Below are 61196 nucleotides of genomic sequence, written 5' to 3' on the forward strand. Positions count from 1 at the left end.
AGGTTTCGTCGGTATTGATAGTTATAATTATTTTCTTTGTATCAAAATGGACATGTTTTTATTGATATCTAATTATTGTTGAAAATATTTGATTGTTAAATTGATGAAAATTGAATTTATCATAATATAATAGATTTTAATTAATATGAATGATTATAATTAAACTAATTTATCCTATTTTTGGTTTGGTTTATATAGTATGTCCATTTGTTTTAATCATATACTATACATGGTGCATGTGTGAGTGGTATTCATTAGTTTAGAATTCTAATGATATGTATGGAGTTTTACTCTTTCTATATATACTTGTATTTTTGATGATGCACTCCTCTTAATGTAAGTGTTTTTATTTAAAAAAAGTCTTAATCATATTTTGAAAATTTTAGAGGATTGTAAATATAATGTATATATATCAAGTTAATATCTATCCTTAATATCTTACTTGTAATACTCTAATTAGTGGTTTTATTATACTAATATAGGGTGTTATGCGTATACGTGTTCTCAAATGGAAATGTAGATGAAACAAAAAATTTATATCTATTGATTTGGAGATGAATATGTGAATACATTTTAAATTCAAAAATAAAAATGAGATAATAAAATTCATTCCCATTCCATCGAAACTCATCTTACCTAATTCTATTGTCATTCATAATTATAATATTAAAATAAAAGTGAAATACAACTTACAAAACTAATTTTGTGAAATGATAGAAAAACCTAAGATTGAATCTTAAGAAGAATCTTCTCAATTTTGTTATGGATTCATAACTATGACATTTTTTTTCCTCTACAGAGATAAAAGTCATTATAAATAAGAATGATATAATATATGTACAGAAATAAGAAAAATCCACTAAGGATACCTTATAACATATCAGTAGCTTTACATAAACTTATTTTAAAAATATTATTTTAATTCTCCAAAATTATTAGTAATATTCAAGTACATAAACCTTTATATATATTAAATCGATTTAATTTAATTATTTTTGTTAAATTTATATAAACAATAGTAATGTCCTCTTTTTAAATATTATGTATTAATTCGATCGTAGTATTTTTAGTTTTTTATTAGAAAAAATGATTTAATGTATAAATTTTAAAAGTTATTTTAATATTGATATATAAATTATAATTAAACTTAATTAATAAGTCGATTATAATTTAGATATAAATAACATTGTATGATTTTAAATCAATTTGAAACTTAATTGAATAAAAAAATAAATAAATAACTAAAATAAATATAAGACAATGAAATTTGAAAGTGACAGCGTCATGTGAAGTTAACATTCACACCTAACAATTACACTACGTGACATGATATTGATATTAATATGTAAAAAAACTAATAATAAAATAATAAAAAATCTAAAAATTCTATAAACTGATGTAACATTTATCAAAACCTCATTAACATTATTTATACAAATCTAATAGAAAAAAAATAAATTATATCAATTTAACACAAAATAAAATTTAATAAAATAAAAAAGTATGCAACCAAAACGAATAAAAATAATTAAACCTTACGAAAAGAATGGTGAAAGTGGATGTGGAAGAGTTTGAACTATACTAAGAGTGTATTCACTTCGGGAGAGGAATTGGAGGAGAGTGAGTGATGAATTTGAGGAGATTTGAAGGTGAATTAATTGTTGTTTGTTTTAGTGGATTTAAAGATAAACGAGAGTGAATTTGGAAGTAAAGTTTATGAGAATTAGTGTAAGATTTGATTGATGTGACAGATAAAACAAATTTGTTTAATGGGTAGAAATTGAAGATTACCAAAATACCTGTAGTTATTAAATTAATATAAAATGATAATGGTTAATGTTATATTTAATTGTAAAAATGTTTATAAAGAATAAAAAATTAATATTAATTATTAAAATGTAAAAAATGATAATTTAATAAATTGAAATAATAATAATAATTATTATTATTATTATTGTTATTATCATTTTTAGTATTATTTTATTATTATTATTATTATTTGTTCTTCTTCTTATTATTAGTTATTATTATTATTTATTTATTTATTATTATTATTAGTATTATTATTTAGAGAAGATATTTTATTCTTTATTTATTATTATTATTATTATTTTATTAAATAAAGAAAAAGCATCACGAGTAAATTATTTAAAAAGTACAGAAAAATATAATAAAAGGGTTTAAATTTTTCCAAATCTTCCTTATTATGCATAGATGAAAGTAGATGACAATCTCGTAAATCTGTAAGTATTTTTATTTTCAAATCAGTCCAAGTGAAGTGAAAGAATCTGCTGCTACGCACCAACCTACGTAAACCTATTAAATTTGCAGATTACTAACACATTTTGGCTTCTAATATGTATCCAATCTATCCATTCCAGCTTCGTTCTTGGCTCAACTTAGACTTTCTATTTCTTCTAACTAATTATGCTATTCACAACCTAAATTTCCAGAGACCCTCAAAGTGGCCTCCGTCAAAATATTATTGAAGGGACGTTGACGAAGGGAAATGTATTATTAGGCCATTAATGCAAAAAAAATAACGAATAAGTTAAAAAAGAAAAAAAATAAGTTTTATCTTATTTTATTTCATTTTTTAATAAATTTTTATCTGATAATAAATAATTGATAGATTTTAAAATATTAGTATAACTGAGATTTCAAAAATTATAGTCGTGTGTAACATGATTTTATTTAAAAAATTGAAAAATTAATAAAAATAAAAGTTGTTTGGTTAGAAATAGATATAAAAAAAGACATTAAAAATAATCTTGTATTAAAAATAAAATAAAATGTTTATCATTATTTTTATACCTTTTAATTATTATAACAATACATAAACTCGCAGAATTATACCCACTACTTATATGAAACATAAATCTTATATATAGTAATAATATAAATGGAAATAAATATCAACTTTTACTTCAAGAAAATAAGAAAAAATTATCAATTTTTACTTTTACTTTGAAAATAAAAAACACCGTTAATATCATACATACTCTGTTGCTATCTATTAAATAAAAACATAAGCTGGCGCGCGCGCGCACATATATATATATATATATATATATATATATATATATATATATATATATATATATATATATATATATATATATATAAAAGATCATTTTTTTCATATTAATTTTAAAATCTCTTTTTATTTGTATATGTATGGGATTGAGTTAAAATTAGTGTTTATTTTGTTTATATATTTCATAAAAACATTCTTTTATATGATTATAATGTTTTCTAACTTTTCAAATAAAACTAAGTTAATATCTTTTGCGATGTAAATTAAATTTTGAACTTATAATGAATATTTTAAGTTTTGATAGGAGCTATTACTTATTTTAGGCATGTAATTATAGAAGGTATAGATTGAAAGTGATAGACAATTAAGTATAAGAATACTCATGAAAAAAAATTCAATATTTTGAAAATTTGTGAAATTTTTGTTTTATTAATGAAAACAGTGACGAGAGAGAGGACATCATTATTTAAATGCTAGAATTTATAATAAAAGACTAGATCGACAATAATATGAGTAAGAAAACAATTTTTCTTTAATAATAAACTCTCCCTGGTTTTTTAACCATCATATCTTGTTAAAAAGATATACATTTTGTAAAATACTGAGAGTAAAAGTGGCACGTGGCTTCACAGTAACTAATAGCATTGTTAGTATTATGTGACAAGTTTGCATGTGACAAATTTTTTACTTTTGAAAAATTAAAATTAAAAATCAAAATAATTAATTTCTTTTTTGAAAAATCTAAATAACCTAACATTCTCTTTAACGATGTTAATATAAAATTAATTACAAAAATCTAATTGTTTAAATATTTTAAAAATAGAAACCAATGGAGAAAAAAAATTAAATAATCTATTTAAGAAAGATCACCAAAAATTGAGATTATCTAAATGATTAAACCTTACTTTACTATGTGAAAAAAAAATGAGAGGTAGATATTGATACACTTTTGCTGGAAATAGGTTGCAAATCAAAAGCTCTAAATTATCCTTAATTATTTTATATTTATATTTATTATTACAATTATTTATATTTTTTAGATAATTATTTCAATAATATATATATTTTGAGATAATCTGTTTTTTTATCAATCTTGTGATATTTTATTTTATCATTTGTAAGTGGTTAAAAATGAGATGACTATTTTTTTGTAAAATTATTTAGGAGTAAAATGCCTACTTTGAGTTTAAATAAAATTATAATTATTTGATTAATTTTTCATTAAAATAATTGGTAGAATTAATTACCATATTTTTAAATCAATTTTCTTTACTTTATAAAATATATTTTAGGTATTTAAAATTTAATTTTTAATTAGTTTAAAAATTCTAAAATTTTCATGTATAAAGTATTTTAGTTATATTAATTAGTTTTAATATTCTACTTTTTTCATTTTGTATATTGTATTATTAACTTATACATTGTCTTAAAAGATTTTAAACACAAAATGTTAAAAAATAAAAATAGCTTATGTTAAGTAAATGTCATATTTTCATTAAGTTTATATATGAAGTCGTTGTCATATTCAAAAGTATGATAAAATTTACGTTATTTAGAAGGGTAAGATACAAATTTAATAAATATTGCAAAGATTAACAAATATAGAAAACTAGATGTTGATATTTTAAAAGGTAGCACATAAACTATGTATAAAAAACGCTACAAGTTGCTAGGAAATAATATTTATAAGGTTAGCAAGTGTTTTATTTAGTACAAAAGTAAATGAAGGGAAATACTTTACCAATTACAACCTATGTCTACCCCTATCAATCTCACCTACCCTTAATTTTGACAAAGAAAACCCCATTATGTTTTTTTTTCTTTATTCGTTTTCTAAAATCAGTCTTGATTAAACAAGATTTAACCGAGTCTTATCCAATTTTCAGTTACTTGTTTACTTTATTAAATTAGATGATGGAGTCTTATCGAATCTCACATTATAATTTAAGAAAATGTCTCATTCAACTTTCTTATCTCCACCACGCCCACTTCTTTACTTGTTTCATCATAACTTACTCATCTATCTTATTCTTGGCTTCTTCCACTTTACGCAGTGGGTGAGCCAAATGTGAAGTAAAACTTATACATTGGTATTAATTAATCATTAATAGCATGATATGATTTCTCAACTACTTATTTTCTACTTTTTAACATATATTTATGTAACTTTTAATTTAAAACATATTTTAGTATATGGTCAATTTTAAAAATATGGATTGAGTAAAGGAAAACGGGTCGAAAACAATAAACTTAATTCAATATTTTACCCTTTGTATCTACGAAGTTAAGAATGTGTTTTGTTTTAACATTCCGAAACCTCACACGAATTGAACCCAATGACATAAAACTTATAAATTGATCTTAACATCCATTGAAACAGGTATAGAAAAGAAATGAGAAGATAAAGAATTGAAGAGTTGGAATAATGGCAGATTTTCGAAATCTACACCACTCCCCACCACTGCAATATCCTATTGCCATATCCTACTCCCACCGAGTTTTTATGCAAATATTGATATTTCGATACATAGGCAGCTTGCTATTTAGAATCGATAACAAAATTCAAATTCATAATTATGTAAATTTGTATATGTTTTAGATATATTTTAACGGATTGATATATGATAAGTATGAAAATACATGTTTTTAGACTTATTAATTAACTCAATTTGTATTTATTTATGAAATAATGTGTTTTTCTCTTTGAAAAGTTGTAATTAAAAGTAGGAAAATGTGTAGTAAATGTGTACAGGAATTTATACATCAAGTGCTAAGCCAGGGTCGTTCAACTAAATAGAGTTTTATTCGCTCAGCGCACCAGCACAACTCGAGCGAATAAATGACAATTAAAGATATGTTGTAGTTGAATATGCGCTTAGCGCATAAAGAGTTGTCCACTTAGCGAATTAGTTATTTTTTCAATTGGCTTTTAAAGTGGGAAATAGACATAAAGAACTCCTGACACAAGTTCCGGACAAAGGAAAGAAATGAAAACATCTCACGAACTTCCGGAGACTACTTCAATGCATCAAGACACCATTGTTGCAAGGGATTGTTTCAAATGTGTACGTTCTAGATTTCTAGAAGTAATTAAATTTTTCTTTCGTTTTGGAATTGGATGTAATGAACTCGCTCTGATGTAATTTTCTTGTTCAATATATCATTGTTCGTTCATATGCTCTTTCTTGAATTTACTATCCTTGTATGAAAATATAATGTTATTTGAATGTTTCTTATTACTGAAAGTAACTTTGAACATGAACATAGATAGAGCACCTAAGTGATTTGGGATCTAGAGATAGACTCAATAACTTAGTTATTCTTAGCATCAGACTTAATGCAAATTGTATGTTAAATTGACTAAGGGATTACCATTTTGATATATAAATTTAGAACAGTTGCTAAGGGATTAGACTAGTATGCCTTGATGTGAATGTTTGAATGAAATAATGATGTAATGTGCAAAGTTTTATCTTCATATGATTCATGAAACCCAATTCCAATGAAGTTTCTTTTAAATATAAATTCCTTGCACACCAACTGTTTGATAAAATACCAAATTGAGTTATAAAAGGAAGAATTGTCATGTGTTGCACAAGTCCCTTGCGAGACGATACTTTTACTTATTCACTGTATTACTTGGAACGATTTGGTATACTTGCAAAAAAGTTATCAATCTCATATTTAAATTCATGTTTTTGAATATTAAGTTGAATCTTGATAATTGTTATCAGGTTTTTTTTATTATGTTTATTTTGATCTTTTATTTATATTATTATTATTTTCTAAAATAATTAAAGATTTATTAGATAATTTATGAAAATGCAAGTATTTAGATTTATTTGTGAAATATTAGGTAGATAAGTAAAAATTACATAAGATTTAAGGATTATTATTCAAGTATAATTTTTAAATCCAATAAGTTTTAGTTCGTCCAGTGAAAAGACTCAAGTCTGTTCAACGATTCTATCTTGTCCAACAACATGTACTTTCGAAAAACATTAAATAGAGTGTGTCACAAATTTAGAAAACAATCTTTCGGAGGAAAATGGAACTAAATCTAAAAGAGATACGATAGAGGTGCATTATAGAGGTTGAAGTCACTCATCATTACCATTATTTTCATCATCTATACATTTTCTAGTGCTCAGAATATTTAGGAGCAACAAACTCTCTTATTTATTAGTTGAAGTTATATGTAGTGTATTTTCACTCTTTGTGATTTTAACTATTCAATAGTTTTTTTCCATTAATCAGTGTTCTATTCTTGTTTTTAATTGCATGATTATTGATTTTTCATTTTATGGTATCTAATTATTGGAAAATAATTTAGAATCTTGATTGGGATAGAACAACTAACAGATTTTGCTTTTAGACATAAAGTTTAATCAACTAGTCATTGTAAACATCTGAGTGTAATGCAAACTTATGGTAAAAACATATAAGGGATTAGGATTTTATTAATAAAGCTTAGAATTGTCTCTAAAGAATTAGGACTTGTTAGTTGTGAATGTTAGAGTAAAAATTGAAAGTATATTATTTAATGTTTTCACATTGAATTGGTACATGAAACCCAATCTCGGTGAAATCTCTATCGTATAATTTACTTCATAAATTTAATTGCTTTCCAGAATTAGAATTATCTTATTAAAAATTAAACCTTTTGTAATATTTCAAAGTCATTAAGCCTTAATCACTAAATAATCATAGTTTCACTGAACAAATGTGAGTCTCTTGAAAAAAACAATATATGGATGTTCCACTTTATTACTTGTGATTTGATACACTTGTCAATATCATAACAATCTTTTTAATTGAAGATAAATTAAATAATTATTGAAATTTTAAAAATTTAAAATAAAAATAATATAGGTTAGTTCAAGCTATGAAATGTTAGACCAAATCAAGTTCAAGTAATGAAAGATCAATTGAGTTGAATCCAACTCATCTACTTTCAAGTTGGATTAGGTTAAAGCTTGCAATATTAGGTTGGATGAGACTCTAGACAAGTAAGACTGGGCAGGCAAAAGTCAACTTTAGATAGGTTAGATCTAGGTTGGGCTTACCCAAGCCAAACCCAAGTCAAATTGGGTAATGCTTGAGCTCAAGTTGGAATGTAATTTTAGTTGTACTAGGTTAAACTTATGTCAATTTTGGTCTGTTTGGGTCAAATTAAAGGTTAAGTTAAGCTAAAGTTATGTCAAATTGGTTGGCTTTGGGTGAAGTTAGATTCGATTAAACCTAAATTATATCGAACTAGGTTAGACACATTAAGTCAAGTTAGGTGAAGTCAAACCAAGTTAACAATGCATAAGTGGAACTAAGAAAGATTAAGCCTAATTGACTTGAGTCTAGGTCAAGTTAAGTCATATTATGTCTACATTACTCGAGTTAGCCCAAGATGAAGTTGGGTCGAGTAATCTCAAGACCAATTGAGATTGAATCGAATAAAGCTTAGGTCGGATTAAGTGGACTAGGATCTATGTCAAGCTAAGTCGGTTCAAGTATACTAGGTTTAGTGTTTTCTGGATTTTTTTCATAAATTATAGAAAATAAATAGTTTTTCTATAGGCATAGAATCAAGTTATGTCATCGATATCCATTCTCCTTAGAGCCTTTTGCACCATCTACGGATTCCTCCATAATCCATAACAAACACATCGAACGTTGGTCTTGGATTCACTTTCATAATCATTTGGGATAAATCAATCATGATGGAACGTATTAATATAAAATGCTAGGATAAAGAGACCAAGTACTGTCTGAGATAATGAGAAAGAAGAGAAAGAAATATAAATACTATAGAAGAGAAGAAGAATAGAAAGTAAAAATGGGGTGAAAAAGATGTTTATATTAGTGTCCACATATCATTAAAAAACATGGCAAAATTGTTTCTTGAATATAATGGGCCAAGTCCTGTTGTTTTCTTTTGTATATTTTTGTTCACAGGTGGTTAACAATTCTGAGATAGATAGATATATATAGAAAAATCAGCAACCATTTTTATATTTTAATGTAGATTGCTTTTCTTTTATGCGGATTTCCGATGTTGAATGAGGACAAACCGATACGGTAATAGTATGATCGTTGAGATCCAATCTCAAAAAACATTTATAAGCAAAAACAAAAAGGACAATTTCAAGGTAGTCCATGTCCAAACTCAATAAATAACTGTTGTCTACAATCACCAGCAGCCCAATTTAGCTAGTGCATCCACCCGTGTATACCACATGTCCATTTATAATGAGTCCAAAATCACTCAATGAAAAATATTAACTCATTCAAAGGCAAATAGAAACTCTTCTTTTTAGCTCAAGCATCATCATCATCATCATCAAAAGAAAAGAAAAGTGTTGAGTGTAAAGGGTCAAGAATCTGAACTGTGTGCTCGAGTTTGAGCAGCAGCAAGGAACAAAGCTCCAGTTCCAGAACCACCATGTGAATGTTCAATGATGACATTGTCTGAGAAATCTTTGCCAAGCATTTCCCACACACCGCTATGAAGGTAGTTTCTGAAAATGCGATAGTGCTCATAAAGCTCACCTTCCACCGTCACCACACTCTTTCTATTCTTAATTCTTCCAAGCTTCTTAATTATTCCCACAATTCCTGCTCCCGCTAATCGTGCACCCCTCTCTGCTACTATGTCACACACCTCAGCCACCACTTCCCGTGCCATTGGACAACAATTATGGATCTGTGCTTTGTCGAATATGCATTTTCTACATGTTAATTCATTTTGTACCTTTTTCGCTGGCATGGATCTTATCATTGGAAAGGTGAAGTGTACATTCTTACCTCGAAAATTTCTCCCAGTTTCTCACCCACTATTTCACGATCCTCCGACGTATCTTGATGCATGGCAGCCATATCAGAGGACCTGCACAAGGTGTCAAATAAGTCTCATTATTTGAATTACAATGTCTCTACTACTTATTCATTCATGCTAGCTCATTGATTTTCTAATTGAAGTAGGATCATATTAGTTTCTTAAATTATATGGAAAACTTTGGTAGCTTTTCTAAAATTCACCCATTTCTGTTCTGTAAAGTCAAAACTAGATGAAGACTTGGCACGTGGTCAGATTCTATAATAAAAAAAGAATCTTTTAACAGTGTTTTAAACGCATTAAATGAATCAGAAAGGATCTCTCACCTATATGTTCTAAAAGTTATAATTGTAAACAATGTTTAGAAGGATCTTAAGAGAGTAATTTTAAAATTTAATCGAGAACAATTTTACAAATTCGTTTTCATTGAAAAAAAAAAATTCTGACCCAAACACAGAAAAAGTTATGCAATAAAGTGATAAAGGCTTCCGATAGATGGAGTATTTATGGGTGAGGAACCTGATTAAATAGGGAGTCATTAACTTCGGAGGCACTCTGCATCCAAACAAGGCTGTTTCCTTGGCCAACTTCAACAAGATCTGTCTTACAACTTCTCCCAAAAACTCTCCTGAAATAAGCTTTTCGAAAGGCTGATAAGGTAAAAAACAGAAGACTCAGTTGCCAATTGTAGATGATTGGTATGTATTTATAACAATGGTAAATGTTCAACAGTGATTTCAGGAGCTATCTATACCCGGCCACCAGGATCTGAGCTTTCAGCATCTAAAATGTCATCATACAATGTTGAAGGGAGATTACCGGAATAGAAGTTTCCCCACTCCATGCTAATCACCTGCAATACTACAACCGAATTAATCACTTAAGTTGCTTAATTCACAGTTGAGATATACCTTTACATTCAACTAATCTCTTCATAGCATATATTTAATTATTGTTGAGGACTATTTGATAATTTCTGGTACAAGCATGGATATTGTAATAGTAATTAACTAACCTGTTCCCTTGAATTGGAAGACTGTGAGAGATCACTGGCAACGTCCTCTGCTGGTTCTACATAAGCAGCATTTGTGGTGGTGCCAAGGTTAACTGCAACCACGCTCTCCCTGTTATAGTATCTTCCACCGGCCAAGCCTCCAATAGTTTCATCAACCTATTCAGTATTAATGTTTTGAATCTGCTATTGCTTCAGACGTGGAAAGACAGACATACCCCAGAAAATGTAACATTTACAAAATGAATTGATAGGGTTCTAACCAGTGAGGCAACGTGCATTTTCATTCCATGGTTCGTCAACGCTCGATTTAAGTCGTTCACCATTCCTTGGCGAACCTGCTTCCACAACGTGAGTGTTTTAGTCTTCCAACACGAAAAAGGATTAGCATTTATGTATGTGTACTAATTAAACTCAACTGGGTTGTTTGCGTTTTTGTGTTCTGATGCTGTCACCGAGAAAGGCATAGCTTGATCAACTGGATATGCCAATGTGAAGCCGAGTTTCTTGTTTTTGGCGGGTGCACTGTCCTCAATCTCAGGATGCGCCGAAACGAACTCAGCTATCTCTTTAGCTATGTAATCATTTATCTCCTGGTAAAACAAGTTTGAGGTGTTGGGGGCATTATAATGCATGCATAGATTCATATAAAATGAAACTAAGAAAATGGTGTCTAAAAAGCATTTTTCAATTAATATTTATGGTAAAATTACCAGAGAAGAGCCAGCCATGACAGCATCAGGGATGGAAATATGTTGTCTTTGTAAGGCAGAGATAGGCTTATTCTTTCCTCCGAGTCGCGCACACAACATCAACAAATTCCTTCCATGCAAACTAACCCCATAAAAGAATCCTTCTTCGTCTCTGCCAAGTGTCAATCAATGTTATTTTTTTTTTTAAGAAAAAATTTGACATAGAGAAGATGAAAATACTCCTCACTAAAATCACATACGATGACGAAAAAGAGAAATATGTACCCGAGTGGGAGCGATGTAGCATTGGAAACGACCATGTTGAGAGAGGGTGAATCATCGGTAATAGCAAGAGAGTCTTCCATGCTGGTCACCATATCATCAGCTACTTGCCAAAGAATTTTTAATGGGGTGGCACTTTCCCTAGCAAACCTTCTTATTATTTGTTTCATTCTCCTCAACTGTTGTTCTTTCCATTGCTTCCACTTTCTGATCAATGCCCCTACCACCACCACCGCAATACTTGTGCTCACCACCACCACCACATTCTTCCTCATCCTCCAACACCGATATTTTCAGATCAAAGATCTCTCAACTCAATAAAACATTCTTCTCTATTTTCATTTCTCCCAAAAAAAAAAAACCCAAATAACTGAAATCCGCTAATCCAGTACACAGGAACGAGTATCATGGAATTGTATGGGTTGAGAGCTCACTCACACAGATGGGCTAATCCCTTGGTCTAAGCCTACCCAACTACGTCCCTAGCTCGGGCTTGGGCTTGGGCTAATAGAACAATAACAAACAAGGGTCCAAAATCTAAAGTGCTTAATGTTTGTTTTTAGACATTTAATTTCTTCTAAGAAATGATTTTGCAAGATTTACAATTTGGTATACGGGTGTCTAAAAGTTACCTAAATAAATTTAACGTTTTTTATATGGGTGTGTAAAAGTCGTGGCACAATTATATTAGCTTGTCTATTCCTAACTTTTAGCACTGCAAAAAGCTAGCTTTTTAGTCACGGTGTAAATACCTTTCACATAAAGTTTGAAAATACCTTCTACATACAGATTAATTATGCAATTATGGAATCTAAATTTGAAATTTTGGTAGCAGAAAGTTGACAGTTGTTGGACATGAACCAACATGTCAAATATGTGGTGCTGAAATCCATTTCGTTGAATTCAGGAGAAAGTTGATACTCGGGGTGATGCATGTCAATAAACTCAGCAGAAAATTATTTTCTTTATTTTTTTCATTATGTTATTATTTAAAAAAATCTGTATCTCCCTTACATCATACATCCCAAAAAAAAATAGAGGATACATTGATTTTATTCCTGAAAAAAAATAAAAAAGTGGATCTAAAGTCAAGGTTTTTTTCTTTGTCTCATTATGGCAATTTACGAAACAGGTGTTGTCTTATAAAAATATTGACACTTTTGATCTGAGAGATATACGGACGAAAGTTTGTTGAGCGTTGTTGTCGTTTAGTTGGAGTAATTGATGAGAAAGATGGCGTCACCACAAAAACGACAAAATCACAAGACCAAAGGTATAAGAAGATGGGAATATATACCCACGTGAAGTCATTCTACATTTTTATCATATCATCTTGTATTATTCTATTGAAAATTTATGCAGTTTGGTTTAATCATTCATTTCTAATTTAATCTTTAAATATTTCAATTCATCAATATTTGCGGAGTAAACTTTCTTATTCATAATGATTTCATTTTATTTAAATACAATTATGTTGCACAAAATATACATCCATGTTTAAGAAGAAAACTCATGATCTCTTTTTTCCTTTGCTTTTTTAAGAAAAAAATTATATCTTAGATATATATATATATATATATATATATATATATATATATATATATATATAATTGTTTATAATCTCTTTTGTTAGATGATAAAATTAGTAAATACCATATTATAATCTTAAAATATTTTATTGTAATAATTTTCCCATAAGGAAGGTTTTAGAGATTGTGATTAGTAATTAATAAATTAATTTCTACATATATATTTTTCATCAATTTTTATCCAATCATTGATTGATTTAAATATAAACCAGTTACTATAATTAACTTTAGATTCTATTTTTTTTGTTAAATTTAGCATAAAAATAATTTTTTAGAAAATTCAAATGCATGTATTATTGCATTTGCTTTTCTTTAAAGTGATATTAATATAAAATTGATTTGATAATTCCAATTCAAAGACACACATAATGATGCGTTTTTCAAGATGTGCTCGAGTGCCTCTCTCACTTTTCAAAAGAATTGAGATGGGTTCAAAAAAGGACAAAACACTGAAAAAAATATATAAAATTTGAGAAAACTTAGGGATTGGTTGGTGACATAATCTAAATTTAAAAATAGTTTCAACTAAAAAATGCAAAGAAATTCCTTTCACCACCCCACCAACATATTTTTAAACACACGTATACGTTGGCTGAATGAAGACAGCAAAGGCAAATAGTGGGAGGCACAGTTGATTAGGTTTGTATTGAGTTGGTTCTTATCGTGTTATGTTTCTATCATACCAAATTGTAATATGACAAATTATACAATTTAGAATAAGCAATATCAATTCTGGTTCTAATATATTCCTGTCATTCCATATATCTATGTATAGAATTTATTCAAATATATCATAGATTTATAAAATTATAGTTGGAAATTATATTGCATCATAAAGGAACGCAGAGTAGCGGTGGAATTTTCTGAAGAAAGTGTTTGGGTTTTTCAAAGTTGGTGTGTGGTAGAGTCTTCCGTATAAAGGTAGTGGAAAAAGAGAAGATGAGTTATTTCAATATGGATATGATGTTTTTTTTTTTCTATTCCTGGAAGTTTGGAATAAGAAGATCGCCGACCACAGTTTATGAGCCAATTGATGTGTCAAGGGTCTCATCGTGTCCACAGACAAAACTACAAATCAATAACACAACAACATATGCCCGTAAATTCTTATGCCGTCCATGTTTTGGTCAGTTTTGGGCTGCTCGGTTTGTTGTATTCCCATTCATTTTCTTTGTAGTATATTGAGTTTGATCCAAATAAAAAAGAAAAAATTGAAGTGGCGAAATTTTGAAAAATAATGTGTGAAAGGAACAAATCAATATTAAAACTATGGGAGACTTTCCATTTAATACATTAGTTCACTTGCCTTAAAAAACACGTGCAACCAAGAAGTATTGCACAAGTGAAATCATGTTGGGATTATTCAAGTTTTTATGTTTTAACGAAAATAATAAAATCAAGTCAGATTGTTTAAAGAAAGTCCTAAGACATGAGTCGACTGTCATGAGAAAAAGAAAAAGACAGGTAAATTTAATGTACAATTAAATTCTTGAATTAGTAATTCGAAAAATATAGAAGAGATACAAATCCTTAATGTTCACATTTAAACCACGACCGGAAAATTTCAAGACTAATTTATTGCTTGTGAAGCCTATATTTAACATTACTCTGAATCTTGTATTTACTAGTGTAAACACTTATATATATATATATATATATATATATATATATATATATATATATATATATATATATATATATATATATATATATATTTAATAATCATATGCAAAGATAAAAGTTGTAAAAGATAATAATTGAAAGTCTATTAAAGTTAAAATTTTTGTTTTATTAAATCTTTGACTTTAGGTTAAATGCATATTTTAGTACGTGTATAGATATATCGAATTCTGCATTTATTTTTAATACTTGGAAATTGATCAAATAAAATTTATTATGTCTAAAATATTATTGATAAGGTTTGTGTTTCCATGGTGAGTTCTCAAATTAACGTGTGTGTGTGTATATATATATATATATATATATATATATATATATATATATATATATATATATATATATATATATATATAACGCTTTTAATGCGGTCCTTAACTTTATTTTTTTGCATAATGAATCATATATTTAAAATCTATTATACTCTAAATAAAAAAAAATGTGTTAGTAAAGATAATAAGTTAGTTTGACTAATACAAAAACACCTCATAAATATGTGAAAATAGTTGATGAGCTTATTATATCTTACAAGTTATAATATATTTCAGTTAACCTCCTGCTAGTTTTTTTTTTCCCTTTTTTAGGTAATATATCTTTCATATCACCCTGACATTAAAAGCATGTGATTTAGACCTTTTGTGTCATCCTATCTACCCCACTGACTATTTGCACATTCAATATATTCAATCCTTGATGTGAAAAGTTACATTAAAAAACTGAAATGAATTGAAATTATTTATATAAATATTGTGATATCAAATATTATTTATGTTATTTAATTATTTTTTTTTAAGTTTTAATCTTTACTACTACGTGAATGATATATCATGTAAAATATTAGTTTTATTTATTTTATCTTCTTTTAGTCTTTCTCATGGTAAACTTTTTTCTAGCATAATAGCCGTGTTTGTTTTCTCTCTATATATAATTAAAATATTTTATAAAAAAATGTTATTTTTTAGTTAACTTTTTAGGATTGGCATATTTAACTTAAAATGTAAAAGACCATCCAAAACTTTTTCTAATAATGTTTAAGGAGATTATTGAATGATTTATTATTAAATTATAATTAGATATTAATAACTCAAAGGAATTATCAAGTAATTTATTATTGAATTGTTACTATATTATTTATAAATATTTGCTTAAATATTTACTTTTACAAATACCATATTTGAAACTAGAAATGGATAATAGATTTAACCACAAAGGATATATATACGTAAGTGGGACTATTGTATATTAAATTTATTTTGATATGAATTAGATCTAAACTCAAAATTATAATAAACTCAACAGTGTCAGTTTCTGATCCACTAAATCTAAGTTGGTGCACGATTGGATTTTGCATTGCAAAATGTAATTTAGGATTGTTGATGAATAATACTAAGATAATAAAACATCTTTTATCTATTTATGTTTATTTAATTTTGAAAAATCTTAATTCCGAATTAGTAAAATTTAGATATCTCTTTATTGAGAACATAATGGTTTCACATGTACGATTAATTCCTTTTATCACTCGACTATATATCATTTCCCAAAATTTTACTGCCCAATTTTTTCTTCTTCTATGTTTTATTATTATAATTTTAGTTTTCACACTTTTTTATTACTATATAAAATGTGTCGCAAAGTGTTGACATGTCCTTAAAAAATGTTATTTTATCACAATTTTTGCAAAACGTATTTGAAGTCATATATCGACTAGAGATAAGGTCAATTTATAATACATAAGTAGGTGCAAATCTCACCTTACAAGCCGATTTTGTGGGGTTGAATTAGACTTAAAACTCACTTCTAATATGGTATTAGAGTCGTGGTTGGCTCGAGATGTCTATATCTCGACGTGAAGAGGGTGTATTGGAAGTCTCACATCGACTAGAGATAAAACCAAATTATAATATATATATATATATATATATATATATATATATATATATATATATATATATATATATATATATATATATATATATATATAAGCGGGGTGCAAAGCTAACCCTACAAGCCAGTTTTGTGAGATTGAGTTAGGTTTCAAGTTCATTTCTTAACATGGTAGTGGATTATGTGGAGTTGAGTTATACCATTTTCTATGAATAGTATAATTAGTTCAACTTTTTATATATATATATATATATATATATATATATATATATATATATATATATATATATATATATATATATATATATATATATATAGGTATTAAAGGGAAAAAAATGTCCATAGTAAGAACTAAATGAATAATGTAACCTAGTTTTTAAAATTAAAACTGAAAAGAGAAACAAAGTACACCCTTGTTATTCTTTTTTATGCAGTTTAATGTTTAAAGTCTACATTACCATATAATTTTTCTTTCGAAACGATATTCAACATAATTTTTAAATAATTCAATTTTTAATAATTAATTCAAAATGAAACTATATTTAATGCAATTTATAACTAAATGAAAGTATAACACATCTCCGTTAAAATTACGTCAAAATTAAACTTAGATCTTTTTCAATATTGCTAGGTGACGTAAGATTGTCTACACTAATTACTCAAATTAATTTTAAACGGAAAGATTAGCTGAAATTTAACAGTTAATACATGTTAACGTGTGACAACTGTTTTAGTGTTGTACTTGTCATTCTAACCACGTGTATCATGATTTCGTGGTCATTTAACTATTTAATTAAAGATATTAAAAAAACTACTATCACTGTCGTGATAAACACTATAATAAGTACATTAGATTTAATAATGAAAACTTAATAATGCAGTCTTAGTTAAGTATTTTTTTTGGAAGATTGTCTTAGTTATGTTTGGAGTTTAAAGTAATGCGACTATCTTCTTCTCGTCAAAGCTACCTCCGAGATCTCTCCGCTGCTGTGTAAGGTTCAAAACTTCTACTGTTTCTCACCTTAATCCTTTTATAGCATTTTCCCCCTTTACCTAATGTAATACAAGAACTCAAAAACTATAAGAAAATTATTAATATATAATACACCTTCAAAATAGCGATCAATACCTAATATATATTTAAAGCGAGAAAAAAATATAGATTTACAAAATATGACATGATAAGAAAAGAGAAATAAAAAGAAAAAAAAAACAAGTATTTAATAGATGAGAAATGATACTATGACACACTTTTACATTCATTTGACACAGGATATACAAGGGTAAAATAGTCATAAAAGTGTAAAATTTTGTATTTTTTCAAGAAAGAAGAGAGGAAAAAGTAAGGAAAGATAGTATCAAATGAATGTAAAAAATTTAGGTGTGTCAAATAATCATTTTTCTTAATAGATGTATGTAAAATAAAAGTGTATATGTATTATGGTTCAAATTAAATTTTGTTCCTTATTACTTTCTTTCTTTCGGTACCAAAATTATGCAGCCACCTGTATGGAACATCAATTTGTATTTAAATATATCTTATATAAGAATTAAAAAAATATTAAATTAGAAAAATACAAAAAAAAAATGACATTAGAATTCATTTAACAATCAATGTCCATGAATAAGAAACAAATTTTGCATTTTTTTTTTCGGTTGAAGTCTCCTACGAGTTTTTCTTTGCACATCTTGAATGAGTCATGAGACTTCAAATCTCAATCTATACTGAATTTTTTAAAATAAAATCATGAAGCATTCTCACGCCATTAGACTAATTAAGGATGGAAGTGATCATGCTCTGATCAAATCGACTTGGCAACATACAAGTTGATGTATAATTATAATGTATTATTAATGATAACGATAGTTTTATTTTATGTCCAGAGAGCATTAGACATTGTTATATTTGTTTTAACTATAATAACGTATAGAACATGATATCGTGCAATATAATTATTTTTTCCATAAATAATACTTTCTCAAGAATTTGTATACACATACATACAAATTTATTTAAGACTAAATTGGTAATATTTTATTTTAAAAGAATAATTATTTTCTATTAATTAAACGTCTTGTAACGCGCAAAGACTAATACATGTTTACATTTATCTATTTTAATTAATTGTCGATCTAGATAATTTTTAATATGTTCATCTTAAAATTTATTCTTTTTAATATTAGTTAACATAATATAAACTTTACGCTACAACCCAGAAGTTTGCGACTGTGTGTTTATTTAAATGATTCCTAGATATTAGCAAGCAGATCTAAAAATTTTGGGTAGGTTTAAGTGGTTTCCCATGTTAAATTTTAATAGTTCTGACAATGTCATGTGGACCCATGATCCAATGGCAATCATTAAAATTAATCAACTTCTTCCACAACATTTGGTGTATTATTAGTAAATTATAGCCTTTATAAGATTTTGCAGAACCTGTATTAGGAAAATGTTTCCTATTATATTGTTTTCATGTTATGATTAAGGATTTACAAGATAAGTTTTTTTTATTATTATTGAACGTGTAATGTACTTTTTTAATTATTTTTAGCAATTTGTAATACTTTAACCATTTATATTTATTAGATCCTATTATTTAATTTATCAGAATATAGAAGTAGATAACTTTAGTTGGTAGCAATAATCCTGTTATCATTGCTTTTCCAAATTTATCCTTATCTTTAATTATTTTTTTTAGTTTTTGCAATCTTTCAATTTTAGTTAAGAGCATTTTAGTCTAAGAAAAGTGTAATTCAAACTATAGTAAGCATTGCATCTTATAAAAAAAAAACATAACTTTGAGTCTTATAAGGAATAGTAAAAAGATCCTCTTGTAACTATTTAATCACATGTATCTTGAGAAAAATGGTTAACTAGCTATGTTAGCAATTATTTTTTAAAAGATAAACCTTAAGTTGATTGCATGAGTTATGAACCTGAACAAAATAAGTCCAAATGGCGAGAATCTCGTTTAATTAGTTGTTGAAGATATGCACCCACAAGTATCCAAAATAAAGGGAGTAAGACATTTAGTAATTAACAATAATAATCTTATACAGAAGTGATCATCACAATCCGACATGGAACAACATAAAATAAATGCTGCCAACATTGCTTTTCAAGGAAACCCGACCCTGTTCACAAAGCGAAAGAGGAACGAAAGAGGTCATAGTCAAATCCTCTAAAAAACCCTCTTTAGAAAAACATAAACAACAGATGTAGAGATTTGAAAATGCCACCGTGGGGTGTATTAACGTAGCTAATGAATCAACTACGCAAAAACTGTGGAGAAAAAAAAAAGGAAACATGACATCATCTTGAACTCTACACTGGAGGAGACAGTAGCAGTCACAGGCCATTGATATGCTACTCCCAAATCCAGATAATGGACTAGGGAAAAAGAAAGCACTGTGATAAAAACTCTTTTTATTAAGCTCTTTTCCTGTATAGTGAAGGATGCACAGCAACAAATTAACGTAGCTACAGAGTGGATGCTTGAACTGGTTAATTGTTTCCTACGAAAGCTGCCTCAAACACTGACTTAAGCTTCTGATGAGATCTTTTGCAGTCAAGCAGTAGTCCTTCCCCATCTGCAAAAAAAAAAAAACACGAGTTTGATCAACAAGTGTGCTCCTAGTTTGCGAGAAATTATCACATTTTACATGATGCATCTGACTGAGATTCTGATCAATCTTCACATAATACATAATTGATTTTTTTTTTTTTAATTTTAGAAAACTAGCAACAATTAGTTTTGTAACATGTAAAGATTGACGGAGATCATGATGACCTGAGACTAAAAGATAATTTCTTATAATGTCTATGACTCAACGGAAATATTGAAGATGATTCTTTAACGATTGAAGTTACTATATTTACCTTAGCAACAATAGTTACGTCAAGAGTGTTATTTCCGAAGGGCAAAAAGCTGCTACTCTGAACTGTGAGATTATGGTTCTCTAATTCCCTTAGTATAGCAGCTGTTCGTCCACTGTGTTTGTCGCAGTGGAGCCTGACGAGTACCTCTTTGCCAGAAATTCTTGCTTCGATTTCGGGGAGTGATTGGTCAGAGTTTTCACCAGAGTAGGTGCTGTCATCTCCGGAGAAGACAACAGATCTCTTCACAAAGATTGCAGATTCAACTGTTTTATCCACACTTTGTTCCTCCAGAATCTTTACCCGTTCTTGCAATTGTTTCACGTACTTTATAGCATCTTCCAGGACGGTAGCCTTGTCCGTCTGCATGCATAAATTCATTGTTTAATAAGAAAGAATATTCTCGTACAAACATGATACCAGTTATACATAGCACATTGCAATCAAATATTGTTTCTGCGTGCAGAATTAAAATCAAGATTAGTGACTGAAATCTGTCACTAAAATTACCTATCCCATAATTATAGGGAAAAAACTAATAATTGGTTTTAGTAGTTAACTGCACCCAGTTAAAGTAGAAGATACGTATTTCACCTGTTCAAGGTTTCAAATCACAGGTTTCAGTAACCATACTTATTACCGCCATAATTTCTATGATTACAGTAATTCAGAAAACATTTACTGTGTCCGGGAATTCAATTTAGAACTTTGTGTTTGACATGTAGGGATCATGCATAAAGATTAATCCATCAGAATTAACCTAGTAATTTATACGAAGTCCTAAGTTAAAAACTTGTTGCCGCAATTGTATAAAAAATGAAAAAGAAAATCACGCATGAAGTTTTACAAAATGGGTACCTTCTTGAGTCCAGGAACTAAGGCTGAAAGAGCAATGAACCTTTGGCTGAGCTTTTCCCTTCGTTTTCTTTCGGCTATGACGTGATCTTGAGCTTGGGTTGGGTTTCTTGCCATTGTAACTGCAGCCTTTTTCTCTTGCTTATCATAGTCTAGAAAACTGTTGTTGTCATAGAAGCTTTGAGAAGCCACAGCAGAAAAATCCAGGTTCTCACCATACCCAGTTTCAATTTTAGGCTTCTTCAGTAGTTTTGCATTATCGAGTTTGTAGAGTTGTTGGGAAGAAACAGAAGATGCACTGGATTTGTCAAAGGAGATGATTTTAGAGGACGAAGAGGAAGCAGCCTTGGGAGCTATCATGTCAGTGCCGTAAGCACTCCAGGTACTCATTGTAGTCTTGGGTTGCTTGGTTGGTCTTGGTGGGGCAACAGAAGTTTCAGGACTTTGAGTGAGGGAAGAGTTTTGTGTGCTTTCGGAGCTCAAGCGCTTGTGAGAGGAAGAACCCTTTGGGGACGCGGAGAATGACTCAAAGTCAAAATCATCGAGCTGGAATGGAAAGGAATCCATCGGGTATTGATGAAACAAAGTGGGGTCCTCCATTCCCTGTTGATGCGAGAAAAAAAATACTAAGGTAAGACTTAAGAATTCAGGAATTATATATGTGATTAGTTAATTTCCTTCAAATCCAAGGTTATGATGGTTGAGATGAGTACACACTGTGCTTACAAAGTCAGGCAAGTACACGGTCGATGAGATTTGTGTCATCCTTCACCTCGGTACACTGAAAATGAGAACAAAGAGACAATCAAAACCTCGGAAGAAATATGTAGAATCTTAAACTTGAAGATATCATTATCCAGATGAACTGAAGTTTAAGCTGAGAATTAGAAAATGTCAATTAATAGAACATAGAAGATGCTCTAGTTTTTAAAACCCAGAATTATGAGGTATGAGAAGGTGTGAAAAATCTGAAAATTTTGTTGATGATGGAAAAATGGGGTGCAAGAAGACAGAAAAGGTTACCTTGATTGAAGAAAGAAAGGCAGAAGAAGAAGAAGAAGAAGAAGAAGAAGAAGGCGACGGTGAAGTGTTTGTTGTTTTGGAAGTTGGAAGATGAGAGGAACGTTGGAAGAAATGGGTGAAAGTGAGAGTGTTTTATAAAGGGGCACGTACACGCTTGGTACCCGCTTCTGAAGAGACCCGTGTGAATATGTTAATCACATTTTCTTGGGTTAGTTCATACTGTTTGAAAGTAGGCACTCTCACAGCTAGCTCTGTTGGTCAAATTGTGGGTTCTTCAATCCGTGGCTTTGTTGGGTCAGGTTAGCCACGTCAATGATTTGTCCATTGCCAACGCAACAAATAACCAAAACAATTAATTGAACCCTCTGTGACGTGTGATTTTTTTATATCGTTGCCATGTTATCAAACGTGTCATTCCAAATAAACAATTTATCTATCGTGCTAATTATTCCATACATTAAATTCTTCAGATAATATCTTTTTTATCATGCTAGTCTCTACATCTTCTACTCGAGTACGTTTGATATAAGATAAATTTCACGTTTTCAGGATATATAGAGTTACAGAAATTAATAACCAAAGTAAAATTATATATTTTATTTTAAAAAATACATATTAATGTGGTGGCAAGTTAAAGTTAAGATAATATAAGAATAACACCTTATCCTTTTTATTTCTAAAAGGTTCTTTTTTTAATTATTGACATTTAACCTCTCACCAAATTCTTTATAATAATGGTACTCAATAATAATAATAATAATAATAATATATTGAAATTTACATTGGTAACCAAGTCTTTTTTTTCATGGTTCACTTCTAATTACGAATATTTCATTATGTTATAAGTTTTTATTATCGTGCATCATTGGACTCTTTTATAAAGATCTAACCACATTGTATAGTCTTAGTGTATTCTTCTTACCTAGAATTAATTGTACTAGTGACTTATCACTAATGTAAAAAAACAAATGTTTATACTAGTTAAAAAAAACTTTTTATATTGATTAAAGAATAACAAAAAATATAAAAACTATTTAATTTTTTATATTAATTCTAAATTGAAATAGAAAATTCATTTTCTATATTGATTCTAAAATTAATATAAAAAGTTCGCTAAGAGAGATGTCTTATATGTATGATTCTGACTTTTTATACTTATTCAAGAACTAATCGGTTTAAAAGATTTATATTTATTTAAGAACTAATCAATATAAAAATATCCATATTTTGTACCAGTTGAAGCATTACAACATATAAACCTCCATAAAATATCATAACAATCCAGATAACATATAATAATCTAATAATGACTATACATCATAACATCATCAAACAATGACTACACATATAATATTTACATAAAAACTCAAAATATCTAACATCATCTTCTATAAATACTTAAAAAGAATGAAGTCCACTTGCTCACAAACTTTCTTTAGAATCTCATACCCCATTGGAAATGCGCACCAAAAATTTAGACAATGAACAATTTGAGTCAACTTATAGTGATAAATACTTAAGATGCTAATTATAAATTATACACAGTACCAAATCCCATAAGTCAACAACGTTTGCGGATATGATTTTTTGCATGTGTCTCATCACATAATATTCCCACTCAAAGCTTCCCGGTTGACGCGAGCACTACAAGTTAAATTCATAGAATATCATAAATTATATAATTATATTTCAATAGTATGACAGATTAATTACTTATAATTGATACAATGAACTACAACTTTTTTTTAGAGACTATGTGTGTTCCCTACAACCTCTAATAAACCTCAACTACTATATAAAATTAATTGTACAGTGAAATTTGTGCCTATTATAGAACTTAGTAAAATTAAATTATATAACACAACAAATAAATTATTGCATACAAGAGCTAAATAGACTTGTTTGTTTCCTTCTCAATGCATACACTATATAAATACCTTCAACATTAAAAATTAATAATGTTAGAACAACGTTTGAATATATTCAAACTTAATAAAAATAAAAATTTACTTACCGCAACCAATAGCAGTAGTATACATAACTTTTATTAGGTTGGAACGGACAAAGTTCCACATTAAGATAGATATTTCCAAACAATTGTCATGCAATATCATGTTCGTTTCTTTGAAAGATAAAAATTACCGAAATAACTTTTATAGCCAAAATAGTATAAAAGTGAAATTTCAAAGCCAACATGAGATTTTAAAGCGAATAATATATAATATGATTTTAGGATACTTGACATTAAAATATTGACATTAACTTTTTTTAGTGAAAGAAAAAAAAAAGATTAAAATATGAATACTCACATCCCTCAATCTCTCAATCTCAATTAGGAATTTATTTCACTGCTCTCAAAGTTCTTTATTGCTTAATAGTTGAAATTAAAAATTATTTATATACGTTTTCATCTCTTAACCAATTAAGAAATTATTTAAAAACAATATTATAATAAAGACAGGTGTTTCAAGAGCGGATGTTACCTTATAAACTTATTAATTTACCTGATTAATGTTGTTTTAATGGACTTATATATATATAACTTTTTTTATTATAAGTTCAACACATTTAAATATATATATTTTAAGTTTCGGTTATCTTTATTGACTAAAAATACAAAATAATATGACTAAGATGTGGATGTGATTTGTTGATGCTTGAACTTGTAGGTTATTTAAGATGGGGTTGTTGCAAACATTTCTTAAGAAAAATGGATTTGATAGTTAGATAATTCTGACATTTTTATTGTAAGAACTTCTACGTTTCACACCATCAAAGTCCATTTCTTTTCTAAAAGTGGTTTCCTTAAGAGCTTTTGGAATATTTGACTCGTTAGAAGGTATTAGTATTTTCCTAACAAGTCTTATTGGATCTAATGTCTAAAATCTAATCTCTTTGGAATCCTATACACTCACATTACCTTTCATAGCTCCTTCATAAGAGTTTGTGAAAGATAATAATAAGAATAAAAAAACCAAACTTATCTATACATTATAATTAGTTATATATAAGTTTAAAAATAAAATTTAAGATAAATTATAAAATTTTCTTTCTTTTTCCTCTAAGAAGACTTTAATCCTAGTTTGAATGTAATTTTTTGAAAATTTACCATTTTGACATAATTTCTTTAAAAAATATATTAGAATGGATAAATTGTAAAAGAAGGTCCTTCTTGAAGGACGAGTTCATCTTAAAGAGGAAGTGTTCCATTAATCTGATTTCAATTTTGAAATTTTCGTAACATAGAAGTTATGGTTATAATATAATACTTCGTTAAAAAAAATATAGTATATAGAAATCGTGTCTAGCATATAGACTTTTTTTTTTTTTTTTATCAAAATGGGTATGAGAAGCATGATTTTTGTGTAATCTTTTTGTATTGAAATCATGTTCAGTAAACATAACGTGTTTTTTTCACTGATGCAATACATGAAAAAAAATAGATGTCTTATTTTCCAAACACAACTTCAGTGTAAAAAAGAAAAATCGAAAATGAACAAATAAAACTTCTATTTAAAAAAAAAGTAGAATTCATATTTATTGAATACGGCTTTAATAAAAACAAAAATATGTGAAAGGAAACTGTATATGTCAAATATAACTTCTATATTGTTAAAAATAAAAGTTGAAATTGTATTTGAAGCACGACTTCTTCAAAATAAAATTGTGCATCTCAAATACAAGTTATCCAATTTTATAGTTTTTTTTTACAATTTATCTAATTCTAGTCCTTGCTTTAAGAAATTACACTAGAATAATAAATTTTATGAAGTTTTTCCATGTAACAGTAAATATTACTATATTTATATTTGTAGCCTATGAAGAGGTGAAAATAGTAAAATGTCACTTGAAAAAGATCCATTTAACAATTGTATATTTTGATGAGAGTTTTAACATCATTGTTAAAAAAATATTTATGAAGACAATTAAGACAATCATCATGCATATCAATGATGGCATAATTTTGTTAGAAACTTCATTGTATATATGATGACGAAATTCACTAAAAATTATCATCATTTGTTACATATATAATTATGATTTTGAACATGATTCTCATTGCATGCTATATAAGTATTCATACATTACTAATTACGAAGTATCAATTCGACGATGATTATAGTTGAAATTGTTATAAATGGAATAGAACAATGTTTGAATTGTAATCATCATTGTATTCTTATTATATATATAAATAATTCATTATTTTTACTATTTTTATCGATTAAGCAACTTTCATATATGAAAATTGTTTTACAACAAACTAGATTCAATAGTACCATATAGAGGAATAAATTAATTATTATTCAATTTAGCATAAAATAACATGAAATCAATTATATCAAAATAAATTGTTAATAAGTATTATAATGTGAAAAGTTATAAAGTATAAAAGCCATAAGTGAAAACTAAAATGAAAATATTTAACATCTAACACAATATTGTAAAAATTGATAAATGTATATTGTTCATGTTGATCTAACATAATCAATAAATTTAGAACTAAATGATTGAACGTCCATTTCTACAACAAATAATTACTTTAAATTATTCCATAAACTAGACATAGCCTATTTCATAATAAATTAGTTAAATATAATTGTTTCTCGACATTTATTTATCATCCATTATATTACATAATAACCATACGCATATAATGTTATTTATTTATTTATTATATTACAATTCAAAACAATCCTAATTAAGATATCTAATTCGCAAACAAAAACAAAGTAAACCATCTTCATAAACATCTATTGGAAAAAAGAGAAAAAGTGTTCATATTCCTATTCCATTGGAAGTAATGAATTATGCCAATTTATCCTACATAAGCAAATTTATTCTGTTTAACTTTTATAAAATTAAATTTAAACAATAATAAAATTATAATTGAAAAAATATTTAATAGTTTATCCATTAACTTTATTTTAATGTATAATATATATATATATATATATATATATATATATATATATATATATATATATATATATAAAGTCCATTTTATTTACAAAATTATATAATTATGTAAAAATTACTTTTATTATGAAACTCTATATATAAAATTGAAAATGAAATCATATGATTTAGTAATTAAAACATTATAAAATTTGTATTCTAAAAACAACAGAGAATTCAAATTATGTAAAAGACGTGTACGGGTATAAATAAATAAAGAGAAAGGGGGAGATATGTGATTTCGTTGCATTAAAAGAACACGTGATTAACATGTGTTTGACTTATAGTGTCTGTGTTGTTCCAGTTGACCCGGCAATATCTTGGCAAGATCTTTACAGGCTAGCTCCTCTACTTTCGTGTTTCAATCATTCTTTATTTTTTATTTTTTAAGGTAGATCAACTCCCTGGTACATGTTTTAAGGAACTCTAATTGCATTAATTGTACTAAGGACTATAAAGTGAATTACTCATTATTGAGAATATCCTTTTTGCAATACAATTTTTTTTTTCATTTTTAATTGTAAGATATTGTTCTTTTTTATTCTTTCATAAAAAATTAACTATCTCACGTACTATCAAAATACTAATAATTATTTTAATCTGTAATTAATAAATTTTATGAATTGTATATTTCTATTTTTTATGAACATTCGAAATTTAAAACTTTAATTATTATTGTTACTCTTTATATACATTAATTATTTTACGATAATTGATATAATTACATATAAATTGCATATTATTAAGTAAATTAACCCATTTTTTTAGTTATTGTGAATTGATTACAAATGAACGAAGTTAAAGTTTTTGTCTGGTTTGAAAGAATAGAAATTGGGGGAGTGGAATAGAAACGAAAATAAGAAAAATATGTAATAAATAAGTAGAAAATTAAATTGTCCGATTGAAAAACAAAAAGGCTAAAAAGCGAGAAAAAAATGGAAAGAAAATGTATATTAATTGGGTTTATAAAAGAAAAAGGAAACGAGAAAAGTGGTCAATTTTAGTAAATTATTTTTTCCTTACTTCTTCTTTTACTTTTGATTATTTGTTTTGTTCATAGAAAATAATATTTGGATTTTATTTCTTATTAATTATTAATGGAGGAGATGTTTTGAAAGTGTTGTTTGAAATGGCTTAATAGATTGTAGGCAGACTTGAATCAATTATGTACGGTTTTGATTTCAAGTCATGTTTTTCGTGTTCTTTTATTCAACTTGGTGAGAAATCATGTATAAGTTATTTATTGAGCGTATGAATTACAATTTTGAGATCTTTGTTCTCAAGTTTCAATCAACAACAATGAACTCAAAATACAACTACATCAATTACAATACAATTGTTAATTAGTTTTAACTTCATTTTCTTTTTGTATTAGGCAACCATTAGTATCTTTTCGTTTCAACCATTGGGCTTAAAATCATGTTCTTCGCTGCCATTTCTGATAACAAAATTCGTCGATTAATTAAAACGAAAATTATTGTTTGCAATAAAAGGTTATATCCTACCGCACATAAATGTATATGTGGTCTTGAATGAAGATAATAGAACTTAATAAGAGGTAAAAAAAAATTGCCTGACAACTAGTAGAAAAAGAAAGAGAGATTAGTCAAAAGTTTCCGTAAGATTATTTAGTTTATGCGAATTTTATATATCTTATTAGTAAAAATGCAACACGAAATCCACTATTTTTTTTAAGAAGATAATCCTGTTAAAATTGGTATACTTTCAATTATAAAAGAACTTTTACAACTTGTAAAAGAAATCTTAATCATAATATAAGATTTTATAACTTTCCTTAAAAAATTCTAATTATCCTAACTAAATATCACCAAATTTATTTATATCAGTTAAAACCATTACTTGAATATAATGTATTTTTTTACATAAATATTTACGTAAAAAAATCATTTTAAAATCTCTCTGTCTTTTCTAAATCCTCAAATAATGTTGAGATAATGTTTATTTCTTTTAGTTGGCGCCACAATAATTAATTGTTTCCTTTAGTTGAATATTAATGTTAAGATAATGTTTATTTCTTTTAGAAAATTAATTTTTAGTCCACTATTTTTTATTGTAGTCCTCGTAAATATGGTTTTAATGTTTTTATCTTCTACTGAGATAACATATTGATGTGATATTTTAACGGTGTTGTTACCTTTTTAATTAATATTACTAATGATATAATAACATAACGTACAACAATTACAAAGAGTTCAAATTTTCTAGTGAATGTAGTTTATAAAGTTGGAAATGAAAATTTTTTTGTAAAATAAAAATGTGAATTGTAGATTTATTTTTGTGATGTTTCAAGTTTATTAGTTGACTCACTTAAAAAAGTTAATTAATGTGAAGACCCTAAAAAATAATAATTTATTAGTGATAATGATTTAAAAATAGTAAAATTTGATTATTTTAATATTAAATTTTTTTAATATAAATAGTCTTTTTAGGAAAGATTTTATTATTTTAGAATACACAATTTCTTTTTTTCTCTTTAGAAATCATTTAAGTATGGTTTGACATTGAGTTGCGCTAGGTGCCACTAAGCGTCATGCTTATACTGTATGTTTGGAGCATTTTAACTCCAAGGTGTTGACCGCCAAAAAAGTGCCGCTGAGCGCAACTTGTTGTGAGAAGAATGGCGCTTAGCGCCACCTTTGTCGAGAAGTATTGCGTTGGACACCACCTCTAAGCGTCAATGTGTACCTTTGAAATGTTCTTCTTCCTTGACTATTTGAGGTAGAGTCAATGTAGTTTATGTATGTTTAAAAGTATGATGGTGTTTATTCATGTATGAAATTGTGATGATGATGAGCTTGTTAATGAATATGAACATTGTGTGTGTTTGGTGTAATTCAAGGGATCTTGTGGGAAGATTCTATGGTAATATTTATGTATTAATATATGGATTCAGTACTGGGAGTTATCTTATCGCTCTAATAATCATGCAATCTCAAGTAGAGAAGAGTGAAATATGTGGTGAAAGGTTTAGGAGGTCATAGTCTAAGAGTTATATCTTGGCAAAAAATGTTAATGGACTGACCTTGTGTTTGGTAGCTTGGTTGGACAAGTTGTTCCACCACCACAAGTGCATAACTCACCACCACAAATGCATAACTCACAAAAGTAATATTAATTGGTTTAAGTCATCATAGTTGTCCTAACACCAAACACATACTTTTAGAATTATATATTAAGTGAACGAGTTAGAATACAACCGTTCATGAATGAATCCAAATAGATCATACCAACAAAATAGTATAGTCCATGAACATACGAAGGTGATATATAAAGTTAATAAAAATTTAACAAGAAAATGATAAGATAGAGTTAAAAAATTATTTAAGACTAGAAAAGTCATCCAAAGTCTGAATTATTTCACCATATTGTGTGTATCGTAATCCGAAAGGGATCGAACGGAGTTGTGAAAAGTAGAAAGAAAAAACAAAATTGTTAAATTGTTTTTTATTCTAGAAGCATTGACAAAGATTGAACAGTAACAATAAAGAGTAGGATTAGAAACACGTAATAACTGTAGATGCTAGTTGACCCAAAGTACCTGCCGTTACCAACGGATCATCGCATCACTTGGATTAACAATGTGGATGGGATGACTCAGCTTTCTACTCTCCCTCCCATCAATCGGGAATTGCAACATCTTCTTCAACAACTATCTTCTTTAGCCTTTTAGACATTCATTAATTACTACTATTTTTCATATTTTCCTTTCCAAGCCCAACTGTGTTTACACGTTCATCATCCTCCACTTTAATTAATTAATCAACTAATCAAGCTTATCAGCGAATCAGGAAATGCTGATTTTCCGCTTGCATATTTTAATTAACATTCACTATCGTGTTGGTTGACAATGTCTGTCCACAATAATAAACAAACTCCTTTTTTCTTTTACCACTTTCTCTACGATCTTTGGTTGCTCTGAAACGCGTTTGTCTTTTTTTGCTTCTTTTCTCGTCCCACTTTTCTTTTGTATTTTGTTGACAGAGACTCAAATGTTAAAATAAACACACTTTTGACTCTTTGATATGGAGCACCATTTATTTGTTTGAGAGAGAGGAAAGAAAGAACAACAGTGATAATTGTAAACCGTAAAGGGATGCATGGGCATTAATGTTGATTTTGGAAAATTCCAGCAAAAGTTATGGGTACGGAAGGTGCAGGGTCCCACAGCATAACAATTATTAAAATTTTGTCCTTAATTTTGAAGGTCCAAAAGTACGGTAGCGGTGTACGACAATGAGGAGCAGGTGAAATGAAAATGAAAAATGTGAGGAAGATGCGTGACGCCGCGTAGTAGCAAAATAAGGTCAAGCCTGGAGTGCTCAAGATCTTCCATAGCTTATGTTGTGTTGTGATCATGTTCAAGAAACCATGAACTAAAACATGGCATTGTTTTTGGGTTGATTAGCTTTTCACTGAGAGTGACAAAGGACTAAAGCTACGAGAGTAATGGCAGAACTGTAAGTAAAAAAAGTAGGTATGCGTACCTAGGATAAACTCTTTAATGTCATTTCATTTCTCTAACTTTTTTCTTTACATGTCATCACACATACGGTGGATCCATAATAAAAAATTATATACTTTAACTGCGTAACCAATTAAATGATAAAATTCTTAAAATGATAATAACTGAAAAGTAAAATATGTAATTAAGTTATTAAATTAAACATATTTAATTATATCCATCATATTAAAAGTAAGTATTCCGAATGGGTATATATATTTTCTTCGTCTTGTAATAATGTGCTATCTTTTCGAAATCACAATTGAACTTTATAATTGAGAAAAAGGAAGAAAAGATGTATTGAGATTGTTCTATTGGAACTATGTTTTCATAGATCAAATAGACATGATTATTTGATTTAATTGAGATAATGATTTCTTTTATATGTTTTATTATAATTTCTTCATATCTTTAACTATTTCTTTTTATGTATGATTTATTATTTGTGTACCTTTCTAGATAAAAAAATAATTAAAAAAAACATGGAATTAGGTTGGTTAAAAGCAAACAGTAACAATAAAAAACTAATGCAAAATGGTTACAAATATCGGATCTGCAACACATACATACACAACTTTTAAAATTATAGATATTAATTTGTTATCATGTGTAAAATAAGACTTCATCACCTCACATTCAACATCAGAAAATGAAAAAGTCAACATTAAAAATGATCGGTAACATTTCTGTAAATAAAAGTTCAATTGTCTGACATCAAATCGTTATAAGATGTCAAATATTGAGAAGTTCAACATTCTATTAGGTAAATTTGGCGAAGATGTTTGGCGCGAAGGTGAAAATGTACTTCCATATGACATCGAATGCCCTAGAATCAGATGCCAAAATGTTATAAAACATCGAATGCCCTAGAATCAGACGTTATATGTTAGTGAATTCAATAAAAATTGGGGTGGGAGGTTGAAAATTCATTCACTTTATCTTAGCACGAGACCTCTTATATGCTTAAACTGTTCTCGAACGAAGTTTGGTGACCAACACATGTAATATTTCTTTCATTTTATACAAATTCATGTTGATTAAGTACTTTGGTTATGATTTTCGTTTATTTTGTCTGATTGTTTTGGTGTTCATCTTCATAGGCGCGTTCTGCTTTCTCTCTCACTAGTGGGAACACTTTATTCCAACGAACCCACCTTCAAGAAAGTTATTTTTCATTTTCGTTTTCAAGAATTTGTTTGTTGTATTGTCTCCTTTTGTTGAACTTGTTTGTTATTCATACTACACTACACGTTATACATCCAAGTTTAAGGGTAAAACTGAGAGTATATTCAAAACATCTCTAAATAACTTGAAAATTTGTTCAAAGCACCAAAATATCATAAGAAGCCCCTACAAAAAATTTTAGATCAAAATTCAAAGTCTAAGTATGTGAAATGTTTTTGCAAAGCTTGGAAAAAAAATTGACGAAAAATAGAAAACAACATTTTTTTAAAAATCTAGAAGGAACAGTCACCTACGCGGGCTACTACATGATTGAAAATTTTTTCTACCCCAAATCCATATATAATAATAGCAAATCGGCCAACCGAAGCACATGTTATGGTCGTTTTAAGATTTATCGCAGTTCACTTTCCAAATGATTTTTATACTTCAAAGAGACCCAAAAGTAAGAGCTATTGGTGTTTTTTACCTGAACTAAGGGTTCTAAAAGAGTGGTAAAAAAATTCCACCAAAACCAATAACCATAGCTATTAAAACCAATATTCACAAGTTAATACTACTATTGTCATAACTTTTTTGTTTTTACTTATAGTTCATGTTGTATACCAAAAACTATATTACATTTATCATTTTTCTGCCTTTTAGGTCTCGTACGGTTATAAAAATATATCCCAATTAATTAAAAAAACACAAAAAGTAAATTAACGTTGGATAATGGCAATATTCGACATTAATTGACATCATATAGAGCAATATCTGACCAACGTCAGATATTGCTCTATATCTGACGTCAATTAATGTCGAATTTAAGGCCAAAAAACACATGTCAATTTTTTTTTTGTACTAGTGTTGACTTTTAAAGATTAACTATAAGCACAGTAGTTTAGTATTTGCCAAGCCTATGTTAATGTTTTTTTTTTAAGTTTTTAATTTGTTGATAATTGGCATTGGTGTGATCAATACTAATAAAAGTAATTTAAAAAATAATACTTCCATATTCAATAAATATAAATGAAAAAAAAATAGAAAATTTTATAATGGATGAATGAGATGTGTGTAAATAAATGTATAAATGAGATGAAGGTGGATGAAATTGATGAGTATGAATGAAGAAGGTGGGGAGAAGAATGTGGATGAAGAAGATGAGGAAAAAAAAATACAGATGAAGAAGGTGTGTGTGCATGCAAAAGATTAATGTAGACGAAAGAAATGAATATGGGCTAAAAAAAATGAGTTTAAATGAAATATATGAATGTGAGAAGATTTATGAATGTGAATAAAGAAAATGAGTGTGATGAGATATGTATAGAAAATGAGAGAAGAAAATTGTGAATGAGAAAATTTTTATCATTAAATAAAGACCACTAAATTAAAAGTTATCTACTATTTATATTTGTTCACCATACAAACAAATTCATAATATATAACTTAGTGTCGGTTTAACACATGCTTAGTTAAAACTTATTTTAGTTAACACCTGTTTAGTCAATATAAATATCATTCAATTTTAAAATTTATTTTAGCTAACATCATTAAGCTAATGCTAACTTATCTTTAATGTTTATTCAAATTAATGTTCATTTAGCCAACGCTAACTTATTTACTTTAATATTTTATTTTAGTTAGCACCTTAACACCGCACAATTTTAGTGCTACAAACACACATATTTATTTCTAACCACAGTTCACAATAAAAATAAATAAAACTCTTCATTTATCAAACTTATTCAAATTTCACATATATTCGTAAATCACTTCATCTTTATTTATCAAACTTATTCAAACTTATCTTAATTACATTAATTAATTAGTATTTTTTTAATTTTAGCATCAAACTGATTATCGTTTAAAATAAAAGCTAAAAAGATATGTTAGAAAACATTAGAGATTTAAAATTACAAAATACTTCTACAAAAGCTAAAAAAAGAAATACTACTAAAAACGTATTTAAATTTTATAATTAAAATATTATGATTAAATATTCTTATTATCATAATAAACAATTATATAGGACTTTTGTTAGGATTTCAAGTTTGAGTCTAAGTTTCACATTTGGTAGAAATGAAAAAGCAGAGCACCATATAAGGTCGAAGATCCATTAACCCATTTTCTTAAAGTTTTGGGTAAAAAGTGGTGTCAATCCCTTGTGTGGTTGGACTCATGTCTCATTTGATATTGTGTCTCCCTAGTGAACTTCTTCTTCAATAAACCCAACAGTGGTATCAAAGCCGATGATTTGTCTGACTCAAACGAGTACAATGGTTCCTATATCGAAAGTCTTCCTGGTGAAGGATTCTAAGTAAGCATGTCCCGTTAAGATGAACGACGGTACGAAGGGGGTATTCTTAGTTGGAAATGCTTCCGATGGAGAGAGATTGTACCAATATGGAAAGGACTCACCCTCGAGGGAAAGATTGTTAGAATTCCAAGTGTGAGTCTAAGTTCCACATTTGGTAGAAATGAGAAAGTAGAGCATCATATAAGGTCGAAGATCCATTAACCCAATGTCTTAAGGTTTTAAGTAAGAGTGGTTTCAATTTCTTATGTGATTAAGTTCAAATCTCATTTGCTATCATGTTTTCCAATTGAATGTCTCCTTGATAAACTCAACAATTTTTCTCGTACAAAGAGATTGTTTTAATATTTTTTCGAAAATTGCTTGCTTGAATTTAAGTGACTATAAAAATATAAAATGACTTTTACGGAAAAACAATTCTAAAATAATACTTTATTGTAGATTAACTTAATTATATATAGATTAAGTTAATATGGTTTATATTGATTTATTTGTTAATTTCAATACATTATTCAAATGTTTAGTATCACTTTTAATAAATAAAACAAAAAATAAAATTTAAAGTATTCCTGGCTGAGAGTAAATAAATGAGTGAAAACATATGAGAAATAAACTAAAAGTTAGAAGATTTTCATTAAAAAGAAACATAAAAAACTAAAGGAGAGATCAAGAAAAGAATAAAAGTAGTTGAAAGGTAGTTTATGTCCCACCATTTTCAATAAGATTTTCATCCTATTTACACTACACTAAACTAGAAATGTTGAATGATATTTTCAATAAAATAAATTAAACCAATTAGATTTTATTGGTTCAAGTTTTATAAATGTCTTGCAATACACAAAACAAAATGAGATGAGTGATTCAGTTTGGAATGAGGTATACAAATCAATTAAATGATGTCAAAGAAAAAAGGTACGTTATTCTTACTAAAAATTCACATATAATATAATCATATATAATTTTGTTGTCTTTAACTTACTTTAACTAAATAATTATAAAAAAAATCTTTTATTATTTTATAAAACTCTATGCTTAATATCTAATAGTAAAGTAATTTATTATTGGTTTGGTGCAGGTTTATTAAATTTGTAAATAAAAATTTAATACTCATATTTCTGTCTTGCCCTTGTATCAGCCCAACTTTTTCTCTGTGTTCTCTTTTATCACGTGCAAATTCATGACATTCCTCCAAAATATTATATTTTTTTCTATAATGTTATTATATTTATTATCATGATTACGTTCTTTTTAAAAAACAAAAGAACCAAAAAAAAGTATAACCTTTTTGAATTTGTGTAGGAATTGACTTTGGACAATACTTCTTGCTTTGATCACTTTGTATGCAGAGGCATAAACAAAATAACTATACAGTAATACCATTTTTTATACACTGGTTTCTGATAGTTTTTTTTATGAAATTAAAAATATAAAATAAAATGAATAAAGGGTTAAAAGAAATAAAAGTATATTATAATAATTGTTACAAAAAAATATTAAAAAAATAATGACTCCAAATAAAACATCATCCATGAACATCAAGAAACAGCCTTGTAATATTGATATGAAACTCTCTCTATTACATGAATCCTTTGAAATTTAAAAATTATATTTCATTTTCAAATAATTTAATTATAATACATTAATTGTTTATTCTTTTCATTCAATTATAAATTATCATGTAAGCTAAAGTTGCGAGAGTTTTGTAATAATTTTTAAAATCACATGTAAATATTTCTAATTAATTGATTGTGCAAAACAATTTATATTTGAAAGTAAAAAACAAAACACTGTTTTTTTAGAAGGATAGAAAGAGATAAAATAAAATAAAAAGAATATTTTTCATCATTTTAAATTATTTGGCACAAAATAAAAGTTATTCAAACCTGATAGAATATATTTATTTTGTATTTTCCTTCTAATTTAGAAATATAAGATTAAGTAATTTATTCTAGAAGAAAATATCCAGACAATATTATATGTTCTCAAATTGAACTAGGTTTCTTATTATAATTGTTAAATTTTTTCCTAAATAATGGAAGTTATATAATTATTTTTTATTTTATATTCTACTCTAATTATAAGACTTTATTACATACATGAGTGTTTATATATATATATATATATATATATATATATATATATATATATATATATATATGAATATGATCCATTAAATTCAAAACTAAGATTTTGTTCACTTGATGGATTTGGGGAAGATTGATTGAATGAATTTGAGAGGATTTGAAGGTAAATTTTTTATTATTTATTTGAGTAGATTTAGAGGTAAGTGATAGTGTATTTTGAAAGTAAATATTTTTAATCTCTGACATCAATCAAATATTACATTAATTCTCACAAATTTTACTTCAAAATCTATTCTCACTTATCTCCAAATCCACTCAAATACACAACAAAAAAATTTACCATTAAATTCTCTCAAATTCGTTCCATCACTCTCTTTCAAATTCATTCAAGTGAAAAAGGAATAAGTAATAATCAATATTTCATTTTATTCTACATTTGGTTCCGTGTTAGCGAGTAATAAGTACATATTAAATATTTTATTGTAATTCCCTTTTTCTTCATTAATTTACATTACTCTGTTGTTGATTTAAAACATAAAATTAATTTCATTAAATTCACTTAAACAAATTATTGAAACAATTTTTCCTTTTTTATAAGATATGAGAAATTATATTCATTTTTCTATAAAAAAAGAGAGAAATGAGATAAATTATCCGGCCCAAGGTATTCCTGGAATGGATTTTTCGCGTGTTATGAAGTAAAATGGTAAGAATTTATGGTACATTATCATACTACAAAACCCATCAAAATTCTTTATAATTGAGGTTATTTTATCCTACATTCCATACAAATTTATCTTCACTTTCTTCATTTAGAAATGAAAAAGATGAGAAGGATAGATATTAACGGGGGTGTAAAAAGTAGCAATTTATAATTAGATCACTTTTATATGAAGTGATCTTGGGGGCTTTCTATTTACTCCCTACACCACTCAAATTTCTCCTTACACCACTACATCTTTTAAAAATTCTAAAACTATAATTTATATTTTAAAAAATTTCAAAACTATCCTTTATATTTTAAAAAATCTTACCCTTATTTCTTTTCTCTAAGTCAATATCTATCGAAGAAAAAATTCTTTAACGGGTATGCTACATTCGGATGTGGCCACATCCGTTCAAGCTTTATGCTTTTTTTTAGTTTTTAATTTATTATATTTTAAATTAATATATAAATATTATTTAAATTTCTTTTAAATTTGTTAATTAATTATATATAAATTAATTATATTTAATTTAATAAAATAATTAATATTAATTTAATTTAATTATATTATTTTTTAATTAATTAGAAGTAATTGATATCCCACACCAGATCCGTTTAAGATTTCTTTTAAATTTTAGTTTATAAAAATATTATATTTTAAATTAATTTATACATTATTTAAATCTTTTTATTGTTTTATAATATATTTCGTAAATTAATTTTATTTGATTTGATTAAATAATTATTATTAATTTAATTAATTTGATTTTTGTTTTACTTTAAATTAATTAAATTAATAATTATTATTTAATTAAATAAAACAAAATTAATTTACGTAATATATTATAAAAAAACAAAAAATTTAAATTATCTATAAATTAATTTAAAAATATAACATTGTAGTAAAACTAAAAACTTAAAAAAAAACTTGAATGAATGTCGCCACATCCGTAAACTGTTAACGACATGGAATATCCGTTTATTAAAATTAACTAAAAAATAATATATTTTAATTAAATTAATAATTATTAGTTAATTAAATAAAATAAAATTAATTTAAGTAATATTATAAAAAAATAAAAAAATTAAATAATCTATAAATTAATTTAAAATATAATATTTTAATAAATTAAAAACTAAAAAAAAGCATAACGGTTAAACGTATGTGGCATATCCGTTGAAGAAAAAAAGTGAAAATGTAGGATTTTTTAAAATGTAAAGGATAGTTTTAGAATTTTTAAAAATGTGGTGATGTAGGGAGCAATCTAATGATGTAGGGAGTAACCCTCTTGTTACGGTTGTTTTGTGTTTTGGCCATTCTATTCTTTTTGCACCTCTTGTGTTTCTTCCTGGTCCCAAATTATCCATCTTTAAAATTATGATAAAAAGGTAAGAGCTACTTCTACACTTAGTTTTTTTAATAAATTTTTGATTTTGTAATTTAGAACAAGTTTTGAAATATATAATTTGAAATGTATTAATAATATTTTTTAAAATATGCATTCCAAGGCACATTTTTGATCTAAAAGTATATTTTAGATTGTACAGTTTAAAATATATTTTAAAAAATTTATTTTAAAATGTACATTTTCAAAGATGGTTTTGAATTTAGAAATTGCTCAAAAATATACATTCCAAAATGCATTATGTAATCTAGAATGTATTTTCGAATTGGATATTTCTTTCTTCTCCTTCCTCTCTTTCACTTAGCTCTTGTTCACTTGAATGAATTTGGGAGAGAGAGATTGAATGGATTTGAAGGTAAATTTTTTGTTGTTTATTTGAGTGGATTTTGGAAGTAAATGAGAGTGGATTTGGAAGTAAATTTTTTTAATCTGTCACATAAATCAAATTCTAGACTAATTCTCACAAACTTTACTTTTAAATCCACTCTCACTTACCTCCAAAATCCACTCAAATAAACAACAAAAAATTTACCTTCAGATCCTCTCAAATTCATTCAATCACTCTCCCTCAAATCCATTCATGTGAACAGGGGCTTAAAGATGATAATAAAGATGATCCGTAATTGGGTATAAGGTTGAACAAATAGTTATTTCATCACACCTATGAAGATGTGAAAGAGAAGGGGGTTGTTGTTGGGTTGTAGTTGTTTTGTTTTGAATATATGAACTCGTTAGCTTGATGACTACCATTTTTTTATATTGGAGGTTTCACCTTACACCTTAAAGGGTTTCATCCTACATCTCCAAAATTTTCTGAAATACCTATAATGCCCACCATTAAAATGTGATTAATTTATAATAAAAGTAGAAGAATCTTTTCACTAGATTATTCTTTGACCAAATTCTCGTTCTCCATTAAAATATTTGGCTTTCTCTCGGATCTCAAGCTCTCTTATTCGTACCAAGCTTTCTTCAACTTTCTCCCATTTTCTTCGTTTTCTCCATCTTTCTTCATAGAGCACGTTGTGTTTGTTTGAGATCAACCTCTTCTTCTTGATGGTGATCACATTTTGTTTGTTGGGTTCTGTTTCATTTGTTCGACTTCTTCTTGGTTGATCTTCATTGCTATATTAGGATTTGTAAGTAGAAGGTTTGAAGGAGAGAAAGGAGAGAGGTTTGTATATACAAGTTGTGAAAACAGTGAATCGAATCTAGAAACGTGGCACGAATCAGATTTCGAAAACCATCGACCTTCACTAGAATTCGACATCTGATGTACATGTTTTCAGATTTTGATATTCGATCGGATTTCAATATCCGATGGGTATGCGTCGGATTGCTAAGACCTGGAGCTTTCAAATAGACTTATGCACCTGTTTAATGCGAGAAACTTCAGACAAAATCAATCTCTCAACTCCAATATCGACCACGAAAACAGCAATAACACAACAACACCTCCACCACACTTCTCCAACGAGAATTCTCTCTCAAATGTCTCTCAAAACTCTTTCAATACAATGAGAAATGGAAGACCAAACCACACACGAAAAAACACAAAATGAAAGAGGTGAAAGAGTACAATGACAAGTAACTATAAAACATGGTCAGATTATTAAATAAGTTGATCAACCATTTCATTTAATTTTATTTAATTTTCACCAAACTTTATTAATTAGAGGGCATGAAACTTAAAAGATAAAGTTTTAAAGGGTGAAATCGTTAGAGATGTCGAATGAACCCTTTTATATTTTATTCCGTGTCCACAATATTTCTTTATCTTTCTCCTGCTTTTTTAGCCACATTGCTGAAAACGAACAAGTTCGTATAATTTATTACTTGAAATATTTTCTTTTGTCTTTACTCAGAATCAAATCTTTTATCAGTTGTTGCAATGTGAAGAAAGAAGGAATTCATCAACACGAGCCTAAAAAATACCAATGGTATTGAAGAATTAAAAAAGTACATCTTCATCGAAAATTAATTAAAATCCCTACTAAAACTAAATCAGTGACTAAAATTACCGTAGAAGTCAATACATTGATATTAGATGACTAAAGTTTTAGGGAGAATAGTGTTGATTTATTTATTTATTTGAATGAATATTTTTACGCGTAAAGTTATAATATTAGTTTTAGATTAAAATTGGGATTATTAAGCGAGCAGTCCTTTTATAAAATTTTATTCTAAATAAGGAAGTTTAATTATTTCAAAATAACACGATCTCCCGACCAATTCTTCCTCGTCAAAAGATCAAGTAAGTTCTATCGATAACATCTGTTAAAACAACTACCTCCTTTACTTAGTACGTGATTAATTGAAATTATACATTATAACGTTAGCCAAAATTCATTGCGGTGTGGTGTGCGTGTGGGCCTGAATTAAATAATAAAAGTATTTATTATTTATTTAATTTCATAATCATGAAAATAAGATTTTCTGAGGGCACATTAGGTTTTGTCGAGTTTGAAAACTAATTGCATATCTAGTGAAAACATGTGAGAAATAGTATTAAAAGCATGATATCATGTGTAGGTGGACACCGAAGTAAATGTAGTTGATGATGACTCCTTGATTCTTTTGGTATGCAGGGCACAATTTTGTAAAGCTGCTCAACACATGAGGTTTTCAATTGCGACAGTAGAATATACCATCAAATAGATTGAGACAAAACCTATTAAGAAAGATAGGATGCAACATGATTCCGATTCCAGCACTAAGATACAATTTTTTAAGTGTTAAAAGAAGTGCACACCAACCACAGAAAAATGATGAGGAGGAAGTGGAAAATAAGATGATCTTGACGGGAATGAAAATAGGTGGGTATATAAGTTGAGAGACTATGGTCGTACCATACAATACTTGACTAAACATTCCATTTTTTAAGTTCAAATATGAAACTTAGGTTTTATGAAACCGCGGAGTAAACGAATTCAAGTAGATTAAGACTTTGTTCACTTGAATGAATTTGGAAGAAACTGACTGAATTGAATTGAGAGGATTTGAAAGTAAATTTTTTGTTGTTTATTTGAGTGGATTTGGAGATAAGTGAGAGTGATTTTGGAACTAAAATATGTGAGAATTAGTGCAGAATTTGATTGATGTGACCGATTAAAAAAAAAATACTTCCAAATCCACTCAAATAAACAACAAAAAATTTATTTTCAAATCTTCTCAAATCCATTCAATCATTCTCCTCCAAATCCATTCAAGTGAACAAAGTGTAAGACTGAGTTTGCTAATAACCCACCACTAACATTACTCTATTAGTTTTTTTACCATTTTTTTCATAATTTTTTTATAATTATTCATTACTTTAATTATGTTGGATAATTTCATTTTTTTTAAATACTATAATGTTCTTTAATAATTTTTTAATAATTCAGATATGTTTAATTTATTTATTTGTCCTGTAGATTGATACTTTGATTTTTAATTATTATATTTAAATTTTGGTGTAATATGTAAATACTTTAATTATATTGCTTTAAAAACTTTGAATCGAGTGAATCCATTTTTATTATACAATAATGAATATATCAAATTAGTCGGAAGAACAAAACATCTTTAAGTAAGTTAGTCCACTAACCCACTCATTTATGATAAATCTAATCAGGTTACACATTTTTTCTCATGAAAACATGAGCTGAATTAAAGTATTTATTTGTATTTAAACATGACTCACTTGATATTCATACCTATGAGTTGTTTTTACTAAAATGTTGCCTTTGACTTATTTACTCATTCCTTGCGAAAAAATTGGGATATTTTTTGTTTTTCTACAAATGTGAAACGCATATTTGAAAATTTCTGAATTATTACTATTTTCTTGAAAACTAACCATTAAACTCTCATGTAAGTGATATATATATATATATATATATATATATATATATATATATATATATATATATATATATATATATATATATATATATATATATATATATATATATATATATATATATATATATATATGATTTTAACTTCTACTCCTTTCATTCTATGATTTTATCAAAATTGATATTAAAAAATTAAATGCTTTGCAACTATTATAGGTTGAGGCTAATGTCTTTTCACGGGGGGTTCTTGTTTTTTTCTTAGTTTTGAAATTATTGTAGACATCAACATCATCAATAATTTTTGTTATTAAAATGAAAAACAAATGAACGAACAGAGCAAGAACAATAAATTGCGGTGTCGCGGTTTACTGTGTGTGAGTGAGAGAAAATATGAAAATGAGAGAGAAACAAATTAGATAAGTGAAGAAGATGGATTAAGGTTAGACGAGTGTTTCTGAGTTTTTCAATTGTACTGACAAAGAAAAGGTTGGGGTGAGAGAGATGAAAGAGAAAGAGTTGAGAGGAATGAGGAATGACAGAGAGGTAAGAATGAAAATTATTCAAATATTATTGACCTTAAGATTTAGAATCCATAATATGTAAGGGTATTTTTATCCACTAAAATCCAATACACATTGCTAAAATGTATCAATTAAAAAAAGAGCATACACAAGTTAACAGACCTATATATATATATATATATATATATATATATATATATATATATATATATATATATATATATATATATATATATGGCTTGATTCAATTATATAATTTTGTTTTTTTGTATAATGTTTGTTATGGTTTGATCATTTATGTATTGATACTTGATTATTAGAAAATATTTTTTGTAGTCTATAATTGTAACAAAATGTCTAATAAAACATTTGACTCATTAAGTTTGGGAAACTCTAGTTGTGAAAGTAATTTTATTTAATAAAGATTCCATGCATTAACTCATAATAAAGAAACATAGACTCATCCATTAAAAATTTAGGGTTTAAGTAAAATTGTGGGTTGATCTTAGCGTTAAATTGAAGAGAAGAGAAGTTGAGTAATTACATAGAGTTTTGATAAAATCTAACCCTAAAAATAATTTACCATACCATTTCTTATCTATTTTGCATTTTAAATGTTTGATAAAATCCTCAAAGAAATTTTATATATTTTTGCATAGTTTTAATTAATGAAACATGAAAAAATTTGCGGAAATATTATTTTGACAAAATTAATTATCAATTATAATTATTGTTATATATTATATATTTAGAAGAAGGATAATTACTTATTACTTGTTATTATTTGATTGGTATACTAATCATTTAACGAATCGTGCTAAATCATCCGACACTTTTTGTTTTTTAGATAAGTTCATAGTTATCCATGTGTAATGCTTTGATTTTTTACTATTATTGTTGACCTTTCATACCTTCCTATGTCTTCCTAAAGTTTCTTGGTTTTGAACCATATATCTCTCTAGTTACACTCAAAGCATAACAAATATATTTTGGTATGACAGAATTCAAATATTTAATTTTTATTTCCACAAAATATATGTTACAACAATCAACTAACAAGGCTAGGAAAAAAAGTTTGTCATTATTAGTGTCATATCTATAAAATTGAAAACATAACAAAGAACAAAACAACCTGAGCACTGACATTTGAATAAATAATTTATTTATTTTTGAAAAAGATATCGATAAAAAAACACACCAAACTATTAGATAAAGCCCTTATATTATTATACCACTAGAAACCATCAACATGTAAGACATTAAAGTTTTCTTTAACGAGAATCATGAAAGTAAGAAAAAAAAATTATTAGGATAAAAGTGAAAAAAATAATTTTTTATATCTAATGCAAAATAATTCATTGAATAAAATGTGTATAGTTTAACAAGCTAGAAAAGAAATTAGTTATATAAAGATTTATAATATCAATAACATTTAAATATGTTTAATTGTATTTTTTCTTTTAATCTCTTTAAATTTTTAATTAAAATACATAAGGTAATTTAAATTATGTATTATTAACAAATATTTGTCAATAATAATACAAAATTGTAGGTAATTAAAATTTATTAATATAAAAATTATCAATATTAAAAAATTCTTCAGTAAAATTATTATTGAAAATTTTTATCAAAAGATCATAAAATTCGTTGATAATTATTGACAATCACGATAAATATCTATAAGCATTTATCGACTATCACAAATTTATTAGTAATTACTAACAAATTTTTATCTAACCATTAATAAATGTTATGTTTGACTATTTTTTCTTCTCTTCTTTTTTTTTTTTCTCTTTCTTTTTTCCTCCTCTCCTTTTTCCTCCTCTCCTTGTTTAACCTTCATCTCCATTATCATTTTTTCTCTTTCTCGTCTTTTCCACTCGCTTAGTTCTTTTTTCCTATGTCTCCCCTCTTCCTTATCTTTTTTTCAAATCTGGAATTCACTTTCGATTCATAATTTAAATTCTAAAATTTGTCAATAAATTTAGGTTTATTACCAAATTTATTTTCGTTAATGATTTTTTTAATAATTACAATAATTATAAAAATTCTTACAGTTTCTCTCCATTAGAAGTTATTAAATTCTCGTAATGTTTATGCCATCCTACCATTCAAAAGTTACATCATAATCAATAATGTTGAGACATTGGTAGTGAATGGATAGATCAAAATCACTTAATTCTAATGATTGGGAGGCTAAATGCGCACATCCAAAAATTGGAATATCAAGATTAATTAAACATATAAGGAGAGAAAAATACGATTTAGGCAAGATAAGAATAATATTATTTTTCCAAGATATTTTACAGCATTTTTTTCTTCACTCTCTTTTCATCACAACTATTTCATATTAAGTTTTTTGTCATCCTTTTTTATTTCTATCTTTATTATTCCTTTAACAATAGTTTTACTGTAAGCATCGATTATAGAATTGAAAGTACAAATGTTTCATCACTGAAGAAGACTATTTACACCAACCAATTTAACCATTTTCTATTAATCAATCTATGCTACTCATTTAAAGTATTATGATATCCAACAAAGTTCACATGATGGCAACCAGTCCACCAGAGATTCCTTTTGTGTACCAAGGTACCTGCGATGAAACAAGCCCGCCACTATTTAAAACTTCATTTTGTAAAACATGCGAAGTGGTCCCTATAGTCTTTAACCACTACACCAGTCATGCCACAGATATCCCAGTTAAAAAAACAAAAAACTAGTAGAGAAAAATAATATAATTCTATAAATTCTCTTACTTCATTCGTGTTTTTAAAACAACTTGTTGTTATACAATAATTATGAATAAAATTTCAACAGACTAAAGGTCACTTATTTAGGTTAAGAATAGATTAAAATGACTAAAATCAAAGGATAAATGTTTTAATTTTTAGTATCGTGAATATTACGTACTAAATAGGAATAACACTTCTAAAGAACCAAAACAAAATAGTAAGGGAAGTTATAAAATGCATAGTTTCCGAGGCTGTAAGCCTTTTTGCAAAAAGTTAGATCCCACTTTCCCATGATGGACCATGCTACGGCATTGCTTCTCTCTAACCGGTTCAGTCTAATGCTGTTTTACATAAGCTAATTAACAACAAAGATTAGATTTACTAGGATATTTAACACGCTGAATTCCTGGTCTTTATTGCAGCTCAGTCTTCTGCATACTCTACATAAACTGCATCAGTCCTACTCTCAGATTTCCAGCCAGTTCCTTCACGCTCATGTTGAATTCATCTTCCATCTGCCATCAATTGAAACAAACCAACACTCGTTGTGAAATTTCAAACATCTTTTTGAAAACTCCATTGAATTTAAAAAGGTTCTTTAACCTTGTGCAGTTGTTTTGAAGGGAAATGATTTTTTGATAGTAACAAAGGTACCTCGGCTACGATGGTTGTGTCGAGAACAGAGGAGCCGAAAGATAAGGCGCTGCTATTGATGACTGAGAGATGAAGTTTCTCTACCTCTCTAAAAATGTTCGCCAGCACTGCCTTTTCTTTCTCGCAGAGGATTCGAATCAGCACGTTCTTCTTTGACACCCTTGCTTCTACTTCTGGCAGTAACAGATTTGTTTTGGATGAGGGATCGTCAGAATTTCCGAACTCACCGGAATTTGATGAAGTGTCTGAGACATCCTCGTCCGCGGCAGCACAAACCTGAGCTTTCTTCCCACACGTCACCGGTTCATGGCTTTTCCTTTTGCCCTGTTCCTCCATCACTTTCACTTTTTCCTTCAACTCCTTCACGTACCTTATAGCTTCCACCAATACAGACACCTTGTCCATCTTCAAACAAATTACCATTCCTTAGTGCCATAATACAAATATATCTATCTATCTGTAAATATGTTTGAGTGATATGATCTCAAAACTTAAGTACACTAAAGAAAAATGAACCTTTTTGAGGTCTGGAATAAGGGATGAGAGGGCTATGAACTGCTGGCTAATCTTTTCTCTCCTCATTCTCTCGGCAATTATGTGATCTTGTGTGTGATGAGAAGATCTGGCTGATGAGCCCGTTTTCTTGCTCTCCTGAGTAACACGTTTTGGTTCATTCTTTGAAGGCAGAGCTATCCCACGTTTCACAACCTTGGTTTCTGGCTTTATAGCCGATTCAACCTTCGGTGTTGGTGGATTGGTGTTGTCAAAGGAAAGAATATAGGAGCAGGGTGTGGAAGCTCTCATTTGTGAGAGTTGGTCTGTTTTGGCAGAGTTTGAAGTGCATGTCTTGATTAACTTCAAAGGCCTCTCTTCTATGCCACTCTCAGTCACTGAAGAGTGACTCTCAGTGGAAAATGAGCTCTGCGGATTCTCTTCTAATGCAGTGGCTATATCACGAGGAGATGCTAAACTTCCATTAACATCCTCCACCTTTGTGTCTGATTGACCGATGAAACTGTAATCATCTGGCTCCTGCAACAATGTAGTGAAATTTAAGCAAAAAGTAATAGCATGTAGACATTAATAATACCGATAGTTATAATAATATGACTTTACCATATCACAGAGCCAACTAGTCCACGATTCCTCCATTGAGGTCATCCTGTTACAAATTTTGCTTCAGTTTCCGCAAGCACGATGAGAGTACGAATGGTTCCTGAAAGTAGGAAGTAAAACAAATGATACACATTCTTTGGTTCATATATACCTTCCAAGAGAAAACGAGATCTCAATTACCTCTTCCAGCAAAATCTGAATACCTAAACGCGAACCCAATCTATGGAAAAGAACTCACAAGTTGGGCCTTTTAGATTTATAGAGGGCAGCACCCCAGCGCAGATTCTTCAATTTGTAGACATACTTTATTACGTGTCCGAAAGTGCTTGTTCCACTTGCTAATTTACCAGTATATCAGAGCTTGAATTTGTTGACACCTTTACCTGTTTAGATGAATCACCAGGATGATTTCAAAAAGAACATGCACATTTTACCTCTGCATATTATTTTGTGCCTGCCACACTTTACTGTCTGGTTAATCGTCGTATAAACTTTTTTATTTTAAATAATAATATTACGACACTTATATTCATTTGTTAGAATAGAAGGATAAAATCATTATAAAAATATAATTTTTTATATTTTTTCAAAAGAAAAAAATATAAAATAGAGAAAAATAATATTAAATGAATGTAAAAAATTTAAGTGTGAAAAAAATCATTTTGTTTTCTTTTTTAACGTGTGCATTTATTTTGATGATGTAATAGAATTTAATGTGATTGTCTATAAACCATCAAAATGTGTAAGAAGTTTTATTCAAGAAAACAAAAAATTGAAATATTTGGCCATGTTTTTGGTTTACTATATGAAAAACAGGATTACAAATATGCTTGTTATTATAGTTAATCAACAAAACCGTTTTTTTTACCATTTTGGTGTATCTGAAATTATCAAACGGTTAACTTTTAAAAAGTTTAAAACTTAGACAAGGAAGTTGTGTAGTGACCATGCTATTGAAGTTGTGTCAAATTATGAAAAAGTTAAATTCGTTACAGCTTAATTTTAATGTTTTACAAAATATATTAAGGTCATATGATATTGTAACAGTTTTAATTCTGTTTTATGAAATGTATTAAAGTCTAATATACTATCACTTCAATTTTTTTATCAAAAGCCGTCTTACTTGACACAATTTTTTTTCAGTTAAAATAAAATTGTTTTGGTATGACACAATTTTTATTTTTAAACCGTATTAACTTGACGTGACTTATTTAAATTTTATTTTTTTAAAAGTTATTCCATTTTGATAATTTCAAAATAAAATTAAAAAAAAACAACAAAACATATTTATAAACAAGATGGGGATTGGGTTTACATCTTCTCTTAATTCATAAGTTATTATTACTTGTTTCTAATTGACTTAAAATTGTTTTAAGATTCCGCAAATATAACTGTTTTTTATTTTTCACAAAACAAGTTATGTTTTTATTCAAAAATTACTCTTCATCACCTATTAAAATCATGAGTGTTATATCACTCACATGGAAGTCGGGATAAACTGATTAATATATGTATATATAAAGATTAAACCAAAAATATATTATATTTACAAAATTTAAATATAATATATTTAAATGAACATAAAACATGTTTTTTTTGTTACAATTCACGGAAGATTAAAATAAATGACAACAAATATTATAAGAGTTAAAAACTCATTTTAAAAAAAATCCGTGGACCTCCAACATATTAAATACCTGTAACTTTTGTTTTTTTGAAGGATTTCGATTTTACAATTGACCTTACAATATAAATATATCTTGTCCGTTGAACAAGGTACGGAAAACGAGGTAATTAACATTGCATTTAATGCATTTGTAGAGAGATTGCAGCTTTGAGATCTAAAAAGTTGTTCCCATTCATAATTCCTCCACTAGACTCACATTAGATGATAGGAAAATGTTATTTGGACAACAAAAGTTTGACACAATTTTGACAACGGCGACGTGGCAGCTGTGCATTGGTTCAGTGAATTGAAAACAAACCAGAAAAAACCCAAAATACCCCTCACCCCGGTTCACTGAGCCAATGCACAGCTGCCACGTCGCCGTTGTTAAAATTGTGTCAAACTTTTGTTGTCCAAATAACATTTTCCTAGATGATAATGCCGATGGTTTGCAGATTAACTTTATTTATCCCAAAGTGGTCTTAGAAGAAGCACTAAAACTAATATACTAATAATATAAATTATAATTATAAATATATCATATAACTATAAAACCGTGGTGAAAATATCAACCCTCGTGACACTCATATTTTAAACTGGTAAAACGATTATTGGTGTGATAGTAATTTGAAATAGAGCACAGCGGATGGTAATAAAATAAGATTTTGAAAAGATATTTGGATGAAAGAGATACGTTAACTAATTTTAGTTTTTTGAATAACTTAGTTTAATTTAATTTCATAAAATCAATCTATAAAATAAAATTTATATTTATTCATATATTATAAATTGATCTTATTTTTAGTTGGTACGAGACTTTTGATTAATAACGATGGTCTATATATTGGAAAATAGAATAATATGAACGAGATAAATATTGATTAATGAATTAAAAAAAAGTTTAAAAATAATAAATTTATGCAGAGAAAAGAAAGATGTTTGGAAATATGTTGAGGGTGGATTGAAATGTGATGTGTTGTGGAAAATTAAAGCATGTCATTTTTCAATTTTTGGCATGGAGTTATGTCTTTTTTAACTCCAAAGTGGCAACAGACATTTGACATATTTGTGATTCTTGGATAGGAAGATAATCTCATATTAGCATAGTGAAAAAAAATACATTTTAGTACATTTGAACTAATAGGGTGTAGTAACAAATGTAATCAAGTTTGAGGAAATATGTGGATAAACTATCATTTCGGCCATTTGTACTCAGAGATGACGTCATATTTAGAAATGCAATAGTTGAAGGTTTTTATGTTAAACCAGATCAAAGCATGAGTTTGGATCACAGATAATTATCCAGCAACAACTTTTTCTTAAGATTAGTGTTTATGTCTTTTTTTCAGGCATATTCATTGACGTTATACTTCATGTTATCTTGTTCATATTCTACTAATTTTTGGACTCTCTGAAATTATATTATGTGTTTGTTTTGATTCACATTATTGGAGGAGGTACACATGAGGAAATTGGTTCATGGATTTTTTTTTTTCTTCTCTATTTTTTTTTATAGGGGTTGGGGCAACCCAATTATCTCTTTAATTATATTTGTTATTGTTGTAAAAAAAAAACAAACTATCATTTTAAAATGTTGTAGATTCAGTTATAAAAAACAATTCAATGTCACTGCATTATACTGTCATTATTTTTACACCAGTGAAAATACATGTATTATACGTGCGTGTTTACTTTTTTTATATAACAAAAAATAATGAAATTATAATTATAAAAATAATAAATAGTTTTTACAATTTAATTATAAATAGTTTTATTTATTTTGTAAATGGTATTTTATTTCTTTAGTAGATTATTTTTATTTATTTAATTTTTAAAAATAGCTAAATCTAAAAGGTCGGTTGAATTTAAAAAATCAGTTAAATTTAAATAAAACAGGAATATAAAAGTGAAAAAAAGTGGACATAAAATCAGAACCTAAATAGAAAAGGGAGACTTGGACATATAAGAACTGGGAAAATATTCATAAATTAAAAACGAATAATATTTTATTATAAAATGGTATTTTAAAGTGTTATATTTTCAAATAATAGTATGACAATGAAATGAAAAAGATGGTGGTTAAAAACGCCATATTATACATTCAAAATTTGGTTGTTGATATATTATACCGCAAAAAAAGGCAATGATTTTAATTAATCACCATATTAAAATCGTCATTATGTACATGATTTTTATGTGTTGTATGAATTTGAATTCATAAAAAGATTATTCTTTTAGTTTTTGTCTTAGGATATTTGTTCTTTTTCGAAGATTAAAATTTTTGGATAAAATTTTCATTGACTCAATAATAAGTTAGATTGATGAGTCTTTATCTGTCTTTTTTATATCTTCTTCTATTATTTTCTTATTATATTACGGAAGAATCAAATTCAAAAATCATAGTACATTTTTTTAGATAAGACGGTATCATAATAATTTAATTATATACCTAATTTTGGAAAGAACTAATTAAACCAAACACAATCGTAGGAGTCAAATCATAAGATATGAAAGAAATTTTTGAATTTTAGTTTTAATAGTTGTAAATTCTTTGTTTTGTTAGGTCTATTGAGGAGGAAGTTCACCGGAGAAACACAATATCAATTAGATATGAGTCCAATCATATAAGAGGTTGACACAACTCTCTACCAAAAACGTTAAGGCAATAAGTTAATGGGTTTTTCAACTTATATAGTGCTCTACTTTCTCATTTTTATCCAAGTGGAAGAGACTCACCTTGAGGGGGAGATTGTTAGGAATCCAAGTGTGAGTCTAAGTCCTACATTAGATAAAAATGAGAAAGTAGAGCACTATATAAAGTTAAAAGACTTGTTAACCCATTATCTTAAGGTTTTTGGTAGAGAGTGATGTTGATCTCTTATATGATTGGACTCATATCTCATTTGTATTATGTCTCCTCGGTGAACTTCCTCCTCAGTAAACCCAACATGTTTATATGACAAACTTTTCTTTCACATTGTACTTGCAATATACGTAATCTTATGGCTTCTTAGTTGTTTAACATGCGGGTTAAACATACTCTCAATTAAAAACACACTTCAAACACGTTAAAATTTTAAGGTTTGAAAGTACTTACTTTATTATAGAATTGACTTTAATATAGAATTGTTATATATTTTGTTATGAGATTTGACTGTATCTAGATATATTTGGGTAAATAGTTTCCAGGTTTTGAAATTATGTAAGCAAAAACCAAAACTAAAAAAAATATATTTTAAAAGGAAAGTAGCTATAGACTACTATTCTAACAAAAATCATACCATATAATTAAATATATGCTACGATTCAAGGCAAAACCTATAGTTATACTTGTTTTTTTTTTCATTGATGCTTTTAAGCTACTATTACTTACAAAACCGTAGCCCTCTTCCATTGTTTTTTTTTACTTTCAATTTTTTTTATTACTTGTATAGCTACTATTCTATCAAAAATTGTAGTCTATACTTGATTTTTTTTTTAAATTGTTCTAGAAGGGTTATAGGCTTATGTTATCTTGAAACTGCAGCCTATATCCCTCTTGGAAACTGAATTTAGGTTACAGTTATCTGGTGGAACTGTAACCTATACTTAACTATAAGTTACAATTTTCAACCATAATTTAAAAGTTTCTTTTTTAACTATGCCTAGATATACTAGGTTTTAACAACTATAGTTTAAATGAAAAATAATTGTATCGTTGCAGTGGGTTTTATGAATAGTTTTGTAAGCATACCTCATTCATAAAACATAAAATAGAGATAGAGGCATATAGTATACAAGAAAATACTAAGTGTACCAGCAGGGACCGGGCACCGTACGGGACGGACACCCACGTCATTGGACCACCAAACGGACCGGACGCCCACGTCACCGTATGGGACCCAGGAAACTATCCTTCTACTTACTGTTGGGAAGGGTTGGGCATGGTAGGCCGGACGCCCATATGCCCATAATCATGCAACCTTACCGCTTGACACTTGGAGAAAAAACAACTCGCCCGAAGTCGGCCGGCCAGGCCGGGGACCCGTCAAGGGCGGCCGGTCATGAGGATAAGTCTCGCGAGGACGGCCGCCCGCGTTACTAATCAACTTAGCTTAAGGTAAGTAGGGGGTTTAAAAGCTATTGGGCTGATTTGGGCCGTGATTAATTTTTCACTAATCCCAAGCCCATACGAAAACTATAAATACAGATCCAGGGTGAGTGGTAGATAGGTTGCATTTACTGCACATTTATTACTGTCTAAAAAAAACGTCATAGCTCTCAACTGACTTTGGCATCGGAGAATCTTTCGCAGGTCTCCCACCCGTGGACTGAGGAGAAAATTGAGGAGTGAGTACGGAGGATCTGACATACGAATCACGAGCAGAAAAAGACGTGGAGACGTTGGACAAACACAACCCTTCATATCCGAAACACTAAGTAAAAGTTACTAATTACAAAAGTTGAATACAACTGAATATTAATTTCTTCAACTAAAATTTAAATTGATCTTTTTTGGAGCTTCACCAAAGAAGTTCACAAGCCCTTATGTATCTTTGCATCAGGTTCTGTATGCATGTTGCAAAAAGATATTATATTAATAGGAACAATACTAGAGAGGGGTTTGGAAGATTTTGTTTAACTGTGAGGAAATATCGTTATTTACAAAACAATTCTGCAACTTATTCTTAAAGCACCATAAGGGTTGATATGATATTAGAGTTAAAATATCTTGGAAAAATAGCCGAGAACTTAATTTGAAATAAGGATATTAGAGTCAAAGTATATATATATTGTTTTGGAAATTAATGTAGTGAAAAATGAATACTTGAAAGAAATCTATTAAGTACATGAACAACACAAAATCAAGAATTTTGAGAACATCCCAACTAAATGCCCAAAATAAAAATAGTAATAAATATTTTTGGAAAAAATAAACTATTTTGTCATCCTAACTAAATATGACCTGTATTGTAAATATGATATAGAACTATTTAAAGAATACTAAATTAATATTGATGCATAAAAAAATGAATTGTTTAACAAAAAACAGATTGAATTATTATACCACTTTAATTTTTAAAAATAAAATTTCGTCTAAATAGGATTACTTGAATTAAATTGAACAACTTATGAAATTGAAAAAAGATATACTTTAAAATAAGTTTTTTTAATAATTCAAATATTTAAAACTGTTCAATTTACTAAAACCATGATACAGGCTTAATTTATTATATAATCACACAATCTATTTTAAAGCTTAATTTTATTTTATAATATTTCAATATAATTAAAGATGAGGACGGTATGAATATATACATATTTATTTTCATAATGTAAAAATTTTCATATTATTCATTTGTACTTATATTCAAATCAATGTAAACATTTTCATTAAAATTTAGACAGATAAAGACAAATTTATTTGTCATCTATAATTTTATTTAAATGTAAATTAAAAAATTTTGCAATACAAAAGTAATTAAATTAATAGGAAAAAAGAATTAGATCATACAAATTCTTTGATGGACACATATCATGATAAAAAAAAAAACTTACCAAGAGATGTAATGAGCTTACAACTCCAAAATATCTATTCTTTATAGTTACCCAATCATCCAGGTTAAAGTATAGTCTAGTTGCATTTCTATGACCTCGCTTAGGTCCGGTTTTTTTAGTGAATTTGAAGAGATTTGAGAGGATTTAAAAATAAATTTTTTTGTCGTTTATTTGAGTGAATTTGAAGGTAAAGAAGAGTGAATTTGGAAATAAAATTTGTGAGAATTAGTATAGAATTGTATTGACGTGACAAATTAAAAAAATTTATTTCCAAATTCACTCTCATTTACCTCCAAATTCACTCAAATAAACGACAAAAAAATTTATCTTCAAATCCTCTCAAATCCCCTCAAATCCACTCAAAAGAACAGGACCTTAATAATAATAATTCTCAATTCAGATAAGAAGAAAACGTGCTATTCTGATCATAGAAAAGAAGAAGAAGCAATACCAATACTCAACTCTAGTTATAAATATTGGCAACAGAAAAAAAAATAAAAAAAATTGTACTTATAAAATATTGATTAAAGTTGAATAGTGTTTTAATTTCTATTTTGAAATAACAAAAAGTAAAAGGTAAAATTCTGACCATGAACGTTATTAAATTGGAAGTTGTGGTATAACAGTGTGTAAGACAGCATGAATGACGCCAATTAGTACCTGTAACTTGGTAAGTATGAAGTTTACTTAAACAAATTAATATAAACTAATTTGCGTTAAGATTCGAGCCCAGTTATATTTTATGTGTATAGAAACAGATCATCACCAGTTTTCGATTAACTATATGCCGTAACAGAAAAATAATTCATAGATTTATGTAAACAGATTAAATAAAGATTTCTGGAATAAATAATTCATACATTTATGTATAAATTATTTTCATAATCGAAGATAAAATACAGTCAAACTGTTATAGTTTAAGTTGTATGTGTGTTCTTTAATAATTGTTGTAGGATAGTTCAAAAGTTACGACAATTGAAAATAATCTATAGCGTGCTATAACTTTAATTTATTTAAATATATTTTAAATCCTAAAAACTATTATTTCTATTTTAAATCCTAAAAACTATTATTTCTATTTTAAATCTTAAACCCCAAATCTTGAAATTTTTTTAGTATTTTTATTTATTTATTGTTGATACAGCTAACATGACGAACTGGGCTTTATATGGTAACACAAAATATTTTAAACTAAAATGGTCAGATTATTTTTAAGTTAATACTTTAATTAATAATGTACTTTATTATCTATATATACGAAAATAATATATAACTTTTTAAATTTATTTTCAATTATCTTTGCACTTTAATACGTGTGGATGTGATTTTCTATCATTAGTATCTATAAATACAAAAAGTATTTTTTTAAAAAAAATTTATAAGTGTGGATGTGATTTTATTTTTAAATTATAGCATTAAAAGTAAATTTATAAGTTAAAAAGTAATAACAATTATAGAAGTAATTGAAATTATTATTTTTTATCACTTGATTTTATTGTGAGTATTTTATCCATTTTATTAGTGATCAGTCTCCCTTAGAAAATTTAATCAACTGCATTTAGTGAGAAATCCTTTTATTTTAATTATTTTTTTCAATTCACAAAATTTAATCACAAGTAAATTTAAGAGATTCAAATTTAATTTCCCTCAAAGTAATGAATATGTATTGTCATAAAATTATTTTTCAAAATTAGTATTATTATTATTATCAAATAATATGATATTATAATTTTTTTTCCTAATAAATGTCCAATTACTTATAGGATAAAACTAATAAATAAAATGTTCTAAAGATAATTCAGCCTGATTTCTAAAAAGAAGGTTTGTTACTGATGAACGAAAACTTAACTATATCACTCGTTGATTTTCAATCGTGATTGATCAACGGAAGGAAATCTCCTGAGCTTGCACTATTAAATAAAAAATAATAATCTTTTTAATTATTAAATTAAAACAAATAAATGTTTTAATATTTTTAATTTAAAATATTAAATTTTTAGTATGTTTTATTATTATTATTATTAAATATAAAAAATAAACTAAGAGAAATTAAAACAAAAATATGAAAACCTTAATTGGTTTTCGAAAACTAACCGATAAATTTACTCACTTTCGAAAGTTATTAAAATTTCATCAATTTTCAAAACTTGCTTAAGATTTTATCAGTTTTCGAATTTCATAAAACTTTTAATTGATTTTTGAAAATTATTGGTTGTTAATCAAAAGGACAGTGTTAAAATTTTAGAGATGCATAACGAAAATCGAAAGATGCATGAAACCATTCAAACAAATTTTATCGATCACATATATTATTATCATAGAATGTGTATGATATATGGCATGAACCAAATGGTTTCCTGTCAGCACCATTCAGTTCATCCTCCACGACAACGATAGTCAGCCAAATTAATATGGAGGTCGACGCTTAAGACACTGATGTTAGACCTTTGTTTAAGTCATTAATGTTAGGCCATAATTGGACCAACACGCAAGATATTGTTAGGTCAGTGATTTGAACAAATACTATTTGAGAATAAATAACATAATAGTTAAAATATTGTTTAAAGATATTGATATCTGATAAGGAAGCTGTTTGTGAATAACAGACCACATTTAAAAGTAAGTTCGTTTTATTGGACCTGTAATAGTTTTAGGTTCAAGAAATAACTTATAAATACAAGATTAAACCACAAAGGTAGGTACATTTTCCTAAATCCTAAATACTCAATTATGAAAAAAAAATTCATTGAACAACGCCTAATTTGAACGTCAGAGTGCTTTTTGCAGGTACAGGAGACAAAAAGATTATGTCAGAAAAGTACATCTCTCAGTCTTACACAAACTTATACAAAAACATTATGCATCTCATTAAGAGGAAATAATACATATGATTTTTATTTTATTAAAGAGTGAAAATGATTTATGTCTAATTGTGAAAAATACCAATAATACCATTGATATTTGGTAATATTTAAGATCCAAAATACGAAACAAGTATCACAAAAACAAAGACTTTTTACTTTCAATCCGGTTAAATTAAAATTTTATATATTTATGTCAAACATTCTTTAGATTAAATAAAAAATAATATAAGATAATATATGAGTTATATTTTAATATATTTGTAAAAAGTATACATTATCTAATATTCTACTAAAATAGATATATTTATAACTAATCATTTATCACACTTTTGACACACACAACATATGAAAAGTTATTATTACAATAATTTCTCGATATTACTCCTCAAATTATCATTATTAAACATTCTTACATTGAACAATTTCTTTATTCTCGTGTATTATACAATTATTATAGATAAAAGAAAATACAAAACACAAGTAAAGTAAGCTAACATTATTTTAAAATATCACTCTCATAAAAATCAAAATTTACACAATCACATATTTTGAAATCTCATTCATCATCTAATTAATATCATTCAAATAATAAAATTGTTTAATCATCACAAATACTTTACTTTATTTCCAAAAGACTAGACTTATATATTATATATTATACTACCTTCATTCACAAAGAACTATTTGGTAGGAACTAAATTCATCTTATAGGTAAATTTCTTACAACCTACTGTATATGGATATAGTTCCTTTTCACAATGTATTCTAGGTCATAGGAATCTTCGTAAATATCACCACCTAATTAATATCTTCTTAATATTAGTAGAGTCAGAATAATCTTTTACCAAATCATTATTCTATGCACAATCTATAAGTTTTCAATATAGTATTTTCTCCTTGGAAATATATACATTCATATCACACTAGTATCACATCAACAAATCATAGTAGATTATAGGCATCACCTCCTAGCTTTACTTGGTGATAAACATACATAAAAAATAGATTATTATTGTTTCACTCCACTCTTCTCGACCACATACACATACAAGTAGTAGAATATAACTTTATCCCTAACTTTACCCAACCACACAAACATATAAGTAATAGATTATGGTTCCATCCTTAACTATACTCAACCTCACACATCATAAAGCATACACTCATTTTTAATATCAAACATCTAGAATTTCACATCTAATTAAACAATAATCTCTTATTATCATTCACCATAACTTAAAAAAATTCACATGTATTTTAAAGAATCTAAAAATCACTAAGTTACTCAAATTGTTCTTTTTTCACTCAACGGGCTCACTAGCTTGCCCAACGAGACACCTTTGAAGGTATACTCATCGAGCTATCTAAAGGTATACTCGATCAATGAAACATTTATGAGGTATACTCGCCTAGTGAAACTTGACTTGCTTAACTTTCAATTCCTCTAAAATTTATAGTTTTTAATTAAAATAATTTCACTCAAAAAGAGGATTGGCTCACCCAAACAACTAAGTATATTGGAAGCTCTTACCAATCAAATATGCTTATTATAGTCGACCCCAAGCAACAAAGCCACCTCGAGCTCTCAATGTTTTTCATGAAAATAATTATGTTTAACGAGTGATTTACTTGCCTAGTGACCCAAAACATAAAGCCCTTTTCAAAAGCTCGCCCAACGAGTAAAATAGTTTGAGCTCTATAAATTTTTAAAACTTGAATTTCACTCAACAAATGAGTGACTCACACAACAAGTGTACATAAATCATAACAAATATATTAATTTATTATATTGACTGCAATTGATGTTTTATCTCTTTTTTCATATCATAACTAATACATTTCAGTTTTAAAAATATTGTACCAAAGAATCAATTTGACCAAACTAGTATATCTAGCTTAAATTATTACTCAAATCCCATAACAGTATCTCAATTCAACATTCTTATTTCAATATTTAACAATCTTTAGGCATAAAAAATTATCCATCATCTCAAATCAAGGGTGATAACCACTTTAAACTCTTACAACAAAATCATTTAGCTTATCATGCTTAATAGAATGAACTAACTTTTCTTACCTGGATTAAGCTTCTTAACACTAAAGAAACTCCAAGAATTCACTCTTACAAAATATAATATCCATACACACAAAACTCATATCAATTATTTGAACATGACCTAATAATCCTATAGCAACATAGATTCATCTTAAGTCTTATTCAGTCACATATCAGCAACTCCCTACACATGCATATTACCAAAAAGAAGAGCTTTACCGACTATCATAATCCGTCGGAAACAGTCAAAAAGTCGTTGATAATGCCTATCACCTACAGATTAGCGACGACC

At 27.5% G+C, this 61196-nt stretch overlaps 3 protein-coding genes across 4 annotated transcripts; all 3 read right to left on the reverse strand.

Annotated features, from left to right (window-relative positions):
* Window positions 1-9019: 9019 nt before the first annotated feature.
* HKL3 (hexokinase-like 3) lies at window positions 9020-12208 on the reverse strand. The gene is made up of 9 exons (XM_047320965.2): window positions 11856-12208; window positions 11592-11742; window positions 11298-11471; window positions 11142-11216; window positions 10882-11037; window positions 10621-10719; window positions 10386-10516; window positions 9836-9917; window positions 9020-9734 (listed from the first exon to the last, which is right to left on the reverse strand). Exons 1-9 carry the CDS (start codon window positions 12125-12127, stop codon window positions 9405-9407), a joined length of 1470 nt encoding a protein of 489 aa, XP_047176921.1. The 5' UTR covers window positions 12128-12208; the 3' UTR covers window positions 9020-9404.
* A 7812-nt stretch (window positions 12209-20020) lies between these two features.
* On the reverse strand, window positions 20021-22855 carry LOC124844161 (transcription factor bHLH19-like). 2 transcript variants are annotated; one of them, XM_047321055.2, is made up of 5 exons: window positions 22761-22855; window positions 22464-22518; window positions 21741-22340; window positions 20886-21245; window positions 20021-20596 (listed from the first exon to the last, which is right to left on the reverse strand). In XM_047321055.2, exons 2-5 carry the CDS (start codon window positions 22500-22502, stop codon window positions 20522-20524), a joined length of 1074 nt encoding a protein of 357 aa, XP_047177011.1. In that variant the 5' UTR covers window positions 22503-22518; window positions 22761-22855; the 3' UTR covers window positions 20021-20521. The 2 variants fall into 2 exon arrangements, with proteins under 2 accessions (XP_047177011.1, XP_087970999.1); XM_088114873.1 differs by having other exon boundaries at window positions 22455-22518.
* A 24357-nt stretch (window positions 22856-47212) lies between these two features.
* On the reverse strand, window positions 47213-49115 carry LOC124830391 (transcription factor bHLH18-like). The gene is made up of 5 exons (XM_047304079.2): window positions 48961-49115; window positions 48781-48880; window positions 48181-48696; window positions 47665-48069; window positions 47213-47525 (listed from the first exon to the last, which is right to left on the reverse strand). The coding sequence occupies exons 2-5, from the start codon at window positions 48823-48825 to the stop codon at window positions 47451-47453; spliced, it is 1041 nt and encodes a 346-aa protein (XP_047160035.2). The 5' UTR covers window positions 48826-48880; window positions 48961-49115; the 3' UTR covers window positions 47213-47450.
* Between the last annotated feature and the right edge of the window lie 12081 nt (window positions 49116-61196).

Source organism: Vigna umbellata, chromosome 1, assembly GCF_029865625.1.
Source record: "Vigna umbellata cultivar VRB3 chromosome 1, Vumbellata_1.0, whole genome shotgun sequence".
NCBI lineage: Eukaryota > Viridiplantae > Streptophyta > Magnoliopsida > Fabales > Fabaceae > Vigna > Vigna umbellata.

What these genes read in the sequence shown, in the direction of transcription:
- LOC124844161 (XM_088114873.1), bottom strand. Translation starts at nt 22,502, where the DNA reads ATGACACAAATCTCATCGACCGTGTACTTGCCTGACTTTGTAAGCACA. An exon ending in TGCCTGACTTTGTAAGCACA is followed by an intron (nt 22,341 to 22,454) that starts GTGTGTACTCAT and finishes TCGCATCAACAG; the next exon opens with GGAATGGAGGACCCCACTTT. An exon ending in TAGTTCCTGGACTCAAGAAG is followed by an intron (nt 21,246 to 21,740) that starts GTACCCATTTTG and finishes TTATGCATGCAG; the next exon opens with ACGGACAAGGCTACCGTCCT.
- LOC124830391 (XM_047304079.2), bottom strand. Translation starts at nt 48,825, where the DNA reads ATGACCTCAATGGAGGAATCGTGGACTAGTTGGCTCTGTGATATG. An exon ending in CTAGTTGGCTCTGTGATATG is followed by an intron (nt 48,697 to 48,780) that starts GTAAAGTCATAT and finishes ACATTGTTGCAG; the next exon opens with GAGCCAGATGATTACAGTTT. An exon ending in TTATTCCAGACCTCAAAAAG is followed by an intron (nt 48,070 to 48,180) that starts GTTCATTTTTCT and finishes ATTTGTTTGAAG; the next exon opens with ATGGACAAGGTGTCTGTATT.
- HKL3 (XM_047320965.2), bottom strand. Translation starts at nt 12,127, where the DNA reads ATGAGGAAGAATGTGGTGGTGGTGGTGAGCACAAGTATTGCGGTGGTG. An exon ending in GCTACATCGCTCCCACTCGG is followed by an intron (nt 11,743 to 11,855) that starts GTACATATTTCT and finishes GACACTTGGCAG; the next exon opens with AGACGAAGAAGGATTCTTTT. An exon ending in GCTCAGATCCTGGTGGCCGG is followed by an intron (nt 10,517 to 10,620) that starts GTATAGATAGCT and finishes TTACCTTATCAG; the next exon opens with CCTTTCGAAAAGCTTATTTC.